Below are 72089 nucleotides of genomic sequence, written 5' to 3'. Positions count from 1 at the left end.
TTTGTTTACAATAGACAGGAGGTAGTTCTTGAGTATTTGGTTGTATGAGACATTTAACTAATCGAAAAATCCCAACACACGTTATGATGATAAACCAACAATGCAGACTTAAAACTTTAAAACTAAAAGTTTCACATTGGGACACATGCAAAGCACGCATCCAATATTCTTCCAGCTCTAGGACATTCATTCCCTCAGCATGAAATGCATCTCATCACTTGGTCAACTTTTTTATATGCGGTTCTAAGATTACCACTGTAAAAATAAACATTTATTCCACCAATCTGTCTTTAGCTGGTTCCCAGGAGGCCGGTGCCGATCTCCAGTGGTCACTGGACGACAGGCAGGACTAACAAGCTTGTCAGACTATTTTAACTTTTATCATAAAAAAAAAACTCTGACTGAAATGCTCTGAGATTTTATTTCAGTGGGATACTGTGTTTCTTGTGCAAAGCATGGAAGATGATATTTGTTGTGCTTCCCAAGTCTCACAGCTCTTGTAAACTCACGATCCACCTTCGGTCAAATCAGTATAATTGGTGGTCCGGTTCAGCCGACAGGTTCATAAAACATAACCCTACAAAGTAACACAGACTTTGTTTTGCTTAAAAAAGACAACAACAAAAATTTGAATATCTCTATTGTAAAGTTATAGACTGTTAACATTCGCTAACATACCGTTCCACCACTGATGTGAAAACTTTCAGTTTGAGTTGTTTACATGTCAGCTAAAGTTAGCTAAACCAGTTGCCATAAAGCAGAATACGTAAACCCCTACAAGGATTTATTTACCTACTTTTCAACAGGTTCACAGTCATATATTTTTATGCAGTTAGGCCTTTCATCCACACGTGAACTACATTTTACAACTCTTTTTTTGGCGTGTGTCCTGTCTGGCAGTGTAGCATTAAGGATTGCCGTCTTAATGCCAAAGAGAGCCCGACAGATTTTACTTTCACAAGTGGAGCGTTGCCGCTTTCGCTATAGTGCTCCGCATTTTACATACCTAAAAACAAATCGTTCTGAAAACTCCGGCCAAATTGGAAATTTATAAAAACGTCGTTTCTGAGCCTATGTGTACATGACAAGATGGACTATTAGGGTCACAGTCTGTGACAAATCACATGCGCAGCCATTGTTATAGCACTGGCCATGCAGTGGAGGAAAAAACTGAATGCAGGTCAGACAGGTGCTGATTTCAAAGTTGGTGTTGTGATGGACTCTTTACAATATGTGTTTAATCAATGTTAAATCTTGACAAATTCACTAACCTACGGCATCTTCCAACTGACGTAACCTTTAAATGAGTTTGTGTGGATGAAAACTTTGTTTAAAGGTTATATGGGGTAGATATTTATTTTTATAAAGACCTGGCTACGTGTGTACAAGGCCTAAGTCTGCTAGCAAGTTTAAGGTGCAACTAACGCCAATGTGAAAGCATAACCCCACACTCAGACAATTTTTTTTTTTAAATGCTACCAAAGTGGGCAGTGCCCACTGAGGGGCAGGGCTAAGTGTGGGGATGAGCTATGGGGGTTAAGAAGGGGTGTGGTCAGCATGAGTAAAAGTGCCTAGTTTCACATACTGAAGCATGGAGAGTGAGTCACAATGGTAGCTTTGCCACCGGAGGTTGAGCGAGGCTTTGTGTTTGACCATCTGCTTTAATGCGCTGACTCAGCTATGCCTGAGGGTGGTGCTGCCGAGGCAGAGGAGTGGAAAGTTGGGTCCGGTTCCTGAGTGGCAAAATGATGTTCCCGGCATCATAGCTAACAACGTTCAAAGCAGTAACAAACTTTCTGGACGCTTACTATCGCATCTAGATCTAAATTATTTTAAGTAAAGCGTATGATCAAAGGAATGAAGAATAAAACAATTATCTTTCAACGCTACGATCAATGTTGGCAATGCTCACAATTCTGACTCCTGACTTGCTATGAACTGAGACTCTTTCAAACCCGAACGCAGGGTTTTGATGATAAAACCATGTATCGTTTGAACCAATAGGACAATTCAACTGCAATAGCCACCATTCAACCCTAAGAGGGCAGCACTGAGACAGTTCAGACAACGCAGAACTAAACAAATTCACATCCATTTTTTTTTTTAAATTGCACAATAACATTAAAGTAGCATCTTTAGGCTCAGTTTATACAGTTTATCTGAAAAAAAGTTGACTTTGGGGTGATTTACACTTTAATTTAGCAAAACTGGCTAAAGATGCAGACAAATTTAAATTCTAGCTCTGACACCAAAGCATTCTCAACTACAAGTCTTGTGACAACTTTTTCCTAGGTGATACATTTATTTGTAATACAACCTGTGAACACAATGGTTTATCTGTGCCACCACTTCTGGACCATAGATGATGAATGAGGCTGACTGGACCAACATCTTCAGTTAAATCCTTTAAAAAAAAAAAAGCTTAGGTAGAAAGTAGCTAAAGTTGTTAGAAGTCAACCTTTACTAAACATTAGATTTACAAAATTATGCTTGAGTACAATAGAAATACGTTTAACGGCTTGTATTCAGTACCCTACAAAAATCCTTTTTATGGTGCACAGAGATATACTTTGGACCTACAATTTGCTCCAGGTCTTTTTTTATTTTTTATTAACATTTAATAAACGATGGTGCTCTCAAGGCTTAGGTAGAACCGTATTAAATTGCTCTAACCTGGGCTAATTTCAAAATTTGCTGTTGTTGTTTTAATCAGACTGAATGTCTTTAAGGTTTTAATCAGTTGCCTGAAACCCACTTCACAGCTTGACTTGGGTTTTTTTAAAGACATTTGGCATGTAATACACTCAAGAGATAAATGTTAATTAAATATTCCTATCAAGTGTACATCTATGTGTTTCCACACTAATTAAATAGGAAATAGATTTACATGTTATTTGTGGAAAGCAGCCTCTACCCACTCCGGTCTCATGTTTAAAGTGTGACATTACTAGACTTTAGATGACAGCCTGACAACCGTATGAGTTTGGGAACCTTAAATGAGAGTCGTAGGGAAAAGGTTAAAGAAATGAAGGCTTCCTTGGTAAACTGTTGAAGGCTGCCTGGGTTCTCGACTCTGGTCAGGCAGCGCCGAAAGCCCCCGCATGCCCAGTAAGCCTCAGCATTCACTCTGTGTCACGATTTGGGTTTTGTCTTGGTTTATGTTATCAGATTTATTAGTTAAGTTTCTGCTTTTGGGGTCTTGTTTGGTTTTGATTTAGACATGTTGTTCTGTTTAGGTTACCTGTTTTCCACCTGTCACTTTATCAGCTCTGTTTGGTCTCCCCTCAGCAATCTGTCAGCTTTCTTGCCTTGATTAGATCCACCTGCTCACTTATAATTAGTCTTCACTCCTGTTCACCTGCTCACTCCCCTATATAGTCCTGCCACAAACCTCTGCAATCGGCCAGATCATTAACGAGCCACGGTGAGTTTTGTTCCAGCGTTCCTTTCTTGTGTGACCTGTTGATGATAACCCGAGAGCCTTTTTGATTCTGAGCCAGCCTGTTCCCTGATCTGTTTTTCCTGCCCTGTCTGACTGATTTACCGGTTTACCGACTAGTTTCTGTCCCATGGTTATCCGAGCTTGCTTTGCCCTGTCTGTACCTCTGCCTATTTTGGACTGCTTTTTGTGTACCGGATTTTGGACTGCCCTTTTGACTATTGAGCCCGCCTGTCCCTGTTTTCATTATTAAAATCCTGTTTTTTGCCTTAACCTCACTTGTTGGGTTTGAATACTGGGTTTGCCTGATTCTAGTTCATAACACTCTGCCCTTTGACAAATCCGTTCAACATCTGACGTGTTTGAATTCAGGAGAAAAAAGCTGAGATTGTCAAATTTCTTTCAAGCGCATCTATATATATATATATATATATATATATATATATATATATATATATATATATATATATATATATATATATAAATAAATCTCATTCCTAGTTGGAACTTTTTCTGCTTGCCCCACCCTCACAAGCTGCGATCCAGTAGTCGCTCGGCAGAGAACATCGCTGTGAATAAATCTGGGAGGAGAGGGAACTTTTCTGGTGCGACGCCTCGCCAAATGGAGAAATCTATCAATCAGTGGTCACTTGCGAACACCTCGGAGGGGAAGAAAAGGAGAAGTGCAAGCAAAGGAGAAAGAAGAAGGGAGAAGAGGACGACGTCACCCGTGCAATGTGCTCCCTCAGCACAGCTTCTCAGATGTGGTCTGGCACCCAGTTCACAAAGCCATCCAGATCCACACATTGCCTTCATATATCTCTGGAATGGGGGGGGTGTGATGGCCGGGGAATGAAGGGGGGGGGCAGGCAGACACGGGAGGGAGGGGGGTAAGGGTGACAGAGAAGAAAGGGGAGGGGTGGGTAGCTCTGAAGGAGGGGAGGGGGGAGTATAAGAAGAAAGGGAAGAGCGAGTCTTTTGAGTTTACTCACACCGATTCGCTGCCAGAAACTTTAGACCACATAAGCGATTCACTTTTGTCATCTTTGCTGACCCAGTCCCATGTAAAAGATTGATGAGCGAGATGATGAACTAAAATAAACCAATCTCGCAGTCACTCACACACACACACACAGACAGACAGACAGACAGACAGACAGACAGACAGCCAGCCGTGGAGGCAGGCGAGCAGACGAGCAGGCCCTCTTCAGTGAGCAAAACCAGACGCACAGTCTCTCTGGCCAAGATCACCCCTCCTCCCCTTTCCTTCCCCTTCTCTTAAACGGTCATTCGGTAGCAGCCTGCTGCCCTCTTTTGTCAATGTAATGGCTTTACCGAGCAAACAGGATTTTGATAAGGTTACTGTAAGATTTTTTGAGGAAAATGCAAAACAAACATATTCACGTCTGTTGGCCCTTTTCCCCGTTTTTGTCATGTCGCAGCCACAGACTGTAATGCGCTTTTAGAAAATCTCATAATTTTGAAGAAAATGGAAAATAATAGATGGATTTCTGCTGTTTTAACAAACGTAAATCTTAAAAGATTGGTATGCATTTGCATTCAGCACCCCTGCATCAATACTGAAAAAATCCACCTTTTCCAACAGTTACAGCTGAAAGTCCTTTGGGGAACGTTTCTGTCTTTTCTGATTTTGCCTATTCTTTGCAAAAGTCGCTCAAGCTCAATTCCATTTATTTCTTTACTTTGACTGGACCACTCTGACCTGAATAGGCTGTGAACCAAACCACTCTACTGCAGTTCAGACTGTATGTTTAGGGTAAACTTCCCACTGGAAGGAGATCCCACTTTCCAGTCTCAAGTTTTCTGCAGCACCCAACTTCAACGATTGGCCTGTATTTAGCTACATCGATCCTTATATAAACTCTGACCAGTTTCCCGGTCTCTGCTGAAAGAAAAATGAACTGTGTGAGGCTGTTTTCCTTATGTTTCACCGTGGAGCCGGTGTGTTGAAGGTGACATGCACTGCTTTTTCTTTCATCACACAAACATGAAGTGTTTTGCGTGCATGCGGAAAAGTTTCATATTGGTCTCATTTGACCATCTGGCTTTCTTTTGTGTTCACTGTAAAAGTGTCTTCAGGGTAATGTGCGTATCTTCTTCCTCGTGTTTGCTGTTTCCCTTACATAGACTTCCTATGTCTTTCGTTCAACAGGGGCTTCCACAGTGGCCTCTTGCCACTTTTCTACTAAAGGACAGATTTGCAGCGTGTATGGTTACAAATCTTCCTGCCAGGAGCATCTCTGCAGCTCCTCCAGAGTTAGCACGGGCCTCTCGTGCTCTTTTTAGGTCAATGTTCACCTTGTCCGGCCTCTTTAGGCGGAGAACCATGTCTTTTAAGTTTTACAGTTGTTACACAACCTTTCACTTTCAAGATGATGAATTGAACAGGTTTCATCGAAATGCTCCCTCCTTGGTATCTATTGTTTTGAGCTTCTTAACAGCTTCATTCCTGATCTGTCTGCTGTGTTGCTTGGTCTTACTGATGCTGTTAAGAAACCCTTTCCTTGACAAGTATATGTTACCTTTTTTTGGTCTACATCCCACAAATGTACGCAGAGATTTATGGCTGTAACGTGACAACATGTCAAAAAAGAAGTGTGAATACTTTTACAAACCAATATATTTATATGTATAGAGTTTTTTTGTTCTCCAGTCAAAAATAACCTTATTGCAGAGACCGGAAAGCAATCCACGTAGCATAGAAGTATTCACAAATCTGAATTATGATGCAGTTTTAAATACACAATGAGTTACAAAATATATGATGTAATTGCAGCACTTAGTGCTCCCCCCTAAGCCTCAACAGTATACAGAGCCGCAGCTTTTATGAATCCATAAAATGACGTCTTGTTTTAACGAGAAAAGAAATTCATTGCTACCGTAATTGGTAAGTGCCCAAATCATTAAGCCCTAATGCGGGGCATTTCCTTTGGAGGTAGTTTCCATTTAAGAGACAAGTGTCTAATTGGTGAGTTGTTGAAAAGCACCACTACCTCCCCAGAGATCGTTTCTGAAATCATATAGAGGATAATTCCCTTTCAATTAAAAGCCACACTATTCTTGGTTTTGATTTAATTGAATGCGTTTATTCAAATTGAGAGGGTGGGGTGGGGGGTAGTCGGGAGGTGGGGTTCAGCACCAGGATTCCATTAAGGGTGGAATAATATGAGGCCAGTGCAAAAAATATCACTCTGTCCCAGGAAAATAGAGCAATATCAGAAACAGATTGCTGGAAAGACAGAACACTCCAAAGTAGACGGCGGCCGGCACGGGTGCAGATTGGATAAACAATGTTCCGAGGAGAAAGCATAATGCTGAATAAAGATGGCCCGCCGCCACCGCCGCCGCCGCCATCATATTTGAATATTATTGGAATTAATTTGTCAGCCGACACTGAACAGTGCAACTATTTGTCAGGAGACTGAAAAAGATTGCCGCTTTCAAAGAAACGCCTGTGCAGAATATAGCGAGCGAGAAGCTCCGGTTTGGATAAAACACGGTTTGGCGGGGAAACATTTGTGGCTACCGCCGGGCCTTTGAATGGTTAAGCCTGGAGCCCGATTCAATTTCATTAGAATTACAGCTCAAGCAGGAGACTCGAAACTTGGTGGAATTACACATCTAGCTTCTTAAAAAGAAGAAGAAGAAGGAGAAAAAAAAGAAAAGCAAAAGCTAAAAAAGTTATCTCCATCGCCCCATCTCTCTGTTTGTTCAGTCAACTCTCCCGCTCCCTCCCCTCCTCCCCACCTCCTCTCCCTGGCAGGTGTCACACCCACACTGTGGCCTCTTGGCTGCAGTAGCAGTGCAGCGTGCAGAGATAAGGGCTGTACGGAGACAAGCGCACATCCTGTATGAGGTTAGGGCCCCACCAGAACAGCACTCCGCTGCGATGTACGTACGAGTGTGCGTGCGTGCGTGCGCGCGCGTGTGTGTGTGTTTGCGTCTGAGACCGCAGGCTTCTTCCCGTCTCCACGCCAATGAGGACAGGGCCTGCGGTTGCCAGGCGCAGGTGTGTGTGTGTGCGCAGCGGCAGAGACAAGACCTGAGAAACTCCGCCGCGTTCTGATCTCATGGTCGTTTTGATAAGTCTGCGCGCAAACAAGGTCAGGGAGGGTGAGGCGGCCCTGCCGTTATGACGGCGGTCTGCAGCCGTGATCTCACTGTACTCTCCAGCTTTCAACTCCCCTCAGCGAGGCTTTGTCTGCGGTTTTCGGAGATGAAAATGCTCGGCACAAAAGGTTTCTGTCTCTATTTCATTGTCAAATATCCTCACAGATCTTCTCTCCTCGTGTTTTTTTTTTTCTTTTTCGCACTCGGGAGGGAAGGGGGGCGGGAGGGAGGGAGGGAGGCCTGCGAAACTTGTTGGTGGGCCAGGATTGAAATTCAAATCATAGTCGCAGAGCCATTTATCAAAGACGGTGTGTGCACAAGCCGAACTTTGACGGGCCAAAAGAAATCCGAGTTTATTCGCTCTTTGCGCGCAGAACGCGGGGCTGCGATGCCCTCTCATGGCTGCCGCCGGCGCGCACACGGCGAGGGGAAGAGCGAAAGCGACGCTCCCTCCATCCGCGCAAGGGTGGACGCGTTCAGTGTGGCAACGACGACGCACGTTGTCAGCACGGAGAGGCGTTTGAGCTTCCTGCTCTGCACTGTAAATCGCTCAGCCTTCATCCGAACCTCACTGTGAGGTCTAACGCAAGCATCATCGCCGCCGCTAACGTGCGTCTATAAGGGTGGGGGAAAAAAAATCTGTGTTTACCAGCTTTGTGTGAACTTATGAATTTATGCATGCACATGTGTGATAACACATTTTCCAATATAGCTAAAGCTGTGATATTGCTTGAAACTACTGAAGTTTATGCATGCTTGGCAGCCTCAAACACACACACATACACACACACACCGGATATCATCTACAGGCCATCTCACAGGCCATCCCATCAAAAAAAAGCCACTATTTCTCCAGCCCCCCCCCCCCCTCTAAATCTGACACTGCTCTCATAATAAGCAGCCTTGCATATCAGCTCGGTGGGAGAAAAAAAAAAAAAAAGAGAGAAAAGATGCAACTGCTCAACTGCAGGGAAGAAGAGGAGGAAAGGAGGGAGGAAGGGAAGGGAAAGAGGAAGGTGAGGTGGTGGTGCGGGGAGTGTGGATAGAAATCGCAAAGACTTCTGTCACTTCATGAAAAATAGCTTCCCCTTTGGACGGAACTTCACAGGCCACAATCAAGCGGTGCCAAGACGCTGCAATCGTGGCAAATCAAGTCAGCATCTATTAATAATATTTCTGGGGCTGCTGCGGTGAGTGCGCGCCGTGTCCTCCCGCTGTCACAGCCCCGTGATGGAGCGCTGCCTTTATCTCAGCCCTGGCACGCTTCTGTCACCGTGATAAACAATTCACACACAAATATGAATAAGGATCCTCCCAGTAGGCCCCAGCACACCCTGACTCCCCCCTCATTTTGTTAGATGGGGGGGGGGATGTAATCTTCGAGCTTGGTCTTTTCTCTCCTTTTCCCCCCTTTTCCCACTCTCTCTATCACCCCTCTTCCTCTCCATCTATCTCATCTTTCCCCCTCTTTTTTTCCCCCCCTGCACACCCTCCCTCCGTTTCCTCTGCCACCTCCTTTCTCTTTCTTTTCAATCTGTCTTTCAAAGATATGTAAATGACCTCGAGATGGGACCCCAGCGCGTAGGTGGTGTAGCGTGAATGTCAAAGCCCGGGCCTGTGAACCCTGCACACATGCGAGCGCGCGCACGCGCACACGTGCACGGACACACTCTCCTGCACTGTAAAGGGTGTCTGCTTTGCATGCTCACTTGCCTATCGGTTTGGCTGGATGTATCTGAAGAGGCACCCGGAACACAAAAAACAAAAACCCACATAAACACATGTGATGAGCTCAGATTTCCTCGAGTGTTTTTTGCGTCGTCACAGTAAAGTCACAGTCCAGTTGCAAGGCAGCCCTCCTGAAACTCCCATCAATTAGGATTTCTCAAAATTAGCGAGTGAAAAAGTGATAATTAATGGATGAGGCTTTGTGTTTCGTTTCGCTGCCCGCCAGCTGTGCCGACTGTCATACTGAACACCACCTTTAATGCTGTAATTATTCAAAGATAATTCCCTGCTTAAATATTTTTCAAAAGAATGGAAACGTTTGTTGACCCCAAATCAAGTCAATTTAAACTAGCTGGAAAAAAAAAAATCAATATTAGGGGGTTAAGGTTAAGGGCTAGGGTGTTAAAGTTAGAGGTTATTGTTAAAGTTATTGTTTTTACTAAACTAACGGATACTCCTAACAGTCACTTTAAGATAAACTCTCTTTTTATCTTTACCTAACTTTTTAAAATTCATTGTTGCTTCTTGGAACCTTTTCTTCATAATCCACGGTTCCCTGTTTCGTGGGGTACAGCTGTAACGTGACACAGAGGACCATTTTGTTTAGCCACTGACCATTATGCTGGACAATGACTCATTTTTATCTTCTGGATCCCCAAATCTCCATTGATCATCGTCTACATACCGACTGGTTTGTTTGGGGACCCGTGCCTTTTCCTTCCTACCATCACAAACATAAATATGTTGAGTTAGCTGAGCTCTACTGGAACGGTTAACTGGAACAAATTGGGAGAAAAAAAAAAGAAACAGTGGAGCATTTGTCATCCTCTGGGCATGTTTCGTTTCTAAAGGCCCTGAAAATCATTTTAGAGTGCTTGGCATCTTACCAAGACTTTTTGAATAAAATCCTGGGGGACTTTATTCCCAAACAAAACATAAAGGGTTGTTATTTGATCTTTCAACAGGACAATGAACATATAATTGATTGACCAAACACAACTGTTTTCGTTGCTCACCTTAGTCTCCAGACATAAATACTTTTGAAAGCCTGATGGGTGTGCAAGGCATGCCAACTTTATTTATAAAGCACTTTTAAAAACAGTAGGCACTGACCAAAGTGCTGAACAAAAAGAACGACCAAAATGAATCAGTAAAAATGTCTAAATTTAAAGCAAATATAGTAATTAAAAGTATATCAGAAGAGGAAACAGCACAAGAAGGGACCCAGGAAGCTGGGTGATTCCTGGGAGAAGCCAGCGGGACTTTTACTGCCCTCAAAATGATTTTGCGCCTTTAAAAATGAGTATAAATCTGGCCCGCCACCACAGGCAATTGAAGCAATTTTTTTGGCAATTGTTACCTGAAAAATCAAAATTGCCTTAAAACAGAAAATAATGATTACAAAACAAAGAGTTTATTTCATATTAACATTACTTTATTTTAATTTAATAACAGACTCAGCCACACCTACTCATTAAACACCATTAACACAGCAAGCATTTTCAAAAAGAGATGCTAAGAAAGATAAAATACAATTTTCTAGGCAAAGAAAACTGGATGCCTATCTATTAACTAGGCAAACACACACACACACACACACACACACACACACACACACACACACACACACACATATCTATATCTATATCTATCTATCTATCTATCTATCTATCTATCTATATCTATCTATCTATCTATATATATATATATATATATATATATATATATATACATATCTATCTATCTATCTATCTATCTATCTATATATATATAGATAGATAGATAGATAGATAGATAGATAGATAGATAGATAGATAGATAGATAGATAGATAGATAGCAAGACCCTTTTTGTGTTTCGTCTACTTTTAAAAATATTCACATTGAAATAATTGAAGTCTTTTTAATTAGTAAAAATGTGTGTATGTGACCTACAAGCACTGTTAAGTTGGTCATTTTGGGCTGTGCAGCGAAAGGTTTGTGCGCCATAGCTCTAGAGAGATTGTACAAAGAATGGTCAAAGATGGTCTCTGCTTGGTCTACCCTGTGTTAGAGGAGGAAACTCAATGCTAGTGAATACTGACAAAAGGGTTACCAGATATTGTGCCGCCTATAATTTAGAATTTGCCTTATCATAATGAGGCAATTGTTTTTAATTTTTTTTCTTCTCTTGTTGTAGCAAATGTAATTCACTGTGAAATGTGTCACCACAAAGTAGGCGTTTAACATGTTTTTCCAGGCGTGCCATTGAACTTATTTGCAGCTATATAATAATATGCGGTCAAAATAATAATGATAACGATAGTTCACAGGAGAGGAGGCCTCAAGAAGTTACTTACATTCTTCCATCTCTTTGCTGTCAAATAGCACAAGCCACCCCTCGCTTTCTGCCACATATACTGTCTCTCATAACTGAACCCGAAGGCAAGTTAAGTTAAAAAAGGAAGACTTTAAAGTGGTTATATTGGGGGGGAGTGAGCAGTACGGTACGCCTAGTTTGACATTTTGGATCTATATCTTCTTTTCACTGCGGCACTGCAAAATGTTTCTATGTGTTAATAAGCTGTGGGAGGGAATGTATTGCTGTGCCCTTCTACATTTAACAGTCCTGATATACTTAAAACTCCCGATATGCGGCTCAGGTTTGTGGTAATTAGGCGTTGTGGCGCTTAACGTTTCGTTCATTAATTTCTTAAAAATAATTATAGAATGGGACAAATTTCTTTCTTTTTTTTTCTTTTTTTTTGGATGGAATCATTTAAAGCAGAAACACTGCTGTGTAAAGGATTTGGCAAAACAATAATGCCATTACTGCTGCATGACTTCTAATTTAAGTCGCAGTTGAAGTGTAATTGTTAGGAGCCTGAAAAATGGCCCTCACTTTTAGCTTTGCAGGCTGATTCTTATGTTAACTAAGCCCATGTTCTATGGGAGAAAAGAAAACTACTGTGATTTAATACGACTAAGACCATCTGCTCAAGAACGTTCTAACCTTGCAAATGATCTAAATTGTTTATTTGTTACTCTATTTCTTCTTTTGATTCCATAAAATTAGGATAATGTCGCCTTTTTGCTTCAGTGTGTTTAACAACTGTACCCTGTGCACTGATGAACCACACAAATTATAAAGGGAAGAATGATTTGGTCATTCCTCTTCATTCACCTCAGTAAAGCGGTGACAGAATCTAACAAATTCATAACCACTTGAGTTACTTAACATAGGAGTCACTTAAATTGAGTAGTTGTACCATATACTAATTTATACTTTTCCTTTACACCCCAGTGAGTCTCATTTTAAAGTTTTTAGTGGTTCATTTTAGTACAAGGACTGTTTGTTGGAAGATGGACATGTGGAGGAAAAGTCAAATAAAACACCTCCTACATTCAGAATTGAGGTTTCCTACTAACCCTGACCTCATAATCCAACATGGCTGCCTTGTTGGATTATGAGACGATGCAACACTTGTTTTCCTCAGTTCCTCAGTTCCAATATCGATGTTAAATAGAAAGCAGTATTAATGTATAGGTCTCTATTAAATAGAGTACTACATTCAATCTAAATCCAGCTGTTTTCTTAGGGTTTCAGGCATTCAGAGAACTTTAGTGAACAAACAGCACCGTGAAGATCAAGAATCGACAGACGGGGCAAAGGTCTAGCCATGCAGCTGTTTAAAGCAGGGTAAATAATATCCCAGCACCTTTTTGGAAAATTCTCCTCTTTTTTTTTTTGTTGTATGAAAAGCGTGTGATCCAACAGTGAGCCAACCAAGTCATGGCTGTCCAGCTGAACTGAAAGGCCGGGACAAGAGATCATCAATCCCAGAAGCAGCCAAGATGGCCGCGGTGCATGATCTGTACATGGCCAGCCCAGATGAAGGGTAAGTCAACAGGGCAAGTCTTAGTAATTTTAGTGAGAGGTCATAAGAGTAAAATCATTGTGAAATAAAAGCCATATATATGATGTCCTCTTTTATGGGTGCCGCAAGAACAGAATCAAGACAGCGTAAAGATAAAGGCATCACATTCCATAGACTGGGGGCCACAGCTTTAAAAGACCGATCCCCTCTGGTCCTGAAATTAGTTCGTAGAACCATTAACGGTCTTTGGCTGGAGGATGTCAAGCTACGAGAAGGGGAATATGATTGTAAAAGGTAATATAAGCTGGAGATTTGCCACTCAGGGCTCTGAAAGTAAAAACTAAAATTTTTAAATAAACTCTAAAATGTACCTCTAGCCAATGTAAAGAGATTAAAATAGGGGTAATATGCCATTTTTTTCTTGTATTGGTTAAAAGTTTTGCAGCAGCGTTCTGCACTAACTGCAGATGGCCAAGATCTTTCTTAGTCAAACATCTAAAAAGCTGTTATAATAGTCAAGACGAGATAAAATAAAAGCATGAATAATCTTCTCTAATTCGGCCTTTGACACCAAAATTCGAAGCTTAGAAATATTTCTTAGCTGAAAGAAGCAGTTTTTGATTAATCTGCGAGAAGGACACTCTGACATGGCAGAATCAAAAATGATGCTATGGTTTCTGAGGCTTGGTTTGACAGACGAGGCCAATACACCCAGAAATGTCTTGATTTCCGTTATTTGGTTCTCAGAGGCAATGATGAGTGTTTCCGTCTCATCAAAGTTTACCTGCAAGTAGTTGACACAGAGCCACTGTTTATTATCATTAACACAGTTTATCAAGCAGGACAACTTAAAATGTTCAGTAGGCTTAAAAGAACAATAGAGCTGAATGTCATCAGTATAGAAATGATAGGATACATCAGGGAACTGCCAGATTATCTGGCCAAGAGGGAAAATATACAAAAGAACGAGGATAGGTCCCAAGACGGAGCCCTGGGATACCACACAGAGCAGGTATTTTAAGTCGGACATGAACTGGTTTCTAAAAACACAAAAAATATCTTTAAAATAACTTTAAGTGAGGCAGTTTCTGTGGAATAGAGCTTACAAAAATCAGACTGAAAATTGCTGAAGAGCTCACGTTTTTCCATAAAAGAAATAAGCTGTTCTGCCACCACTTTTTCAAGAACCTTGAACATAAAAGGAATCTAGCAGATAGTCCTGTAATTATTAAGCTGGGAAGGATCCAAGTTGCACTTTTTCAATCACGGCTCAACAACAGCATGTTTGAAAGAACTTGGAACCACCTGTTGAACATGAGGTATTGTAAATATCTACAATGCAAGGGCCAATAACTTTATTGGCCCTTGCATTGTATTTTTTTTTAACAATATTGTTTCAAAAAAACTGTTTTAAACAGGTTTACGTGATAAACCTGACATCTCAGGTTTATCACGTAAACCTGAGATGTCCTCTAAAGTAACTGGAGCACATTCAAAGACTGGAAAGGGGGAGAGATGGAAACAAACTTTTGACACCTTGAAGGACAAATGCTCCCTCTCACATTATTGACTTTCAACACAAAAAAAAACGAGATGAAGTCATCACAGTCAGCTTTAGAGGACACAGGTATTGCAGGGGTCACAGGTGAAACGGGGACATTTATTTCAAACAGCATATTAGAATTGTTCTTATTTAAGGTAATACGATTTGAGAAGTATTTAATTCTGGCTGTTTTTAAATATTTCATTTGAAGAAATCCAAAGTTCGAGGAGCCTGTGAACCCTGAGCTTAGTGGATTTTCCACAAGCGTTCAAATTTGCGACACTCTCTTTTGAATTTCCGAATAGATTCACTTATCCAGGGAGAAGCTTTTTTCTTTTTGAGTCGTACAACTGCGGTTTTCAGTGGCACCACTACATTAAGAATATCCGGGCAATGATTATTGAAACACTCAGTAGCAACACCAGCATCGTCGCAGTACCACAGACAAGATGGATTAAACAAATGACGAAAATACTGAGCAACATCCTGGGTAATAACTCGCTTTAAAATCTGACGTTTGGCTGCCGATGGGTCCAGAGGAAACCCAAGGTTAAAAAATATACAGCAGTGATCACTCACAGGTCAGATCCCTGAACACATCATCCCCATGAAACATTCTGCTGGCAGCATCATGCTGCGGGGATGCTTTTCTTAAGATGCGACAGGAAAGCCGGTCAGAGTTAAGTCCAGGCATTCCTAGAACACAAAATCCATTAGTGGCTGCGGAAGACTTGCAAAAGAAAGAACAATGGGACAAAAATGTGTTTCTGTAAGTGCAAATCTGTGGCTTGGGGTCTGTCTGCCTGGAGTTTGCATGTTCTCTTTTAACTTTTCAAAAAAAATGAGTAATTTTAATGCAATGTACTTTTTACTTTTACTCGAGTAAAAGTATCTGTGGCAAAAGAAAGGAAGTATAATTCATACTTACTTACTTGAGTAAAATTTCTGGCAACTCTACCCACCATTAGTAACTTCTGTGAATATAGAACAGACTTGTTTTGACTAAAAATGCACCAGGGAGACACACTCCTACAGTTTGTGTTAAAGCGAGACGTCTCATTTGAACACAAGCTTTGTTGTTAAAATGTTACTTTCTATCTGCTGAGTTCATGGAGCCAGTTGGAGGTCAAGTGAACGTACAGTAAACAGTAGATAGTGTCATTAGAAGTGCTTTGCACATCTTTAAGAGGAACTAGATCGGAATCTGCCACTTGTTTATAACCATGTGTCCTTTTTGCTCCCACTTCCCGAACTCGTGCAACTTTGCACAAATAAAATGTGTTGCAGTTTGTGTTTGTAAATGTAGATTTAAAAGGGTTGGTTGAAAAAGTCGAATAGTGCAAGTTATACAACAACAGTTTCAAGGCACTGTATAAATGGGGTAAAGATTTGATTTTTAATCTCTTTTTTGAGAAGGTAATGGAAGGAACGTATACAGGAAGTAAAGCGAGCGGCTAATTGTCCCCGTTTCTAATGTTTCATGTTGTTTCATATTGTAAGTAATAGCCATAACGCTTCTTACTATTTCATAACTGTGACAGACAGACAGACAGACAGACAGACCGTTTTTTGAAATGTTTTCATGTGAGCAATGTTTTTCTCTGTGGAGTGCAGTGACACCATTCACACCTGTTCTGCTCGGTGTCTAATTGTGACTGGCTGCTCCCTGCCAGGCCAAGTCCCTCCGTGTCCGTGATGTAATTTTGCATTTCCGGAGAGAAACATCCAAAGAGGCCTAAATGAGATTTCACTCAGCAGGACCGAGCCTGCGGTGGGGTGCTGATGATGAATGTATTGTAAGATTGATTAGCGCCAGTAAGAAGTGTGGCGGATACGGCCACCAGAGGTGTCTGTGTGTGTGTGTGTGTGTGTGTGTGTGTGTGTGTGTGTCTGCCTGTGAGACAAAAAGAAAAGGGTTTAGCGGTGCCGGTGTGTATGGTTAAGTGCACTGCTATGTGTGATCTGTGCGTGTGTGTTTGGATTGACTGCAAAGAGTGTCATTCAGGTGAGAAATGAGACATGCTGGAGAGCTGAGAGGGGAAAAAAGCGTGAAGTAAGAGACAAACAAGATCTCTCCTTCATAAATTCGATATATTGAGACCAGCAAACATTAGCATAAAACAATCCTAACAACCCACGTTGTATAGTCTTCTTTCTTGGGGGAAAAAAAAAATATATATATATATATATATATATATATATATATCTCCTTGACTTGAGATATCTTAACATATTTCCAGCTCGCAATGATTGGAGATCACCTGTCATGTTCTATGTAGAGCTGGAGTGATGCGTCTTATTCAGCCGTGCTTTAAGACAGAGGTATTTGTGTCTAAACAAATCTTCTATAGGACAAAAGTGAGAACTCATCCCGAGAACTTCTCCGGTACTGTCAAAACTGATGAATTTCTTTTTTTTTTTTTTTTCCCAGTCAGATTTCAGCATTAAATATAGGACTAAATAGCTTGAACGACAACTCGGATCTACAGTGTGTGAAATGACACAAACATTCAAACTGACTAATGTGAGCAAAACATCTGTTCAATTAGGCCTTATTTTTCAATGCCATAAGAACTTTAAATAACATCTTGTTTTTCAACAAACGTCACTTTAAAAAAGTTAATACTGGCATTCAGCTCGCACTTTGGTGAAAGTAACTTAGTTTTAAGTTTAACGTTTGCAAAAGGAAAAGTTTGCCTGATTTATCAAGAATGACAACAAGTCTTAATTGTCAAAGTTCATATCACTTTTTCACCTTTTTGTTTATACATCTTTGCAATCTACATTTTGCGAACGAGTGTGGAAGGGGTTTCAGTTTCTGTCTAGACGCCTGGTGCAACACAGCTGAACTGTGTGGTCTCATGGGTTTCCTCCAGAGACTCCGTTTTCCGTTCATGGTCCAAGGAAAGTATCTAAAGCTGTGTAGTTGGTTTTTAGATTGTGGATATCAAGTTATCATGGTACGAACATATACATTTTAATCAAAAATGTTTAACGTCGTCGCCTTCCTAAAATAATGGCCCATGTCATTTTTTCCAGGTTTTTCAGGAAACAGAACAAATAATATTCCAATAAGTTATTAAGGCAAAACGATAATTTTTGTCAAAAAGAAAAAGAAATGACTTAGGCCATTATTTTAGCAAGGTGACGACATGATCAATTTTAAAATTAAAATTATTAGATTTTAGTGCTCATAAATTGATAAAACATATAGATTTTCTCAGTTTTGAGAATTGTAGCTGTTACTGTCATTTATTTTATTGTTTGATTCTGTTGGTTCTAAATAAAGCAGTAAAAAAGCAAACACGTGGTGATCACGGATCAAGTTCTTATTTCTCAGAACAATATTGCTTTTTATTGATCTGCTCTTTATAGAATAGCACATATATGACACGCTGAGAGTAGCTGCTTATTAAGACCGGCTATTTTAGCCTGCGCTTCGATGCTTTACAGACATGCCAATTGTAGCCTCCTAAATCAAGTTTTAAAAAAAACAAACATATTTTGTTAATTTATTTTATTTTATGAAGGCATCTGGCCCTCGCAATGTCTGCCAAGGAAAGTTTTGGCCCTCAGACAAATGTAATTGATGACCCCTACTTTCGTTTGATCGCCATGACTGCCCAGATTTTTACATCACCACAAAAATATCCGAAAAGTTGAATTTGTCCTCAGAACTTTCTCCAGTCCAGGAAAGACTTAAAAAAATTACAATGATATGGTAAAAAAAAAAATGCACTTTTGAAGCCCTAACTCTTTAAAACATTGATACTAGTAACTACTGTATGCCTACTGAAAAATGATGTTTATGATTACTAAAAAATGATGTTTATGATTATGAGTGGGAGTATGGTCTTTCTTGCATGCTTTTTTATTTATTTATGTTTGTACTAGTGATCCGTCCATTATATCATGTGTCTTTTCTGCTGTTACTGCTGCTAGAAGTTGCAGAAACTGAGTCAGTTCAATTTAAAGTTATTTTTTTATTTATTTATTAATTATCTTATATCTGAGAGTAGGAACAGCATACAGAAATGAGGTATATGAATCCAGTATTACAGGTCATAAATCTTTAAGAACAATTTTTAAGGGACACATTTAGCAGCACATTATATAAACAAAAGCTTATGACTAATAGAAAAATAATTTCTCACAGCCTTGTGCTCTGACCAAAAAGTGGAACGGCATCTTGCAGTTGACGTAATTCATTTTGCTCTGCAAACTCTGGGTAACAAACAAAAATGTGTGCAATGTAATCTTAGTAGAAGTAGAGCTGTCCTGTGAAGGCCTCGGGTTTGTTAGAGAACATTAGTGAACAAACAGCATTATGAAAACCAGGGATCACAGCAGACGGGTCATTGAGAAAACTGGAGAAGTTTTTAATGCCATGGAGGCCCATCCTCCTAGGTGCATTCTAAGTGAGATGCAAATCAATGACCCACCCGTCACTGTCCTGGGTCCCCTGGTAACTCCGGAGGAGCTGCAGAGAGCCACGGTTTAGGATAGTTGACTGGACAATTATCAGTTGTGAATCCCACAAACGTGTGTGTGTGTGTGTTTTAAGAGTGGCAAGAAGAAAGCCATTGTTGAAATAAAACAATTAGACGTCTGCGTTTCCAGTTTGCCATTTATGGGATACAGCAAACGCGCAGGAAGGAGCTCTGGTCAGATTACAGCAACAATATGTTTCTGGCTAACATAAAAAAAAAACACTTTACTCGTAGAGGAATCCCATATTCTGATAATCAAACAAGGCAGTGGCAGAATCATGCTATGGGAATGCTTCAGCAGCGACAGAGAAGCTGGTTGGAGCTGTTGGAAAGTCAGATTAAGGTAAATACGGGGTAATCCTGGAAGAACACCTGTTGAAGGCTCCCAAAAACTCGAAGCAGCAGCATCAGCAACCCAAAACACCTGATTTGATCTAACGTTGGAGGGTTTGATTCAATGCAGATTGCTGTGTTGGAGTGGCCCAGTCAAAGCCCACACCGTAATCTGAATAAGACTGTTTGGCAAGACTCCTGAGTGGGAGCTATTTTATAAAAAATGAATAAATAAATAAAAAACGGGTAAAAATTGTGTCGAGCAAGTGTCTAGAAGACAAAGCCTAGAATACTTTCAGCTATAATTGCACAGGAATAAGGCTCTACAGGACTGTATGTACTTTTTACTTTTGTTACAGAATTATGCAGCTATGTTGTGTTGATATGCTGCATAAAATTCTAGTTCCTTTTAGTTGTCACCTTGTTTCTGAACACCTCTGCATCCCTTACTCGCGTTACTGTGAAATTGGTTTTCTGAAGAAAAGTCTCATCTAAAGGGAACATTTCATGTGACCCCAATTTGGACGAGCCTATCAGCAGCAAGATGCTCTTGAAGCCACATCAGCAGAAAATCAGATACGCAGTTCATTGGTGTTGACACCCAGTAGCAGTACAGCTGTACTTCCGTTCTGTACATTCAAAAGAAAAAAAGAAAAACTGAAATAAAAAGCTGCAAACATAGAGAGCGGACACGGAAAACCATAAAACCATCACATTAATTTTACAAAAGTTAGCTTTATTTTCGTGCAAATCAAAGAGCGCTTCATCTAATAATAATATTAATAATAATAATAATAAACACAACTCTTTCCTTTGAGTTTTGGTTTGAACAAAATCTGATGCTTTGCATCTAAAACTGGTAACATTATTTGCTGTAGCAGTACAACGGTGACTTTACAAGCCAAAACAGCAGTAAATCATGCATTTAAAAACAAAAGCATACCTTAAAATTCCCTAGCCAGAGAAAATCACAAGACAATAAAAGTTCCATCAGATCTGAGGCAAAAACACAACATTATAATTAGATTTAATCATTACGTTGCAAAGCACAAACAATTCAGACGGAGGAATGGCGGAGAGCCTAATTGTGTGCAGAGGGGTTTGAGATTGCGGTGAACCTCTGTTCACTTCGCCAAAAACCCGTACAGTGACACAAGTGAAAGCAGCATTTCTTCACAGCAAGCTAAATCTGTAATTCTTTTTTTTTTTTTCATTTGATAATTTCAACTTTTGATGACTTTATGAGCCTGATAATCACTGTTTTGTCTCGTTTTCTTTTCAAAAGCAAACAATCCCTGTGATTTCGTCTGAGACTGACTGTGGCAAGGCAGAGATGTCAGCCTTCTGCGTTTGGCAAAGATGAGAGAGGGAAAAAAAAGTCTGAGCAGACTTTCCTGCTGGAACTTAGCCCCCACTGCGAGAGCCGAAAATGCCGCACGGACAATTCCCCCCACTCGGCTTTTAATGGCCGTACACAGAAGCAATAATCATAAAAAGCCAGGGTCTCTCTCTGAATGGGTACTGACATTCGTCTCCTATAGTAACCACAGCTCCAGCGCTGGGCAATTTCCCCTCAACATGCAAACCTGTGAGGACAAAATGTGGGACCTGCCATTCTCCATGCATATTAAAGACACTTGTCATCAAGACGTCACCCAGGAGCTATGAGAACAAGAGGTACAGTTCCTCCGAGACAGACTCACTCACCATCAAAACCATGAAATTAGACCCGGGAAAATATCCTTGTGATGGGAAAAATGCTACACTTTAGTGCATTTTGCATATAAAAAAAAAAAACTGAAACGGATGCATGTAAATTGCCTGTGCCACAAAGACAAATTGGTAATTCAGGTTTGGAATGAAAATGACACTAAAGTGCAAAAAGGAAATGGTGCAGCGTGAAAGGAATAAGGGTTGTTAAAATGTCACATTTGAGATTCTGTGCCTTTAGGAATCGAGATGTATTGTTAGAGGAAATGTGATAAACGCGAGCCAAATGTACGGGTAGCAAATAGAGCTCCGTGTATACCACGTTGTCTTAGTCAACGAGCTCAGAGCGACGCCCACAGAACAGACACATACTGATGAATGCACAATTTGTGGTTATATGCTTCCTTGCACCTTTCTTTTAGGGAACTCATACGTTTTCTCTATAATGACAAAAAAAAAAAAAAAAAAAAAAAAGGAGCGTGTACCCACACAGTGACATTCATAGTACGGATGCAAACCAAATGTTGAGTTGTTCAAAGCAATGACAGATTTCAGAAACACAGGAGGTGCTTATGTACTTGCTTTGAGTGCAGCAATACAGAAATGTTAATGCTTGAAATCCAAGCCACTGATGGTTCAGCAGATCAACCCCTTTCATACAATTAGCACTTGCACCGGCGTCAACGGAAACGTTTCGCATTTATTTAATGCTTTTGCTCAGTTTACTCTACAGTGGCACAGGATTGTATTTACCCACGACAGATTCCTGCTGTTTTTGATTTTCTTGTCACACTTAAAACAAAAATAACAAAAATAACCTGAGTAAATACCAAACGATCCTTTTAAACGACGATTAAGATAAAACAAGGTAGTCAAACCACTGTGGGTTTTGTGAAAAAGTCACTGTCCCACAAACCTGTTCACTTTTTATTTGTCTGGTCGAAGAGTCACCGTGGAGGCGTTTCGACTCACTCTTCTTTGTGGAACGGGTTTCATTGAGTCACATTGGGAGGTTTCGAGCATGTATGGCTTTTTTAAAGGTAATGCCAGAGCATCTCAATTGGATTTAGGTTCAGACTTTAACTAGGTCTCTCTAAAATCTTCACTTAGGCGTTCTGAGCCATTCAGGAGTGTGTATCCCATCATTGTCCTGCTACACAAACAAAGTGTGCTTAAGCTAAAGGTGACGAACTGATCATAGAACTTTGCTCTCCAGGATTTTTGATAGAGAGCAGAATACACAATTCAATCAATAAGGGCTTTTTATTTTACGGGCCCTGACAGAGCAACGCTTCATACTCCCACCACTAGGTTTGTCTATAACTATGAGGTTTTTGATGTTGAGTTTTTGTTTTTTATGAAATGCTGTATTAGTTTCACATTAGACTCAAAACAAAAAGTTCTAGATTTGTCTTGTCAGTTCCCAGAAAGTTCTCATAAAATTCTTGGGTATCTTTAACATGTTTTTTTTTTTTTTTTTTTTGTAAATGTCAAAGTGGTCTTTGTTATCCATTTAGTCACCAGTGGTTTTTGCTCATTGAGTCCACCAGTTTATTATACTGTGAAATCAATGGTAAATAGTGATTTAATATGCTGGTGAAGATTCTCAGTCATCCATGTCATGGTCATTCCAAAAAAAAAAGTAAAAACAAAGCAGCTGGCCTTGTTTTCCGTAGTTGAAGACGGCTTCAACTACGGAAAACAAGTCCAGTTGCTCTGTTTTTTACTTTTTTTTAATGATTTAATACTTTTTCCACACTGGAGAAGGTTGGTCCAACGAAGAAAGAATTAATCTGGGAGAGGCAACAGCATATTCAACTTACTGTATATAATGTAAAGAAGCCAACCGACTTCCACTATATGGGGACACACCCCTTCCTTGGTTTGTCCCTGGGCTCCTCAGTGCCCAAGACCAGTGCCCTCCAGGATGAAAAATGGCCTTAATGAAATTGGACAACTCAGCATACATGCATAAAAGGATGTTAAATATTGATAGTGAAGATCAACGTAGCGGTGCATATTCCCCTCTTTAATATTTTAAGTGTCAGACGGCCCTATTGTCTATCTACGGGGTGGTGGTGGTGGTGGTGGTGGGGGGGGTAAATCACCGTCTGTGTCCCTCAGGTCTCTTTGAGACACATATGATGGCCAAGGCAGCATTCATTCTGCTACGAATGACAGCACTCAGGTCCGCACTTTGCATATATGCTCAACCAGAGTGAGTCAAGGCGGATCTTTTCATAAATTTTCATTCTGATCCTGCAGGATTATGCATTTTGAGGCCACCACGTATAAGCAAGCAGATAAGCCTGAATATGCTAACAGCGAGTTTACTTCAGCCGCGAAAAGGACGCGCTGAAATCAGATGATAAACATAAACGTGATTTGATTTGCGGCATAAAGGATCAATCTCGTTTTTTCTGCGTTGATCAATGCCCTTGCCGTCTCCTTTGCATCTCCCTGCCTCTAATGTATTAATCATTTCACACTTCTGAAGTTATGACAGATTGTGTAATCACAAATTGTGTGTGCATGCCAACACTGGCGCATACAGTATAGTTATCACAGTAGCGGTACTGTACCTTCAGGGCGTATCATTGCACAGCACAGTAGCAAAGGCAAAGATCACATGAATAACCATTATTCAAATCGATTCAAATTAGGGGGGCACTCAAAGTAATCGGCTAATATCGTACAAAGAAAAAAAAATCAATTCCACTCCCATTTGGACACAATTGAATGCTTCTGAAGAGGGCAATTATTAAACACACAGATCAGATCCATAATTGGCCAGGGAAGGGGGGGGGATATATTGTCATGAGGCCTAATGCACTTCCACCGAGCCAAGAGCCCCGGGAGACACTTACTCCGAGCTAGTTTGTGTGGCAGTGGTAGACATAGCTGGCAGCGGGTTACAAGGGTGGAATTTGTGGTGCCCATGTGGTGTGGCGGGAGGCACCCAAAGACTAGCAAGGCCCCGTCTGCCACAGCCTCCCTCTATAATCACCCTCTCACCACAACCCCCACCCATGCACTTCGACATCCCCTGGAGGCTCGCTTCACTATGGGTCCCTGACACACCGGAGGGATGACCCTGGGAATCTCATTATGCATATAGCCAAAGCGTGCCCCCCCACCACCCACCCCCTTTAGCACCAACAGAACCACTGCTGCCGCCACCCTCAACCCTCAACCCACCCCCCCTTACCCCCACTAATGCATTTGCATACAGAAGACAGACCAAATAAGGTAATAAATCAGCAGCCTATATTCAAATGCTTTGCAGGGAGATTGAAACCCCTGCATACACTCCTTCAAGTAAATTCACCCACATGCTGCGGAGCCAGATACCCATTCTCATCAGCGGACACAGGCGCTGCATCCACCGGACACCTAGATATAAATATATATCCCGCTTCACCGCATTGCCAAGGGAGCGAGCCACCTCAATATATCAATATACATATGCTTATATCTCTTGTGCCCTAGGCAAACTAGCTACCTCGGTTATAAGGCTATGCTTTCATGGCACCCGAAGGTCACCGCTCATACTGAGAGCAGGGGGGGGGGAGGACAATTTGAATATTGTACTTAATTTGGGTCTTTGGACAGCACCTCTTTCCAATTCACTTTGCCTCATCAATAATGAAATTGCCCAGGAACATGGAAATCAAAGCAATTTCCTTAAGGTGGGATTACAGAGGGTTTCAATTTTCTTACAGCAGGCCAACATGTAATCGAGCCGTGCTTTTTGTGCCGCCAACAAAGTGTTACTTTACTTTTGCTTTAAAGCATTGTGATTCACAGGCGACGCGAAGGAAGTGGGTAACAGCCTTTGCTCATGCTTGATATGGCTGATTACAAAAGTCTGAGAATAAATAAATAGGACTGTCTGGCTGTTGTGCATGCTTGAATAGGACACAGTGAGATGGAATAATAAAATCAAATCTCCTAAACAGAGTAAGATATATTTGTGTGAGTGTGGCGTCGTGTGTGTGCGCTAGTGCTGACTGGCACAATAAAGCGGGCCCACTATGATTGCATTATGATCTGGTGGAAAATGAATTCCGCTTAACAAGCCGACCCCCCGTTCAGACACACGCAACCAGCCCCACACCACCACACTTACTTCCATTCCATTATTTCCAATAGAAATAGGGAGGAGAAAAAAAAAAGAAAAAGATGCATTTTTAAGATACATGCAAATCGCGATCCATCAATCAATTTGTTGGTCCCAAAACTACCATCAAAGGGGCAGGGGCTGTGAAGTATGCAATTCCCCATCAACAAATGGAGGATTGAAACAGAATCCTTCAAGCTTAATTAATGGGAAGTCTGCCACTATTACTTGGTTTGTTTAACGCGCCTCACACAGAGGGCAAGTTGTCCTTTTTTGAATCACTGCACCGAATTCCACTTGTTCAACATCACTGAACTGCTTTTCATGCAAAAAAAACAATCCATCTCATTTTTAATCCTTTTCCCTCGTGGGTCGACATGTCATTATTTTGATCCCCACGTACAATGGCTTCACACATTCATATCGCATCACTCAGCGAGTGTGTGGCAGTAATTATCACGAGGCAGAGATTTCTATTTGGAGAATAACTACCTTCAGTTAGGCAGTAATTTCTGTTTCATCCTAAAGTTCAGCCCCAAATACCTCTCTTCTCCAGATAGCCAATTACATCTCAGTAAACAGCAAGTGCAGCGCTATTTTTACTGTGGCATCATTGCAAATCTATAATAAAAAACTAACAAGGAAAAAATAAAAACCCGCAAAGTTTGTTCAAAAAATGTCAATCTTGAACTTTCTGTAGGGAACCAAAATGGAAATGAGTCAATGTAAATAATGGTTTAATAAAATCCCCCCCCCAGTGTAAATCCAACGTGAAATTCGCCAAAATGCGGGAAACTTTTCAGCCTCTTGAGCTAATAACTGGTAACAGGGAGAGGGCTTAAACAAAAGATCAGTCAAGCGTTCATTTGAATATTCAAATCCTTTTTAATAAAACTCAGCTCGATTCATTTCCCGTAGATTTGCACAAAAAAAAATAAAAACGCTCACTTTGGTTTGGAAAGAACATTATTTGAATCTTCAGCTGAAAAGAAAGACAGAGGATGAGGAAGTATTCACCTGTTAAAGGCCATTGTCTCGGGGCATGAACATTAGCCCGTATTTAAATGGCAAAAACTTTACTTTTGCACTCGCACACATAAAGGGAGTACATTAAGACATTTGCATTTGTTAAAACTGATGCTCATTGTTTGATTTGTTTGTTGACTGAATCTCAATCTGTTTTATCAGGGAAAAACACAAGTCCTTATATAAATATTTTCTACCATACAAATACATAATTTTCAATCACTTTTCTTTATAAACTCACACAATTACTGGATAAACTGAAAGATGCTGAAAGATTTGCCATTGCTGTGAATTGCTAAACTAATATTTAGTAGTGTGACCACTGTTACTGATTCCTGTCTGTGTTGAATCGAGTCGACAGCTTCTGGCACTTGTGAACAACTAGTCCACCCCATGATGCTGGACTCAGTTCTCTGCCATCCAACATTTGCCTCAGGAATGGCCTGTTTGATTTTAAGCCGCCATATTTCAGTTGGATGAAGATTTGGCATTCGGGCTGGTCACTGCACAATGTTAATCTTGTTGGTCTGGAAGCAAGATCCTGCTCGCTTACTGTGTTTTGGGTTGTTGTCTTGTTTAAACACCCATTTCAAGACAACTTCCTTTTCTGCAACAACAGCTCTTCTAGTATTGTGATGGATTCAAACTGGTCCATGATCACTTGTATGACATTAATGGGCTATAGTATCAAAAATCTCCCTGTATTAAACATGAGCTGTCACGCTGCCACTGTGTACCTTAGCTTAAATTTCATGTTTAAGCATTGTCTGAGAAAGTGTGTAAACCCATCAACAACAATCTTGGCTTCATCACTCTATAAAATGAATAGTTTATCTGTAGTTATTGTGTTCTTTGACAAATTTTGACCTCTTGAGCTCTGTTATTTTCTTTCTTGATGATACTGTGCAGGGGCTTCGGATATACATCTAATTATTACAGTACTGACAGGTAAACGCAGACCTCTTTTGCTCAGCGTGAAGCTGATTGTTGGCCAAGTCTTTGATCCAATCAAATTGCAGCTTTTTTCCCACCATATTGGAAGTTTTTGGTTTCTATTTTAAAGTATTTAAATATCATTTAGCTGAGTAGTCCACCAGGATGCATGCATTGTGTTTTTCCCCCTCTCCAATCAACATTTTAATGAAAGTTTTGAAACAATGTCTGAAATGACCCATTTTACACAGTTTTGACCTCACTGATTCTAGTCTAACTGCTAATATTATGAACATTCCCAACTGAATTAATGATTTAATTACACCGAATCAACATCATGCATGTCATGATTGTTGAGTGTGCCAGTTTTCTAATTCTCTACTACCCCAACTGGTAAATCATTTGCTATGTCGAAACACAATTTCTGCCAGTAAACAGAGCGTGATCTTGTTAGTTATTTTGGACTGGTATTATCATGAATACAACTTTACATTTGCATTGCAACAATTTTTAAACTGTTTCTGGTCAAGGAAATACATTTTGGTTTATCAGGGTCATATTCTGTCAGATTTCATAGGAGGCCGCTTGCCTGAATAGGGATCAGAACAAAAACAATTAAAATAAGGCATATTATAAAAGCTTAAAAATATACAACATTCAAGCATCTTTATCATGATTTAAATAAAAAAATAACTATAAAGAAAAAGAAGTGTAGCATTAACAAACTCTGGAAATTTGACTCTTTTAACTCCAAACATCTATCCATCGATCTATCGTCTTCCATCTATCCGGGGTCAGGTCGCGGGGGTAGCAGCCCAGACGTCCCTCTCCCCGGCCACTTGGGCCAGCTCCTCCGGGGGAATCCCAAGGCGTTCCCAGGCCAACCAAGAAACATAGTCCCTCCAGCATGTCCTGGGTCTCCCTCTGGGTCTCCTCCCGGTGGGACGTGCCTGAAACACCTCACCAGGGAGGCGTCCAGGAGGCATCCTGACCAGATGCCCGAGCCACCTCAACTGGCTCCTCTCGACGTGGAGGAGCAGCGGCTCTACTCTGAGTCCTCCCCGGATGACTGAGCTCCTCACCCTATCTCTAAGGGAGAGCCCAGACACACTACGGAGAAAACTCATTTCAGCCGCTTGTATCCGAGATCTCGTTCTTTCCGTCACGACCCAAAGCTCGTGACCATAGATGAGGGTAGGAACGTAGATCGACCGGTAAATCGAGAGCTGTCGCCTTTTGGCTCAGCTCTCTCTTCACCACAACGGATTGGTACAGCGCCCGCTTCACAGCAGACGCTGCACCAATCCGCCTGTCGATCTCCCGCTCCATCCTCCCCTCATTCGTGAACAAGACCCCAAGATACTTGAACTCCTCCACTAGGGGCAGCACATCCTCCCCAACCCAGAGAAGGCACTCTACCCGTTTCCGGCTCAAGACCATGGTCTCAGATTTGGAGGCGCTGATTTTCATCCCGGCTGCTTCACACTCGGCTGCGAACCGCTCCAGTGAGAGCTGTAGATCACGCCCTGATGAAGCCAACAGGACCATGTCATCCGCGAATAGCAGAGACGCAATCCTAAGGCCACCAAAACGGATCCCCTCAACACCTTGGCTGCGCCTAGAAATTCTGTCCATAAAAGTTATGAACAGAATCGGTGACAGAGGGCAACCTTGGCGGAGTCCAAGTCTCACTGGAATCAAGTCCGACTTACTGCCGGCAATGCGGACCAGAATCTGACACCGGTCATACAGAGACCTAACAGCCCTTATTAATGGGCCCGGTACTCCATACTCCCGGAGTACCCCCCACAGGATCCCTCGAGGGACACGGTCAAATGCCTTCTCCAGATCCACAAAGCACATGTAGACTGGTTGGGCAAACTCCTATGCATCCTCCAGAATCCTGCTGAGGGTATAGAGCTGGTTCAGTGTTCCACGGCCAGGACGAAAACCACACTGATCTTCCTGAATCCGAGATTCGACTATCCGATGGACCCTCCTTTCCAGAACCCTGGAATAGACCTTACCAGGGAGGCTTAAGAGAGTGATTCCTCTATAGTTGGAACACAACCATCGGTCCCCCTGACCTCAGAACCAGAGATAGGAGAACTGCAAAAAGTTTGTTGGTCAAAAACCGTTTCCAGCTTAACGAAGGAAAAAATAAGAAACAAAACAACTAAATTCATCCTCCAGACAAACATTTACCTCTAGTAATTGAAACTCTTGGTCCTCTAGCCTCTTATTTCAAGTCTTCCATCAGGAACCTGTGGTGACTATTTTTTTCTTGCTTTTTTCTTGCTTTTGCTTTTCTTGGCACAAACAAAGCGTACAGATCATTATTACAACCAAATGAGACACTTAAAAATTAGCTTTTACTCTAAAAGTAAAGATGGTGGGTACAAAGATTATGAATTTATGTGAATTCAGATTTTACTAGTTTTATATGCTCAGACCATTTTGACCAGATTCTATAAAATTTGTCTTGCTGCCCCCTGAGAGAAAACATGATCTTTTTCATGCCATCTACAGTATCGACTCATTACTCGATGGTTCGTGGTTCTGTCTTAGCAATTTTCTTGAAATAGCTTTTTTACTTATAGCCAAAACAAGGCCAAAGTTGTTTAACCATATCTAGTCAACTTTGTACATTTTTAATTGTGATTTTAGTTTAGATGTTGAAATGTGGCTGAAATAACTTTCACAAACAACATAAAACTGGAGACTAGAGTCCTCCAGGAGGGTTGGCAAACAGCTCCTTATATATCCAGAAACCTGAATGAAGAGATGGACTCCATCCTAATACCCTTAATTATAGCTCCTGTTCCTTGACCTTCCATGGGATCAACACTAAGTGCTCTATCATGGGGAGGAATGAGCTTCAGACTACTGTGCTGATTTCGGACAGCCTTTAACTCAGACATCATTTTGTGATGATAACGCATATGGGTGATGCTAGTCAAATCCAGGTCTACAGCCTTCCGAAAGTGAACCACAAAGTGTGTGCTCTCTTCTCTCCGGACATTTTCGTCAATTTCCGTGTGGTGGGTGGTGCTTATAGCATGTTACACAAAAGATTGTGGGATACCTTATAGCTCTATAGCGCCGGTAAGGGACGTTGTGAGGTTCCTTGGCAAAACTAGCCATGAGAGAAAGCATGCTGGCTTCTTTTCCTACCTTCTTCGTGCACTATTCCGTGGTAACCGCTGACACACTTCCAGTTTGGCTAAAGAGTCCTTAATCAATAAGGTTATTTGGATGGAGCCATGGACAACAGGTGTGCCGTCAAGGATCTGCTGCTACACCCACCAGCAGAGATCCTCAACTCTGGAAAGAACTCAGACTCCACACAAAAACTCAGACACATATAATTTACACACATTCATAGTGTGGTTTACTCATGTTTTATCTCGTAAAAAATATTGCTAAATTAAGCTGTATTTTCTCACGAGTAAATCTTGAAATTGCTATCCATGTTTATCCATTTGTTTCTTCGAGATTGTAATATCATAAGTCATATTTACTTTCCTCAACAAAGCATCCTTGGACCCTCCACAGATTGCACAGAATGGCTGGCCCCTTCACCTCATAGTGCTTTACAAGATCATGGTTCTTACTTGTAGGACTTTGAATGGAAAAGCACTGCATACATCTCAGAACGTCTTTTGAACATTTTTTGGCACTAGTAGCTTTTATTGATAGTAATTACACAGGAAATGGGTGGAGGGAAAAGGGGAAAGATATGAAGCAGAGGTCTCTAGGTCTGGAATGAAGCGAGTGTCCTCTTTCACTACATCTCAGAACTTGTATAGCTATATATCCAGAAGAGGTTCCTGAGGCCACGTGACCTGGGTCTGCTGGTTGTATATTGCACAAATACAACTAAGGATAACATGAGAGACAGAACCTTTTCAGAAGTAGCATGAGGACTCTTGGAGCTTGCGTTTGAGGAGCGTTGAAATCCCATTTTATGAAAAAAAGCTTTTGTTTTTATCACAATCAGCGTCTTACATACCACTCTGAAATGTTCTATGACTTTCACAATGTGGACAGGCATAGTTCACCAGCAGCGCTCTTTTGCAAAATGCAGGAAACCCAAAGGGTGGAGCTGGTGATCATGACATCACCCTGCACTGGGTCTATAAAAAATAGACCCACTGCTAAGCAATGTCTTTATTCAAAACACTGACGACAAAGCTGCGACATAGGAACTTGTCGGCGCTGGAGCCGAAATCCACATTTAGAACAAAACAGAGTAGAACTAGCAGAGAAATAAAAAAATCTCTGTCAACATCCTCGCTTCTTCCGGTTGTGACATATCGTGTAATGACTGTGTGTGTGAGGTTAATGTGAAACAACGCTTGATGTGGATTTTTACGTGTGTGATTCAAAGCTTTATGTAGAGCTGCTTTGTTTGACTTGAAAACCCCTAATATCTTAAACAAAGACGAAGGCCAAAGACGAAGAATAAAAAGCACTTGTGAATACAGCAGCAGCTCTACTAATAAACCGGATGAGTCTAAAATGGCTGCCATTTGCAATAAATGTCCTCCTAACGTCCTGTATAGACAGGCTCCTTATGAAAGAAATCAGTTTTTTTTATAATGTGTAATTCCAACAGTTTGTAACAAATAAGCAAATTACTTTAATCAAATTCTACAAGGTCACACATTTTTACACAAAAACCCCAAATTAACCTGTAAAATTGATCTGAGGCTCATAAAAAAAACGCGTTTAAATCGTAGGGAAGCATTCACAACATGATTGCTTGTATTCCCCAGCTGGTATACAAACCGGGCTGGGTCACATCATCTTGTCCACGATCATTTCAGTACAATGTTGCATGTGATTAAAAATCGCATGAACATGTAGTTAGGTTTGGTGGTAGAAATTTATTGTTTATCCAGTGTACCAGCTAAAACTACCACAACGACATGTGCATAATACCCAAGTAAGTGAAAAGCTGTGTTTGCTTGTCGTTTCAAGTGGATTTCCCACCTGAATCCAGCGATACGTCAGGTCTCGTGTTAGAGCGCGCCGTTAGCCTCCAGAATCAGTGATGTGAACATAAAGCATAGTATTCTACAAAAATACCCCAAAAATGTAATAGGTAAAGACAGAAGAACACAAAATTGAGCAGTACAATGTGGTGAAACATGAAGATGGGGTTGCCTTTTGGTCAATCTGCCTCTTTGCTAATTTGTTTGTAAATTTTGTACAAATCTTTCTTCTTTTAAATCTATTGGCTAGCGCCACAGGTCACTGGCTGCTACGTTAAAATCGTACAAGTCGTCTGAAAGCTACGCTGTAGTAAGCCGCAATTCAAATGAATACAATTTAAAATGCATCTACACTGGCTAAGGCATTATTGTAAAGCAATTTAGGCTTCAAAAATAGACCTGCGGCTTACAATTGTGATCTATCAACAGGCTCACCACAGATAAAAAAAAACAAAAACACGTAATTTTTTGCTGATGAGCGTTGCGTGGTAGCGTATCATTATCACTTTAATCTGTATATATCTTCCGGAGGACAGGAAGTTAGACGGCATAGTACTGTTGCAGATACCTTATGAAAAATAACTGTATGTGATTAGTTCTCAAAGCTATTACAAAATGTCCTCTTGGCGGTACGATTGACGAATTAATAACATTTCCTGTGGTGGATGGTTCAAGTCTGTACCTATAAAAGTCACATGCAAAATGGTCAAAAAACACGTGCTTCCAAAGTGGTGAAATGACCAATTCTTGAAGTAGATAAATTCAGCTACATGCTCAAGCAGAGGGGAAAAAAAGCAAGTTCTGAAAGCGATTTTAGATTGTCTGACCAAGTGTTTGACCAGACAATCTAACATAGCAGGTTTTTTTTGTTTTTTTTACCTGCTGTCTTGGGACATTCGTTTTTTTTTTTAACCTGTTGCTTGATTTGATGATGTGAATGCTTATCTTGCAAGATCCTGGAGAGTTAAAACGACTTCAGCAGCTAGAAATACTTTTATCCAACGGGTTAAAGTTATGGTCTGAAAACAGTTTTAGTATTTAATTAGACATGAACTAATCTTTACTGTTGAAAACCTGTTTTCATGTAACCACAAGTTTGCAAAACAACACAGCGCAGATTCTAAACATGTCATGATTTACTTTTTACTAAAATGCATTGAACTAAAAGAGACCCGTTGTTTAAGTTTAAACAGGAGCAGTTGGAATCTTTTTTAATCAGTCAATTATTTGTATCTTTTTTATTATTGACACATTAAAAAATGTCTTCCACAGATTAGTGTCCACCAACTTTCCTTTGATCTGCTGAGGCAGGTTGAATACTGAAAAATCTCCTTTCTTGTCCCCCTACTCATCAAATGCATTAAACTAAGAACATGTACCTTTTTCTTGTATAGACATATCAACAAAGAGTGTGGGCGATAATGTAACTTTTTTTAGTTTAAACAAACAAAATAGGTTATGGATACTATAGCAATATTTTTGATGCCAGATTTGGAATCAGTATACCAGACCTGGAAGAAAATCAGCAATTTGTACGATCCAAAAATAGAAAAGATGCATTTTCAATGCAATGGTGCATTTTCAGTTTATATATATATATATATATATATATATATATATATATATATATATATATATATATATATATATATATATATATATATATATATATAATTTTTTTAATTTATTTTTTTTTTATTTTTTTTTATTTTTTTTTTACTGCCAGCTTTCTTTTAAAATGCTGAGACATCATTTTTAAGACCCTCTTCTAACACTGTATTCTAACATCTAAATATATAAATTGGGTACAGCATTTTTTTTAGGGGTAGTTCTCTGCTGTGTATTTACTGTAAATGTCAGTTGTTTAAAAAAAAAAAATCATCACTTGCCACCGCATTACTGTTCTGCCTTTCAGAATGTAGCTTAAATTAAGACTCTTCCAAAATGCACCTGCAAAACCGACTTCCTGGTTCAACTTTACCCAGCTGTGCGTGCACATAGGGTTTCTTTCTATTCCTTTTTTTTTCAGAGAGATATTTTTAGTGCATTCATATTTGGTTGCTTTGCAGATCTGATAGCTTGCATTTGTTTTTTTTCTGTTGTTGTCTGTTTTTTTTTTCCTTTATTTCAGTTTTTTCCTTACAGGTCTATTACCTGGTTTTAAGATGTTACACTGTTCCTTAAAAAAATCCTACTTTAAGATCAAAATCAGGTGTTAAAATTGGCAAACATTGGAGCAAAACTGCAAAAATAGCAATTTATTCCCTTATTCTGAGGTTAGAGAAGGCCTCCTCCGCTCTCAAGGCCTCAGCCCTCATAAACAAAGTGATTTATTCAAACTTTCCATATCAGAATTCTGCTATCTAATTACTTCAGGGGGGGACAGCATATTCCACTCACCTATGAGTTATGGAGAACCTTTTTTTATGAGTGAAGTTGATGGAGGATCAGGCGAAGAGCTCATCATAAATCCTCAATAATGCAAACGTTTGAGGAATATCTCAAAATAAAAATGCAAATGTGATTAAGAATGGGTTAGCCTGTGCTGATATGGCAGCTTGTATCATCTAAAGAGATGCACGGCACCTACAGGGAGAAAAGTGCCACGTACTAAGGAGGCACTCAAATAAATAAATAACACTGAGTAGCATAGAAGGTGTATGGTAATATTTTCTTTACAGCATGCACAGAGGCATATATGCCCCCCCCCCCCACACACACACACACACACACACACACAAACACACGTCACCCATACAAATACGCATGTCTCAGCCACACGCACTCAAAGGCACACACTCGCTCAGTCGGTGCGCTTATGAAAGCGAAAGTGTGCCCAACATTTTAATCTCACACCTACGTGGCCCTAACGAGGAGGCATAAACTTTTAGGAGGGAGGATGAAGTGGAGGCTTGCAGATGCAAATGGGGCGCGGGGAAAATGGCGCAGGTACAATGCGGCAGCTTGTTAGTGACTGAGAGGCGAACAGTGAGGACGATCGCGACAACTCGTCACTCGCCTTTTATCTCTCGTCGCCGACAGATGAAAAATCACTGTGAATCCGCCACATCCGTCGGCATTAACATAACAAAGCCTGCGAGGGGAATGAGAGAGAGAGAGACGAGGTAGAGAAGAAAAAGGAGGCCATGGCAACTGTCCTCTTCAAATATACCCAAAGTCTGACCAATGTACAGGATTTTCACCAATTTATAGCTTTTATATTTAAGATTCTTCTCTCTGTACTTAGCTTCTTCCTCCTTTTTTTTTAGTCAATCTCTCTCACACACACGTAACGCAGCATTCACACAGGATACGCTTGGTGAGTACAGATGTGATCTGCCTAAGATCCTCCCCAGCCTTGGTATCATCTCACCACTCAGCGGGTCTTGTCAGCACAATATACAAGGCAAGAATTACAGACAGGTCTGAAAAAGAAAGACACAAAAAAAAAAGGGGGTCTCATCACCTTTTTCTATCTTGCCATTCTTCTCCATCAACCCAGGCTCATTGGGTGGAAAGAGAGATGAGAAGGAGAGGAGGGGGTTGGAAGACATTATGCATATGAAAATGTCCTGAAAGAGGTGTGATTTATGTATGCATTAGATGCAGATTCCATTACGGGCCAGTGGCTCAAGTGAGATCTTTCCAGGAACACCGGGGCGACCTGATCAGACTCAGTCTCATTACTGGCCATGCGGGCAGCGACGGGGAAACTACAGACGAGGGGGGAGAGAGAAAGGGTGCGCGACGGAGGGAGAGAAGAAATAGAGGAGGCATATTTACAACCTGGACACACACACACCTCACCCACAGGGATAGAGTAAATTGCAATCTGCCCTCCAAGACCGCGGCAGATCAGAGACAGGCGCTCACCTGAAAGACGAGTGGGAGAGAAGAGAAGGAGCGGTGGAGAAAAGAGACGCCGAGCAAAGTGCGAAAACATGTCTGTGGGTAACTGTGGTCAACTGTGAACATCACTGGGCTGTGTTTGTGTGCCAGCGTGCCAGAAAATGGCCTCGTGGCTGGTATAGGCTATATGTGTCGCAATGCATATGCATCCTCTAAAAAAAAAAAAAAAAAAAAAACATACATATGCAAGTTCACGCCTGCTGTAAGCCAGTGGGGGTGGGAAAGGCTTGTTTGGCTTGATAATCACGTGCCAGCTTGAGATAAGGAAAAAGTGTTTTGTGAAAAGAAAACAGGGGCTGCAGTCCTCCATCCGGGCTGACCCCGCCGCTGTAGCCCTTGTGATTGGGGTCAGCCTGGAGATTCCTCTCTGGCCAGCTAATGTGATTGCATCGGAGCAATCCCCTTAAACGCCATCAGCTCTGATCTGCATAGTAATTGGCTCGACTCTCCTTGGACGTGACCTTGGGGAGGGGCGCTGTCACTCCCGCCGCTCCCTCCTGTACTGGCAATCATACACACACACGCAACTGCATCCAAACTCTCTGACACACACACACACACACACACACACACACACACGCACACACACACGCGGCAAGATTTCCCCAAATGGCTGGCTGGCCTGGTGACTATGCTCAAAATGATGGAGAAATTCAGGGTGACAGGGTGTTAATAAACTACTAGGAAGTGGGTGTTACGGCCTAATCAACATGGATTAAAACAGTGGTTCTCAAATGTTTTTTTTTTATTTTATTTATAAATACAATAACATTAGACCATGACAGAAAAAAAGTACGGCTTGTTTGGTTTATTGATTTTATTTAGTCACAGTTTAAATCAGCAGCGGAACTTTACAAGTGTCAGTCTGGATAATAAACAGTAAGATTCCTTAAAAGTGGAATTTCAAGAGGAAAAGTTGAAGGCTTCTAACCTACCTGACCTCATAGTTCAATATAACTGTGAAATGCTTAAAACACTGGAAAGTGCAGTAAGAAACCATTCATTTGAATTTCTAATGATTTGTCAGTGAGGAAAGTACTTTAAAACCTTACACCAGTCAACATGTTCCTGTTTTCTCTAAATAAATAAACCAAATAAATAGTGTTAAATGTATCAATAGTTAATTGTCATTAGTTTGTCACGGCACAGTGAACCTTACATTTTTTTTCAGTGTCCTGTCTGGCAGTGTAGCATTCAGAATTGCTATCTTAATACCAAAGAGAGCCCAAAAGATTTTACTTTCACAGGTGGAGCATTACTGCTTTCGCCATAGTGCTCCGCTTGATTATATATGCAAAAAAGCTTTATTAGATTTTATTCTGGGAGTATTTCATGTTCAATGGACTCAAGAACAGGAATGTACAAGAGAAAAAAGAAGAGAAAAAGATGAGACAAAATGCTAAATGGGAGAAAAGGTGACAAAATAGAGAAGAGTAAAAGGAGAGAACAAGATAACATCCTCGGAGTCTGCTTCTACACCTGCAAAAAGAGATAGAAAACGAACAGCAAAACCAACCCTTATTACAGGTACAAACAACCAATGCCTTGATAGTGTCACTCAAAAATACAATACAATAAGTCTGATTTTAATATCAGCTCCAAATCCATCTTTTAATTTCAGACATTAATAGAATACTGAAAAGTTAGGCAACACATGCCTGTGCTCTAGGCGACATATCTTTTTGCCTATTTGAGGCTTCAAGCTTTACATCACTGTAAATTACCTTTGTTTTTGCAGCGTAAATGTTTGATGCTAAAAAAAATTCTACTACCACTAAAGGCCAAGGAAATACTACCAGTGATAGCTATACCCCACTTTTCCTGGATGGTTCCCAGTCTGATCCTTCCTGGATCAGTGGAGTCTGGATCCAGCCATGTGATGTTTGGAGCTAGGGTGAACTGTGGTGTCTTAGTAAGGCGTGGTTGCGGTTTCTGGGGGCTGTGCGTTTGTACAGTCTGTCAGTGTCGCTCTGGGGGAGCTCCGTGCTTTGACTGGGCAGTCTTGCCGGGTTTGTAGGGTTACCACACCCCCACCCTGGTAAAGGGGGTGGGGGTTGCAATGGGTTGGGGACAGAGGGTGTAGGCGAGGACGTACTGTCCAATGCTATACGATGGCTTCTCAGGTTGGATCCTGTGCTCGGCTGTGGTTGGTGGGCTGCTGTGTTGTGTGGAGGCCGTGGGTTGTGGGTGCTGTTGGAGCCAGCCCAAGCAAGCCACTAGATCCTGGCCTCAGACAGCACATTGCCTGAGCTCTGCCCTGAGCCCTGACCTTGTGGTTTTATCTCTGCATCACCAGACTCTTGAGGGTTGCTCCTGGACCCGATGAGGATACCCCCCTCCCCTCTCCATTTTGCGACCACCGCTAAATTTTAAAGTTTGACGACTTCCCCCTTAACTTCTTTTGCACGTATCGAGGTGAGAATACGTATGCATGCGCGGACATATACACAGAAAAACCACAGAAATTAGTTTACATGGATAAAGCTACAGACGCAGAAGTGCATGAAGACTCAACACACACATACCGCAGTTAAATTCAGAATTACAATAGCAGCGTGTGACTGGTTTGATTGCAATGGCCATAAAGATATTTCTGTTAATTATTGAGAAAAGCACAAATCGTCTTGACCTGCATCTTTCCTCCTTCTTCTACCCCCTTCTGTTATTTCTGCATCTTTATAATTGTCCCCACCTGTCCACTTGGGTCACTGAAGTCAGCTGTACAACAGGGGGAGTTTTCCACTTCCCCACCTCTTGTAGAACAATTCGTCCCCTGCACAACAAGAAGAGGAAATCTTTGTTATCGCAATCGTACATTCCAATGATATTTGTCCTCTGCATTTAACCCATTTCTTAGGGAGCAGAGGGCAGCTTTTTATAGCACCTCCGGGGAGCAATATGGGGCTAAGAGTCTTGCTCAGAGACCCAAAGTGGCAGTCTGTGGGGTTCGAATTGGGTAATTGCAACCTTCCTACAGCCCAAGAGCACTGGCTCAACCACTAGGCCACCAGTCCCCGTGAAGGCAGTGGCCTTATTTGTTAGGACAGGAAAAGTAGAACTAAAAAGGTATAGTTAATTACTCTATCTTTATTTTTTGAATATTTTTAAACACAAAGAATTAATTAGCTAGCATGGCTACTTGTATTTGGCACAGGAACTAGCATATCTCACCACTCTTAGATTTGCTGTCAGGTTTTTGCGGACATGGTGCAGAGCCATGGCGCGAAGATGATAGATTTAATAATAAACTGAAACTTACGATATGCAGTAGCAAGGAACAACAGAAATCAACAGAGAAAGGAACAGAAATAAGTTAATATAAAGTTGATTGATCTAATCGATCGACTTACGATTACTTTATATGCAGCCATATTCTTAAAAACCCTAGTTTTCTCTTTTTTCAACAGGGCCTTTTTGTAACATGGAGGAATAATTTGTGTAGGAGTACAAATGAATTAGTTATCTGAGAATGGGTAATCAGCGGTCATGACTATTTAAGGTAGGAACTTTTCTTTGTTAGGTAGGTGTACCACCCGGAAGGGGAAAACAGCTTTTTGACCGCTGAAGAAGTAAATACAAACAAGTCTGCTTTCTATATTGGAGAAATGTTTGTGTTGTGATGGACATTTGACAAGATGGGAAGAAAATAAATATACAAAGTGTTCAACATGCCCTGGCGACTCAAACTTGAATTAATCGAACAAGGTAACAATCAGCGCGTCAATTCTATTACCTTGGTGCAGCACTTCATTGGCTTAAAGTATTGGCTTAGCCGCTATAATAATTTGTTTACAATATGCAGGATTTTAAAAGGCACATCATTACATTTTAACTGTTTATTGTGCCACCTGTAATTGTGGTGTTCTCACACATTATTAAACTTAGACATATTTATAAAATATAACTAAACAGAAACCTATTAGGTAACTGAATAGAAGCAAATAAGTAGAAGAGTACAAAATATATGAAAAACTATTAATTCCCACAAAATCCATCTCCATAATCGTGGTTTTGGCATCATGTCTTTTTCTATCATTGCTATTTCTTGCATAATGTCCCTCCGCTTTTCTGTCATCACATCCTGGCCTTCTGAGCCCATCAGTGAGTTTTGGTTGAGAAGTTGACTCTGCTCTGCTTCATGTGATGTCCGCCATTAATTTTTTTCTCTTACAACTGTGGTGTGGCTTCACATTCTTTCACATATTCACATTCACATATGGCAACCGGCTGGACGGTTGCCATACTACAACACTGTAGGAAGGTCTAAGTGGACGTTATCAGTTAATTGGATGGAACAAACTTTAATCTAATAAACCGTTTATCAACAATTAATCGTAATTTGATTATTTGTTTGCATCCCTTATCGTGATACTTGCAACATAAACATGGACTGTTTGGGTTTGATGCCACATTCAGATGCACATTTTGACTTCAGAGGTTCGTAGAACGCAAAAAAAAAAAGTAGCCACCAGCGCTTCTAATTGTTTGACTGGGGATTGCTCAAGTTTAATAAGGGATTTCTTGAAATATTCTTGAACAACTCACCTTTTCTAGCTATCTGCTCTACATCACAGTGAATTAGTTTTGCGTGTATCAAGTGAATGTTTCATGCCAACGTTTTTTTTTTCTTTTTCCTCTAAAGTCTAAACAAAGTATCACCACCCAGCCAACAAATTCATGCAGTGTCCAAATGAGTTGGAAATGGGAAGAAATAAGGGTCCCATGAGGGAACATCCACAGGTTGGAGTCCAGTTTGTGGCAGGACAGTTCAGCGTGAAAAAGTCAGCTCCTTAGGGAGTGCTAGCTCTGTTTGAAGCAATTTAAATACCCATTTGAGACCTACATAAGAATCCAGAAATTGTTGGCGGGGGAGAAAAATAGTAAATTCCAACAGAGGGAACTTGAAGTCTTGAGGAAATAGTGTTTTAGTCGAGTTTGGAGCGAACACGCTGTCAGCAAGTCAGCAAATACTGAGCTGAGCAGAAGTGTAGCGACAATGCTCCAAATGCCCTTAAAGTGGCTTTAAGTATGAATGAGTGTCTTCCCGTGATGGCAGTAATTTATAAAGAAAAGGTAGGGGTGAAGTCATTCTGTTGCAATTCCATATCTCAAACCCCCCCCCCATAACCTTCTTTTTCTTTTGTGTCCCCCTTGCATCAGCAGTATTTGTTGAAGATCTTAACAAAAGACAAAGAAGCAAATGTATATTTTATGAATCTATGCCTCTGGTTTATCTTTCTTTGTGGGGCTTGTGTATACAATCGAAGCCAGCTCTCGAAGAGAAAAAGAGCTTTTTTTTTCCTCCTCCTGTCCCCCGATGTCAACGACAAGGTAAGTTGTGGCTTTGGCTTGCTTTTTTTGATATGCATTTCAAACGAGAGAAAACTTCACACACACACACAGAGGCTAATTTGCATTGGAGATTTTTTATTTTTTTTTATTATCATTATTATTACCGTTCTGTGCTTCGGAAAGCAAAACAGTCAAGGGTGTCAAGCGAGTGACAAGTTTGTTTTCCTGTAATGATTTCCGCAAACTTGAGGTCTGTTCTGTTTTGTTCCTTAGACAGTTTGACCTAGTTGGAGAGCAAGCACGTCCCCTCTCTCCTTCCCTCACTCATGCATTGTTAAAGCCGTGGGCCTGTATTAGGCACTCCCAAGTCATCATATGTCATACAGAAGCTAATACAAACTCCCTGTGTGTGTATATATATCGCTGAACAAAAATGGGAAAAGAAATTATTAGCGAGGGGGGGGGGGAGAAATGCTGTTTTTTGTTCAAACTAAAGAAAAAGTCATCTAGAATTGGGAAATTTCTTGAAGCGGCTTTAAAGTGCGCGACGTGTCAGTCGCTCCGATCCAAGTTTGACATTCAACCACTTTCTGTCCTCACTCCCGAAGTAACCTCTCTCTCCATGGCCTCTGCAGAATTGCAATGTTCATTTGAAACATCGGCTCCGAAACAGGCCCCACGTCTGAGAGGAAAAAGTTTCTGAGGCATCCTCAAATGGCTGGCGGGGGGTGGTGGTGGGGGGTGTGGGGTACTGAGACCCAGAGGATTTGACTGGAGCACACCCAGCAATACTCAAGGAAAAAAAAAAAAGAGGCAAAAAAAAAAAAAGAAGTGCTTTGTTAGAAGAGCGAGAGGCATCCCTTGGGCTGTCTCTTTGAATAAGCCAGGAGTAAAGCATCCAGCGGCAGCATCAACCCCGCGCACCCTCCACTTTTCCTCTCACTCACTCTGTACCCACCGTCCCCTCCCCAACCGCCAACCACCCACCCACCCTTCTCCTTCCCTACCTCCTCCCCCCCCCCCCTTCTCCCTTCAGAGCGACGGAGGTATAATTGTGCCACAGGGTTTTAGGTGGTGTGACATATCTGTCACCTGGAGACGGGGCGCATCGCGCTCTCCGGAGAGGCCTCGCCTTCCTGTTGGGTTGTGTCGCGGGGATAGAGAGAAGCCGGCTGGCTCAGGCTGTTTGTTGACTTTTGTTACCGTAGTGATGCTTTATAAACTTTCCACCACCCTCAAAGTTTTGCTCGCGCGCCTCTGTACAGGCGGCGGCCACACCGCTCACTGGCGAAATCTCCTTTTGAGTGTCATTAAATCTAAGATGAAACCACTGAGCAAACAATGTGTCTGCGCCCTTCATATGTCGCTGGTTCCCGGCACATGCTGTACCGGATGGCTCGTGCCGTTGTCCCTCCTGTGAGGATAGTCTGAGTTTAAATGAAAAGTCCCAATTTTGTGCATAAATTATCAAATGCGCTCAGTCCTGAGCCGTCTCGCTTTCTAAAAGGCCCTCCACTTCCTTTCTTTCGCCTCTTCACTTCACAGCCAAATCAAGAATTCTGTTGGCAGTGAAATATATTGAATTTGACAACTCCAAGAAAGACTTTCTGGAGGATAGCGTTTTATTTTGGGTGACCTAATTGTGTGCTCCCCATGGCTGCTCCTTGTGCGGTATCTCACTCACTCCTGAAACAGCTTCATTTCTACATTCAAATTATTCATCATCGCCTGGATTTATTTCCCCCCCTTTCTTCACTTTTCATACCTTTGGTGTTCTCTGCAGGGATTTGAGATGAGGAGTGGAGAAAAAAAAGTGCTTCTTTGTTTTTTTTTTCTTTTCTGTTTCCTTTTTTTTTTCCTTATTTTTTTCAAGAGCTATTGTTGAAACACCTTAAGTCTCTGGTGTACGGCACAAACCGAAGTGATAGACAGGGCTGCCCTATTTACAGCCAGATTAAAAAGAATCACACAGGAAGATGGTGTTAAATGATGATTGTCTATGACATTTAACAATTGATTAAAGAAAGATAAGTTTTAATAGGTGGTTGGTGGTGTGGGCGGAGAGGCGGGTGGAGGGAGGGAGGGAATCTTCTGCTGCAATCTCTTTTTTTTTCTTCTCTGCGCACCTCGTTCTGCTGTTTGGAAAACTGAAATAATAAATTTACCATAAAAACATCAATGGCATATCAAAAAAGTCAAGGTATTGAAGTAAATGAGGATTTCTTTTTTTTTTTTTTTTTTTTTTTTTAAAGGTGCTGCACAGGCATGAATAAATAAACAACATTGTACACATTGGCATAATGTTAAAAAATGTTGGACATTTTTTTAAATTCACATAATTAATCTAACTTTGTTGCGTTTTAGTTGGACTTTTTCAAGGTTTCACGCGTGTCAGTGTGCGCGTCAGGGAGGGGTGAAAAAAAAAAAAAAAACTCATATTTTGCCAAGAAAGCCCTTTCATTTCACTTCCACCCCACACTTTCATTTCATTAAAATAGTATGCATTACACTTAGGAGCACAAAGATTTAGAACGTAATCAAAAGCTCTGATTATTTTAAGCACAAGAGTGTCTTCAAGAAAAAAAAAAAATGTAGCCACTGAAATAAGTTTGACACGTTCCAATCAAAGCAAACAGGTAACATCGGTAAGGAACGTCGACACATTAATTGCTTTTGCAAAAACAGCGATTTCAAAAGACGGCAGCAAAACACCAGCCTAACCTTAAGAAGAAAAGGGGAAAAAAAGGAGACACAGACTCTGACAAGGAGACAGACAGACAGACGGCGAGTCATTGGCGGAGAAGTTCGTCAGTGAAACTCCTCTGTTTTTGCAACCGAAAGGACAAGAAGGTGGCAGATAGCGTGGGATACCCGTGCTCTCTGAACAAGCGCGGTGAAGAGAGGCCCTGGGCTCGGCGCTTCAGGTCAGCGCTTCTCCAAGTCTGACTCAGAGCGGCGGAGAAAGGGGTGCGGAAAATATTTTTAGAAAGTTTCTTCTCCCGTTATGACTGCGGCGAAACTCATTCGGCGGCCTGAATAAAATACTCCTCGGAGAAGATTTTTTACATAACAAACGAACGCACAGACACGTCTGATATTTAGAGGGCTTAGACCTGCGAGAAACAACATCCTTTGTGCTCACGTTGAACATAAGAACGTGCTGCTAATTGCTTAAAAGCCTGCCAGCTCAGTTTGTGTGTGCTGAAAGAAAATCTTCTCCAAGTTCAACAAAACAACAAAAAAAAAAAAAAACAAGTTATGGATGTGGAGATCTTAGAGAGACAAATCAAGTTTCCTCCCAAAAGTCAACAACTGATGAATACAACTTTATCCGAGAGTTTAATGAGTGGAATTGTATTGTGCTGTAAATAGTCTCTCTCCGCAGGGCACTGCATTGGCCTGCGGACGGATCCTGGGATGTCTGTGAAGTGTGGCGGTGCCCTGTGGGGACTGGAACACACACACACACACAGACACACACACACACACACAAGGCACCAGCCCCACCAGCATCCCCCCTCGCAACAGCTGCCGTGCTGTGGGAGGCAGCCGTACCCCTCGCTGATCAAATCTTGTCCGTCGCATTTCCCCTAATTAACGGGCATCTGCTTCCCCCGTTTTCCCTACATGGCTACACCCTCTCCCTCTGTAGTTCCAATCATCTGATCGTCGCGACCTTTGACCCCGGCGAGCTCGCCTGCAAACGGTGCCGGGCGCCATCCTCTCTGCTCGTACCTGCCTGCCTGCCTGCCTGCCTGCGTACCAGCTGGGGGGGGGGGGGGGGGGGGGGGGGGGGAACACAAGGGCACGCAAACAAACAAACCAAGTAGGCAGCGTTCATATGGAAGGCAGACACGCCGCTTCTGTCTTCGGCGAGTGGCTGTTGTTATTCTTGGCAAGCATCAGATCACATTTGCTCATTTTCAAAAAACAAAAACCGGGGAACGGAGAGAGAGAGAAAGAGAGAGAGAGAGAGAGAGAGAGAGAGAGAGAGAAAAGAGAAACTTACAGAATGAGGCTTCCTCCTTTTTTTTCAGTTAGCTGATTATTTCTAAGAAACACAGTTTTAAGACTTACAGACGCAAGTCTTAACTCGTGTTAAAACCCCCCTCTTCTTTTTTTTTTTTTTTTTTTTTTTAAAGAGAAAAAAAAAACACTCCTTCTCTGAGGAGAACCTCCACTCATTCCATTAAGTTAAAGAAACTCGTCTCTGGGTGCTGTAATGACTTTTATTTCACTAAGAGGAATCACATAATTAAAGTGTGGCAAAAGCTCGGATTAACACGAGTCACTCAGACACCGCAGGCAGCCCCCCACCCCACCCCCCCTCACCCCCCGAATGTGAGGGAGCCACTTTTATTTGGAGGGTTCATGCGTTCGATGGGGATAGAGTTTGTTGATGATGATGGTGATGATGATGATGATGATGATGAGGAGGATGACGGGGGTTCGCGTGTGTCTCCGTCGGTGTGTGCGCATTCCATCACTCACAACCCAAAAGCACCTGAGCAGACACCAGCTGGCAATGTGAGAGGTGCGCTCTAATTTAAAATGCATCTCATTAGAAGCAACCCATGGCCTGTCACTGTACTCTTTCTCTATATGGAGACACAATTTAGTAATTTCCCCCTACTCCCCAAAAAAAAAAAAAAAAAAAGTCAAGAAATTGCTGTCGAAATATTTCCCTGGATAAATAAACCCCGCTGCAAAGACTCGCAGTTTAACAGCTATGGCATTTTTTTTTTTATCCCCCCTTTAACCAATGAGAGGTTATGCAGATTTCTCTGCTCAAGTTTGACCCTGAATCATGTGCATTTCTATTGAGCGGAGATTGAAGGCTTTTGTTTGTTTGTTGCTATTGTTTAAAACCCATTTCCCATTTGCAGGGAGAAATATACTTAAGAGAAGTGTTTATTCATTTGTAGAGATGGCTCCACTGCCAAGGAGAGGAGACTTGATGGAAGCTCAGATTCATTAAAACTTAATTAATATGCATCATTATGTAAATGAGGGTGCAGTTAATGAGTTTTTAAAAGAAGCATTCCTTAATTAGTTCACTTTTAATGGCATCATCATTTATCTTTTTCTTCTTTGAAGCAGAATGATGCACTAGATGCAGACAGTTCTAAAATGCTAATCTATGTTTTATCATCTTATTTTTCTGATTTTTTTTTTCCTTTTCACGTGATAGCGATGACATCTCGAATCTTGTCGCTAATGAGAGACGTTTACACGTTTTAATGTCAGATATTTCAATTTCAGACGCTGCAAAAATTTTCTGAACAAAGGGGGAGAAATCCAAAACAAACGTGCGCTGCTCATCGGATATTAAAGAGAGAAAGAAAATAATTAAAACCGCATGGAGCAGGGGAAGGTAAACCCAGACCTGTTATGGTACGGGGAAATGCAGCGATTTTTTTTTTCTTTAACCCCCATTCCGTTTAGAAAAAAAGAAAAAAAAGAAAGAAGAAAAGAAAAACGCTCAACAGTTCCATTTCCCAGAGAACAACACTGGCAGGGTGTCAGAAGACTTGACAAAACCTGGAGACTTCTGACAGCGTCACACCTCTGGATAATTGGTTCCCAGCACTTCCTGCTGTAACTTCCTTCTTTTTTTTTTTTTTTTTTTTTTTTCCATCCAGAGGTCCCAATAAAACTTTCTTCACAGTGTTGCACCTCGAGCAACACCACACATTCTTTTGCATGTTTATGCATCGCACACGGCTATTTAAGCCATAACGTAAACTGCATAGGAAAGTGTTTTTTTTTTTTGTTTTTTTTTTGTCATCAGATTTGAATCAGGATCAAGTTCAGTAACCTGAGAACTTTCCCGACGGAAGGAAGAGTTTGGAGCATATTGAAGAAAAAAAATTGTATTTATTATATTGACCTCACAAGTCCAGACCCTTGAAATAAAAACATGAATATTTTTGCTCTTCATGAGGAGCACAAACAGCGTGAACTTTGCAACCTGGTCCTGGTCCACGTATTCCCCCCCGGCCCCCTTTCGCATCTTCTCCTCTGATGAACATTTGGAGTCTTCCGCCTGAGAGGGAGCCGGTTGCATCATTTCTCTTCAGAAAACCGCACACTGGGCGGTACAAGGCTTTTACATTAACAGTAAATTTATCATGCATGAGCGTGGTCCTCTCCTGCGAATTGATAAGTAGATGTGAACGGGAAAAATGCGATATATTGGCTTGAAAGTAAAAAACGGGGGTGGCAGGGGTGAAATTATGCACCATGCAAGAAAACGGACACCAGTGCAACGTCTAAATTCACGGGCATCTGATTTTATCGGCGAAGACGAAATCTACGAAAACAAAAACAACCTCATTAAAGGTTAAGCTTATTGAATCAGTTACCCCTACCATTAATATTAGGGCTTTTATTTTTATTTGGGTTATTAATAGTAGCTCGGTTGCTGCTGCTGTTGTTGCTTAGGTGCCTTTGTTTTGCTATTATTATCCCTCTGCCTCTCCTTGTAGATGAAATGCAGCAGTTTCTCTCATTATTTAGATGTGCATTCCTGTGGAATCAATTCTCATAGACACATATAAATTATTGTTTAACGAGAAGCTGTATCCTATAAATTATTCAAAGCACCTGGGATTACAATACGAGATCAAATGATAGGAAAGAAAGAGCACTCTGCTGGAGGCAGCCCGCACACGAGCCATCACGTCCCCAGTTTGATGTTCCACACAATCTGCTTATGCAGGAATAATTGGGGAGTAACAGACACCATGTGTACACGACACGCCGGCACGGCTTTCGGCGCGCCATATTTGGAGAGAGGTAATTGGGCCGCCGGACATGGTCAGCAATGTCACCCCGTTTCCTCCGGAAGCTCGCCTGTCCTCTGCGGTGGCGGAGAGTCGGCGAGCGAGCGCCTGCATAACAAGAAGAAAAGGATCAGCTTGTTTATTCTCTCCTGCAGGAATCCTTGCAAAACTTACAAAGCATGAAAAAGGAATGAAAGTTGAGGAGGAGCTACTTGTTTACAACTATCACACTGACATACGGAGGAGCAAACTGTAATAATTTTTTCATAGCCACTTTTGCTGTCTGGATGAATTTAAAGCGCGGGTTTCGGTAGGTAAGAATACGGAAACAGTGGAATTTATAGGCGCGTTATGGCGCCCTGATGTGTTGTAAAAAGGACACTCCGGAAGATAAGGAGAAAGCAATTGTGTGGCATGTGACTGATGGGGAAAGGGGATTCAAATTGAGTCCTCAGTCATAAAATAAATAACTTGGATGTCACCGAAGTGGGGAGCAGATAGAGGGAGAAAACAGAGAGGCGACAATGATCTTCTCTCACGGAAACCCGGGGGCGCCGTACGGGCCGGCAGACGGAGGGCATTGTGGGACTGTTAGAAACAGGAGGGATGCAGGTGCAACTGTGGTTTTGCTGAGTGTGTATGCCTGCACTGGGACGAGAGGGGGGCACGTAATTGCCCCAGCAGATGGGTGAAGAGTGAAGAAACAGGCACGTGGAGGAGGTGGGGAGAACGCTTGCACTGGTGCAAGAACAGCCGTGCGATGTGCATCTTTTTAGCTTTTTGCAGAAAACTCAAGAACATAGGGGTAAGATTTAAAAAAAAAAAAAAAGTCAAAGGAAACCATTGTAACTTTTAACAAAGAACAAAGGAGATGTCAGTGAAGAAGTGACTATAGCACGCCCAGAGTAGCCATGGGGACTGGTGTCAATGTAAACTCCCGGTTGAAAAAAAGTGACCTCCATACTGTTCAAACAGTTTAGTCCTTTTAATGAGATGCCAGAGAAAGCCTCAGAGTTACTTGGTGACACTGCCAGTCAGCTGGCTGAACAAAAACGCTGCTAAACTTTCTCTTGCTTACAAGAATGATAAAATCAGCTGTTTGGAAATATTTCAAAATGTGAAAACTGTAGTTAGCAGGCTGATTGTAGCCTATATCGGAGCAGACGGCCTGACTAATAAGCAAAAAAGTGTTATATTTAGCATCAAGAGTAACTTCAAAATTGCTAGCAACTGTAGCAGGTGTTCCTTAGTTCCCTTCAACTCTGTGTATCAAAATCAAAGTTCAACAATTAACATCAAGGAGAGGATCATCATATCTGTAGTAATCAATAGTTTTGTGTTATTTTTGCAGCAATAGGAAAGATTGTTGCTTTTCTGTTATCAATTAGATCATGACACATCTTTGTCATAGTTTTTTATGTTAATATCATTAAACCATTGTGCTTTTTACTCAAGGTTATCGCATCACAGACCAGAATGAGCATAACCGATAAAAGATTTGTACCTTCTTTTTCTGCAAAGTGCATGAAGTTAAACAGTTTTGGTAATACCCTCATCGGGGCCGCATTCTTTTCTCATTTGAAATCAGGAACTCACCTTTCAAAAAGTGGGGGGGGGGGGGGGGACGAAAGATGAAAAATCCAAAAAGACAGGAAGCTGAAAACTCATGGAGGTAGAGGGATCAGGATGAAGGAAGGACGGGCCGTTGGGAAGAAGAGAGCAAGAGAAACAAAGATAGAGAAGAAACTGAGGGAGCAAGAAAGAGTGGGAGGGAAGCAAGAAGAGGGAAATCTTAGCAAGGGAGACGAAGACCAAAAGATCATAAGAGATGGATGTGCATTTGCACTTGAGAGATAGTGAAAGAGGGGGAGAGGTAGCAGGAGACCGTAGGGGACTGTCCCCATTCCTGCACCCCACGCTGAGAGCTCTCCTCCTCGACCGTGCCACTTCCGATCAGCCGTACAGACGAGCGTCAGCCCCCATGACGGAGCCGCCGAGACCGGCTGTGCCAGCTAAAGGCTGAATCCCCTCTGAATACGCTGACGAGAGAGTGAGAAGTTTGGACTCTCTGTAGGCGTGTTCCTCCTTCTCTTATTCGTTTCAATTACAAGGGGCTTGTATTCCTGCAGGGCACGGCCGTGTCGTGTGATCCGCCGTAACGCAGCGACGAGCGACACGGAGGAGACACTCTGATGAACCATTATCTGCATATTATATGGGGCTCTTGACATTAGCGGTTGGAGCGTGTGGAGAAAGGAGCAGGAAGTCTCTGATGAAAGAAGACAGAAGCTTGAGCGATGATGTAAACACACAAACAGCAGATTTAAGCGAAGAGTGCTAAACGCGTATCGAGAAGTTCAAAGGGATCGCGCTGAGGCCTAACTCTGGAACCGAAGATGTGTTTGCGAATTAAGCGACAGTAGAGTATAAAATTTTGGAAATGTTACAATTTTTATCTTATATGAATTGAAAAAAAAAAGAGCAAAGACTCACGGCCATCAAATAATTGCAAGGTTTCACTTCTTTTATTTAAGGGGAAATAAAACAGGAAGATTTTTATGTCTTTCTGGATCATATATTAGAACGGTTCATCTCTGCCTCAGACGTGCATTGGAGAATAAATAAACATTAAATGGTTTCTTTATTTGAAGTCATTCGTTTGCTGTATTCTTTGGTTTATTGTCGTAGTAATCTGAGTGGCGCCCACTTTTCAGTCAGGGCTCTCTGTGCGGATAGAGAATGTGTTTTATTTGTATTTATGCATATGAATAGCATATGCTGAATGCCAATGATTAGATGGCTTAAGTTCCCCTTCAGAGTTCATATCCTCCATAAAACTGTCCAATTATCTGTTCATGAGCCGAGGGCAGGATGTGTCTGAAATCATGCCCAACACTGCCACCTAGCCCCAGAGAGCAGAGGGGAGGCACTTCCTTTAATCCTCCAACTGTTTCTGTGTCATTTATTTTTTTTGTTTTTAATAAAATGTCAAGAACCTGATTTGAAGTCAGCCCTGATTTCCGTTTTGTTGCTCTGTTTTGTTTTTGATTGAAAGTTTTGTCAAGTCGTCATGTCTTACAGCTGCCAGTCGTTGTCGAAAAAAAAAAACATTTTCCATGCAATTTAGTCGCAACATTGGATTTTTTTTTTTAGGATCACAGTGATACTAATAGTTTCCTTTCTGTATAAAAAAAAAAAAACAGGAAACCACAACAGTCTATTGTGAAAATTCTATTCAGATTCCAACACAGCATATAATATTCATACCTTGTCAGTGGTGCAATATAATACCTCACTGTGAGCGAGTGAGTAATTTTTCGCTGTGTGAGTCTGAGTCTGAGCAGGGGAGTTATTCTCCGCCTGATAACTGCCAAAATAACAGCAGATAATTAGGCCCTTTAGAGCGCTGGGTGTCTCTTAACAAAGGCACCTGCGTTTCCTGTGGTGTTTGCCGTGCACCCCGAGTGATTGTCATTTTTAATCTAGTGCACCCGCTGAGACTTCTTCGGGAGCAGCCGAGTCTGCGGGGGGGCCCGAGCGTACCTGCATGGGAAGCGTGTGGGCGTTAGTGTGCTTGTGCACGCCGCACGCTTTGTGTGAGAGTCTCCGGTTAGCCAAGCGTGTGTCGCTGGATGCACGTTAAAGGTGACATGTTACAGACATCCGTACGCGTGTGTTTGAATGTGTGTACGTTTTGGTGTAGTTCGCTTTTTTGAGAGCTCGGTTATTTGGCACGAGCTAAAATAGTCCCGCTTAAAACTGACACTGTTAGAGGTTAAAGGTGTTTCAGTAAGGCTTGTAAGGAGTGAGTAGCAGATAACTGTCTTTGTCTCGTCGTTTACCAAGTCAAGGTTAAAAAAAAAACACATCATAATGCTTTCTGTGAATACTGTTGTGTCAACCTTTAAACCGTCTTCATTCACCATTTCCATCAGATGGTTGTTTAAATAAAAATCGATGGTTATTTACATGAGAAAAAGGAGGCTGGGGGCGGAGCTCCACCAGCGACCTTCCTGTGTGAAACACATACTGAGAATGCACGATTCGTAACATTTCTGCCCAGAACCACTGTCTGACAGAAATGTAAAGATGTGTAACAAATGCTAAAATTAGCGTTCACTTAAGCGGCTGTAAAACTTGAGCTTTTTGCACCTTTTTAACCTTTCCTGTCAGACATACGCTTACAAGAAATGCCTCACATGTCATGTTCTGTATATGAGTGTCCCACAGGAAGCCCACTCCACCTCCAGTTCGCATGTAAATAATGAGCTTCAGCTTCTTTGTAAATAACCACTGCAAGCATGGTGATGAACTAAACGTTTGCATAAACCACTATGACATTCTGGAGATGTTAAGTTGGCCTTAGCCTAGAACCTCTTGGACTAGCCGTTAGCTTAGTGCGCCTAATGGCTAATCTTTTATATAAAATAAAAAGGCCTTCAGATGTATTTAATACAGGAAAGATATAACCTGCTCAAAATCTTTTAAGACAGTACAAAATTACTACTGCAATATTTTGTTTTTGTTTTTTTCCACTTCTTAAGCAGAATTGTTTTACTTGTGCCGTTCTGAATTTCACACAGGAAGATCACTGATGTCACGCCGCCTCCTACATTTTTGTCACATTGGCAACCTGTCAATAGGGGGCGCTGGGGCGTTACCTCCTCACAGTGAATGTAAATTACAAAATAAAAATTAATTATCACAACTACCCTCCCACAAAATGTGTCCGACGTTTGATTTTTCAGCATTCCTTATCTATTTTGGGTGCAATTGGGGTTTTAACCAAAAAAAACATAAATTTCAATGGCGAGGATCACCAGACATATCAGTTTGTATGTATCGTCTTTAACTTTTGTCTTCCACGTAACTTCATGCTGGTCTCTAACTGGTTACTTAAAGATTCTCCTTGGTGTGCAGCTCTCACAGCCAATCAGTGCTTGTTTTGTTGCTTTTCATCCAATCAGATTAATTCATGATACCTGCCAATCAAAGACACAAAAACAACTTAGATGCACAGGCCAGAATTTACTCTAACATATGGATACAAACTGGAGTTAGACTGAAACGATCACAAATCCAAGGGAATAAGTTCATGGGGCTATTGCTAGAGGAAAAAGCGGATAAAGAAATTTGGACCAGACCGACCTAACTTACAACTCCAGCAGCAGGCAAGTGACCGGTTTATGTTCAAGTAGAATTTGCCGTTGTGTTGTAATGCCGGACCTCTAATGCGGCCCCCTTATTTTCTTTTATCACCAGTTGTCAATGCTTTGTAAATAACCATCTAATCCACACAAGAGGATGACTGGTTGGAAGCCTGTTGTGGTCTCGGATCAGCACCAGCCTTCAAAACCAGGTGATCTGGATTTATACTAAATGAAGGCACCAAGCGAGTTATCGACTGCAGCTAAGATATTAACTGCTTTAAACCTTTTGACATAGTTACACTTTTTTGAATTGGGGTTATCTCTTCAAATTTGATACCACGAGAGGATAATGGTATCAGTCAGCCTCTGAAACAGGATTCAAGTGAGTTTCTCAGCTCGGACCGGCGTCTTCAGCCGGCAGTGTTTGCAAATGTAATGCAAACGATTGATTTTTCACTTCATCTGAATGAAATAATTTGCTCTGAACGTCCTCCCTTGTTCGATTGCTCTGACAGGGAACAGAAGTCCTCCTCCTCCTCCTCCTCCTCTTCCCTCCTCATTCTTTCAACTCTTTTCTCTCCTCCCAATAAAGAAACAAACCGAGAGCCAAATAAACCCGACGCAGCTTCTCTCCAGTGCAGCCATCCACATCCTGGACCGTGCCAGGTTAGGGAAATCATTGCAATTGTTTACCCCCCACCCTTCGCCCCCCCTACCCCCTCCCCAAAACACCCGCGCACACACACAGATGCCTACTATCTTCATCTCCCTTTCCTCCTCCTTCTCCTCCACCCTACCAGCCCTCCCTCCGCCTTCTCCCCTACAAAATGAGATGCCCGTGTCTGATCGCCTGAGCCAATTTGCGGACCCATGTGGCACCCTTCCCTCCAGACCTGGGCATTGTGCCTCCCGCTCCTTGGCAAAGAGGCAAGGAATTATTTTTATCCCCCAAACACGCGGATACGCGCCGGTGATTTCAAATGCCTTCCTCGCACATTGTCGGGGATGATTTTGGCCAGGTGCCAAACCCATTATATTGATCTCTCTTTCTCTGTATTTCAATAGCCACACACAATGCAGATTTACTGCACGGCATATTAAGGAAATAAAAATCGGGTTGCTAGGTCTGACCTCACTAAGACCAATGGCATGCATGTTAGTGTTTATTACAGCCTAATTGTTCTGGATGCTACCCCATAAATTGTATTCATAATGGTGATATTCCCAATTTTGGGTTAACTCAGATTGTAACCCAACACCCACTGGTTTAATTGCTTTACCTTTAAAGCCACCTCTTCTAACCCAAACGTCTAATTACATCCGGATATATTCCCATCATGTTTCTGACTATCACAACACTTCAGCCATTTATTGTTTCCTACCTCGACTTATTACCTTGGCACCTAGATCACTTTCCGCAGAGTGTGTTGCTGGCATGTCAGCTCTGGCTTTGCTTGGAAACGACGGGACTTCCGATGTTTGCCGAGGTACACGCGGGAATATTGAAATGTTGAAATTGGCAGAGAACGGCCTGTCTGCTAATGAGCGTGTCTATGAGAAAATGATTTGGTTGTTTCCTGAGAGGGAAATCACAGAGAATGGCTAAATGGGAGCTCTCCGAAGAGACTCCGGCGAGGCTCTCTGTACGGCGATGAGACCGTGTTGGGAGGCCAGCGGATTGGATGAACAGTGTCTGTCTGCCTCGGTGCCAATGTCATTAGTGTGGAGGACTTAGAGCGGCCTCAACGTCCCTTTTGATTGCCATTAGAGCTTGAAGCCAAACAAAGAACCGAACAAAAAGCCCTGAATAGACTTGGAGTGGAGGTCATGCCAGCCACCGAGATATATCGGTGGCAAAGCTTCTGTTGTCCTTTAAACCCTCAATTTAAAGCCTTTTTGGTGCCATGGACAAATTAAAAAGAACAAACATACAGTTTCAATCTCCGCAGTTAACTGAATGATCGTTCGCAGCAATTAATATAACACAGTATGAGTGTTTTTGTGATCCCCCTGTAGCTAATCTGGTAAAGAAGGAATGTCAAGATTACACCATCGGCTTCTAAAAATAGTTGCGTCATGTAGCCAAAAATTAGCGCATTACAAAATATAAACTGATTCATAATCCTCTGTGCAAAATGTTGTTGAATAGACATAGAAAAGATAAGACTGCATCCTTTCTAAACATTGTGACATTGTGGTTTCAAAATGATTTATGTCTAAATGTGGTTGAAAGGTGTTTGTGTCTTATCAAACAGATTCAGTTTCAATGTCTTTATTTGGGCTAAATTGGGACTGGACCAATGAGGAAAAAATATAAATTTTCAACATAGCTCTTTTAGATAAATGAAGCCAAGGTAACAGCAAGAATGAGATGCCAATGGACATCCAGTGTTTGGAGAAATCAAAAATATATTCCCAATAAATTCTTATGTAGTTCCCTGATGACAGAATTTATTATTTTTGCAAACTTGGAGTAATAACCTTTGGGCCTATTCAAGGTTATCAGGTTAAGTCCCTCGTTGACAATGCTTCAAAATACATCACAATTTAAATTAAGTGCTTTTACAAGCTCCTGGTCCTTTCCCCAGGCTAAGTAAGGTCAGCAAGGGAGTCTTGATGTAATGAAAGTACTGGTTTTAGTTCAATTGTTTTCTAAATTTGTTATGAATATTTACTGCTGCTATAAATGAAATTCCAAAAACCTGTTATCCATTAGGGGTATTCACTGTGGAGATGTAGAAAGATATATAACAGTCATGTTACCTGTTAGGGCAGCACGGTGATATTAGCTTTGATAACTTTTTTTTTGCATTGCAGCAGGAATGTCTTGGGGTTGGATCACAGCCTGGGTCATTTCTGCATTGAGTTTGCATGTTCTCCCTGTGCTTGTGTGAGCCCTCCAGGTACTCTCACTTCTTTTCACAGGGTGGTGATAAGCAAGAATAAACGATGGGTGGCTGGATGGATGGATGGTATATCTTTAGGGGTGCCCTGGTCATTTGATGGTTAGCACTGCTTGTCTCAAAATGAGAAGAGTTAGGGTTACAGGTCCCCTTACAGGACGTTCTTCCAGATACTGCAATTGTTTCCCTATATCCAAATTTGACATGTTAGGTTAGTTAGATTTTCTATTTTGCCCTGTCGTGTGTCTCTTTGTTGCCCTGTCCTAAATTGGTGACCTGACCACGGTGTCGCCAACTAGAGGTTGAAGTTATAGGTGGTATTTCTTTAGGGTTGCCCTGGTGGATCGGTGGTAAGCATTGTTAACTAGCAGTGAGAAGGTACTGGGTGAAGTTAGCATATTTTCTCAGTGCATGGCACAGTTTTCTCCTGAAGGTGCATGGGTGTATATCTTATCTATCTCATTCCAGTGTTTACCCCACACTCCCCTGGAAATAGCAACCACTACCACCACCTACAGTAAATGGAAAATAGTTTTCTATCCAAGACAAAAGGGAAACAGTAAGCATTGCTGCAATGGTATCTGTATGCTCAGCCAGCATTGGATGTGAACTGCACTCAGCATCCTTCTTGAAAAGTATCTCCTGCAGCACTACTTCAAACCACCCTCTGAAAGTCAGCAATTCTCCAGGGTGGATTACTGACGTTGTCAGTAGGCCTTTGAATAAAGTTGCATTTAATCCCAGGTCAAGTTGTTGAATAGAGGTAGGTCACATCTTTGGGTCTACTGAGCATCTCGGGCTATGGTAAATACAAAAGGTTTTTGCAAACAGAAAAAAAGGTGCACACGATATCCAACCCCACATGAGGTCAGTCAGGGCACGGAGACTACTATGCCCCTGAAATATTTTTAAATTACTTTTGGAGGGCTCATTGTGTGTTGGCGGTTCAATTCAAAGAGAGATCTTCACCTCTTTGCAGCTGTGTTCTAACTATAATACATTTTCAATCCCAAATAGAGAAGCTCTTAATGAGGGCTCTCAGTGACCTCTGAGCATCTTAGATGAGAGTAACTCATCAGTGTTTGGCCTTGAGTTTTCACTTGCTTGTTTAGATCAGCTTCCTTTGTTAATTGAGTTCAAAATGTCTTTGCAGCTGTGGACAATTAGTTAATTTCTTGCTTATATTTAGGTCTCTCTTAGGTGATGACCAGGTCCAAAAGCCTTTCAGAGTATAACCACATGCTGCTGCAAGATGAGTCTTTTTCTTTCTGCACAGATTCTCCCCAAGCATTCCCGTGTTGATTGTATGTATGTTCATTATAGGAATACAGTGAATCTTAGCTTTTCTTATTTAATTATAAGATTGCAGTGGAAGTTTCTTAGCTTTAATGGGAGGGATCAGGGATAAAGTTGCGGAGAATTTTAAAGAATTAGTTTATGAAACAATTTTCTAATCTTTAATTAGAAGAGCTGCAGTGAGCTGCCCCTAGTGGAGGAGTTCATGTATCTTGGGGTCTTGTTCACGAATGAGGGGAAGATGGAGCGGGAGATGGACAGGCGGATTGGTGCGGCGTCTGCTGTGAAGCGGGCGCTGTACCGGTCCGTTGTGGTGAAGAGAGAGCTGAGCCAAAAGGCGAAGCTCTCGATTTACCGGTCGATGTACGTTCCTTCCCTCATCTATGGTCACGAGCTTTGGGTCGTGACGGAAAGAACGAGATCCCGGATACAAGCGGCAGAAATGAGTTTTCTCCGTAGTGTGTCTGGGCTCTCCCTTAGAGATAGGGTGAGAAGCTCAGTCATCCGGGAGGACTCAGAGTAGAGCCGCTGCTCCTCCACATAGAGAGGAGCCAGTTAAGGTGGCTCGGGCATCTGGTCAGGATGCCTCCTGGACGCCTCCCTGGTGAGGTGTTCCGGGCACGTCCCACCGGGAGGAGACCCAGAGGGAGACCCAGGACACGCTGGAGGGACTATGTCTCCCAGCTGGCCTGGGAACGCCTTGGGATTCCCCCGGAGGAGCTGGCCAAAGTGGCTGGGGAGAGGGACGTCTGGGCCTCCCTACTGAAGCTGCTACCCCCGCGACCCGACCCCGGATAAGCGGAAGAAAACAGACAGACGGACGGAGCTGCAGTGAGATGGTTTAGATCAAAGCATGTTCAAATGTCAGAATGGCCTAGTTAAAGTCCAATTTCTAAATACAACTGAGAAGTGTTGCATTGATTATCATGGACATTATGTATCTAATTTGACAGCGCAGAGTTGTTTTATAAAGAAAATGGGCAAGGATTTCAGCCCGTTTACACTACACTTTTTTAACCGAGCCGAGACCAGTCCGAGCTCGGTAACCGAAATAACTCTTGTGTGTAAACGGTCAGCAGACTGAACCGGACCGCGCTAACTGCAGACCAGTTCCTGAGTAGGTCTCAGCCTGGTTTTTTTCGGTTATCTGATAATGAAGAGCGCATGAGCAGACCACGTCATCCCCTTACAGTCAGCTGACTGTCCGCGGGTTTTCCGGCATGTCTGGCTGCACGTCCCGATTCACACTCCATTCAGACAAATTTCAGACATTCATAATAATACTAGCTTCCTTACCATGCCACACGATTTCCAGAGATGATTCTGCTTAGCAGTGTGATGAACCTAAGTGTCTGTTGTTGTTTCCTGCGTCTGTAAATCCTTATTAGACGTTCGTTTGTCTTATCCACGTCCCAAAAGCCGACTCTGTCTAATCATAACATCCTGAATGTTACGGGCGCCGCCATTTTGATTTGCTTTGTCCCGCCTTCAATCCCAGAGAGTGGTAGTACCGCAGATCGTCACTAGGAGGCGAGAAGCAACCAAGGAACCGGGATAGCGTGGTGTGTAAACAGTCGTCAGAACCAAGCTCGGCTTGGTTAACTGATCCAAGCTCTGACTGGTCTCGGCTCGGCTCGGTTAAAAATGTGTAGTGTAAACGGGCCTAATGGTGGTAAAGACATACTGTACCATCCATTTCTGAGACCTGCTTATCCGTGTGGGGTGGCCCGGGGATGGTACCTATCTCCAGAAGTCACTGGGCAAGAGGCGGGGTACAGCCTGGACAGGTTGCCAGTCCATTACAGGACAACATAGAGACACACAGGACAAAACAAGCATGCACACTCACCCCTTAAGGATGATTTAGACAGCTGAACATGAAAATGTATGAAAATAATTTTCATATATTTTCATATTCACATTTTTATATTGGGTTTTATTTGCAAGAAAAATGTATTTAAAAATGTTTTTTTTTCTCCCTTCTACTTCATAACTATCCATCACCTTATGTCGTTCTATCACATAAAATCCCAATACAATACATGGAAGTTTGGGACTGTGATATTACAAAATGTAAACGAGTTCAGGGGGTACAAGTACTTCTAGAAGGCATTGCAACATTTAATGATAATGAAATATCCAAAGCTTATCAAGCAATGTCCCTATCCAGTCATTTTTGTTTAACATTTGTGCTTGTGTGTGATTCTCCGCATCTATTACTTGGCAGGATCTGCTCGCCGATCTCGCAAGACTCCTTTGGCTGCTGTCCCATCAGAACTTGTCTCTTGAATGAGGGATGGCTCGATGGTGCTCAGATGAGAGAGTACCGCCGGAGGAGCGGCATGTGACTAATCAGGACTGGGCTCAGCTCCCTGCCTCCCAAACCATATTCTGCTGATTCAAAAGGCCACCGAGACTACATGGTAATGGAAACGCATGATGGGAATCGCAGAAAGTCAAGAAATAGTGTGGCTCATATTGCTTTGGTTGATGTCCAAGACAATATGGGGTAATAAATCAGCGGAGCTGTTGAAAGTTATTATGGGGTTCATTATATGATGTACATAAACAACCGAGTGACCCACCCTCATGTCAAAATCCAGCAGCAAACCAAGTTATGATCAAACACGTGGGTTAACCATATCTAAGCAGATGTCTCCGCTGCTTTTTTGCCTTCCGCCATATGCTACCCATCTCCTCGTCTCTGTCTTCTTCTTCACTCCCTTTTTTTTTTTTTTTATCTCATCCTGTTCTGTCTCTGGTCATTCTCGGGCTTGCTCCATGCCTCCACACATAAAACGGAGGGCAGCGGCGAGCTTCCAATTCAGAACTCATTTGTGGCGCTGCCGGCCCCCTACCTGCTCAGCAGTTGCAGAGGGGACCCAGGGGAGCCCTATCACAGCTCTATATGCAAATGCCCTTGCACCTGGGCAATAGCGTGGGCATGCTGGGATCGGGTGCTTTATTTATGCAAATCTCAGGAAGACAGTCAGAGCACAACACAGAGCTTGGCCACAGACACTGGTGGCCGTATCTCCCCCAGCAGCTCAAAAAAAAAACTAGTTGGAAAAACATGGAATACATGAAAGATGCGAAAGGTGAGGCAAGACGGAAAGTGGATTAATATAGAGCCTATGGTAAATGAAATGTACCGGCTTCTGATGAATATACATTATATCTATTCCATTTCCCCCACATTTCAAAGCGTATGAGAAGCATTTATCCCATGTTTCATAAAGCCAGGTGTGAAGTGATGAAAATGGTTCTTAAACTCTCAAATTTGTCTTAAACTATTTTTTCTCAACCCAAATAGCCTCCTGTGAGACAGAGCACACCCTAAGCAAGCTCAAACACGTATACCCCCCCCCCCACACACACACACACACACACACACACAAACACGACAGAGGTGTTTGTTTACCGTCACAACACCGCTGACAAAAAGCAATAACGCTGAATATGTTAAAGCGCTGCACACCGAAAGCAGAACAAAACCAATCTTTGTGTCTCAGCTGGCCCTGCCTCCCCGACTGGGCCGCGCCACAGTGTGAGACATCACACAGGAAAACGCAGCCTCTCCGCATCCAACGGGCCACATCAATGTGCAAATGTATGCAGGAAAAGCCAAAATTACAGAGCCAAATTAGGTAGCTGCTCTCAAATTGTTGGGATAATGAATAATTACTCTGGGTTTTTCTGGAACTTTCCTCAATTTACCGTGAAACAATAGCTTCTGTGGATTAACTGGAGACAATCCCAGTTTCGGAGCGAAGTTTCAAAGGCTCGTGCTCGGAGCGGCTGTATCAGTGGACATGAAACAGCACAGGGCAGAGAGGATTTTTTTTCTCAAACTTATAGGATGATCTATCATCTCTATGTAATACCTGGCAGAGGAAAGGTAAACCTTGTGAATTATATCCAGCACACTGTCAGAAAAGTTGTGCATATGCTGTTTAGCAGAGGTGTAGTCAAGTTTAGTATTTAGCGAAACAACATGCAGCATACGTCTGTTGGCCTAATTCATAGTATTAGTTGTGTTTTGTTGTGACCAGCTACTGCCCTGGTAATGGTTAATAATGTTTTTTTCTTGGGGGCCAATAGTGGTCAGTCAGTACCACAGCAGAAACAATGTGCTTGCTTTCCACTTGTATCAAGCTAAGACTACTTTGATCACCCTTCAAGTCAGTATAACGAGTCGGAAAGGTAGAAAATCGAAGTTATCAGGACAGTTTGGTGATCTATATTTTGCCCTCTCAGTTTTATTATGGTCCTGAAAGTGGCGATGTGCCACATAGTTCCAGTTGGTTGAATTGCATCTTGAACAAAAACTCTGACCTTAGGCTGCCAGCGGGAGGGAAGCTTTCAAAGTTGCATATGAATGATGTGCAGGTGCACGTGTATAAAATCTGGATGGGTAGATAATGCCGTCGGGTGAGAAGGGGAGATCCAGGTTAAATTAACTACAAGTCTTAATGTTGCACTGATTAAGGTATTAGCGCGTTCCATTTGTCCTCAACGGTGGAAATTTTTGAACTCCGGGTTGGAAAATGTAACTGGAACGGCCCTTCAAGTCAGTATTATGAGTTGGAAAGTCGGTGCAACAGAATGGCACATTGATCAAAACCTCATACTTTGACTGTTTGTAGCAGCTCTCTATTATTTATGTAACATTTAGTCAGTCATACAGGTGCTACCTTTTAGTGTTCATCAGACGGGATGTTTCAGCTCTGTTCATCTGCACAAAATATATACCTATAACATCATTATTGCCATCGTTATTGGTTTTTCTTACTGTCTGACAAGAGGGAAACTGGAACCCGAAAAGGGCGGAGATGACGTAATCTGCGACTCGTTAGTTCCGACCCCCGAGGCAAAAGGAACGCAGCATAATTACCATAATATTGATTTGGCATGTTACTGTCATGTTCTAACAGCAAGGTTGACTGATTCCATCATTGCCAGACAAACCGTTGCTACAGATTAAACTAGCCATCACTGACAGCCTGGGTTGATGTGGAGAAGCAGCTCTAACATCATCACGTTTTCAACATTATACCATTGTTTCTCCATCTTCTATCCCAAGTGACATAAAACCGTCCAACCCCCCCAAAAAAAAAAAATTGTTAAAACAAACAACAACAGACAAGAAAATGCTAAGTTATATTATTTTTTTTATGGCTGCCGCTCTTTCCTCTACCTGGGTTTAAGAGGCCTGTCTTATGTAACAAATCCACAATCTACTCTCTGTATTTTCTTCTTCTGAATGGAACCTCGCATAAACTCTCACCTAATTTGCCCCCATATTGATCAGTGCAACTACCTGAGATTAAGAAAAAGCTATAATCAAACATGTTGAAATTAAGGCTGGAGGGCAGGGTGTCATGATTTGTCTTGGATGAACCCGGACACAGCTCACACACACACAGAGCTAGTTTCCAAAGTTTATTGCAGAGCAGGTAGTGGATGGTGAAGCCAGAGTCAGTTACCAGACGGAGGTTGCAGGGGTGCAGGATACTGGCAGACGAGAACAGACCGGAGCAGACAGGAACAGAACCAGGAGACGAGCAGGGACGAGACAGGCATGGTGTTCTGGAGACTGCAAACGAACCGGTAACGAGGACAAACTGAAGGTGAGTCTTATAGTGGTGAGAGCAGGTGGAGCGAGTCCGTGGCTGATTGCAGTCCAGACAGGTGTTTCCAATCAGGCTGCACTGAGGAAAGGAGCCAGGAAGTGTTCTGAATGCAGCCTTCAGGCTGCATCATGACACAGGGGAGTGTTGTACTGATTTTGTCTTCAGGTGGGCGTTTCCCGGTGGCTTAGATTTCCATAGCTGTTGAAACAATAACTTCTAGTTGCGTGTTCCACAGATGTTTTGCGATTTTGGATGGGTGGCAATAGGAAGCCAGTACAAAGTCCTGGTCGCTGTTTGTAACAAGCCATGCAGAAGAAGTTATTTTGGTTAGACAACAAAAATATGACTTTCTGGCCCACCTGAAAGATGCTATTGGTGGCAGAAAACTATCACTGTCACATCAACCTAAACATGACATCTCATCATCATGAAACATGATGGTGGCAGCATCATCCTGCAGGACAGGGGTCACCGACATGGTGCCCGCAGACACCAAGTAGCCTCCAAGGACCACATGTAGTGCCCCCACCCAACCCCAGTGAGCTGCATCTAAAACTTAATTTTATTCAGTTACTCTTTTTGCAATCACACTTGCATTTATATGGATTTAAAGATGACAAGATCTGTAGCAAAGCATGAAAAATATGTTTATTTTACAGAAAGTTAAGATGAATTCTGACTCTTCTAGTTCAAAAGTCACTACTAATGTGGTGACCCCTGCTGTAGGATGCCTTCCTTCAGCAGGGACAACCAACAGGAAAACGGGTCATGGTAGATAGGAAGATGGATGGAGATATAAACTCATCCTGGAAAACAGAAACAACCTGGTTGAATCTGCGAATGGGGAAAGAGACGCTTCTCAGAGTTTTTTGCTGGAAAGAGTCATTAAAACTATGTAGCATCTCATTGTGGTTTCACTTCACAATTCTTTGTAATTTTGTAACATATTCAACTACAAAATATATTGAGGTTTGTTGTCAGGATTAACAAAATGTGAGAAAAAGATCCAGGAGTGTGCGTTTCTTTGGAAAGTAATGTACATGTAGTTACTTAGTCTGCCCCAATACTGCTAATGAATAATGGACAATGTAAATGTACCTATCTTGTCCTAGTTTAAGCAAAGCTTGCCCTGACCTTAAGTACTTCTATGAGTTGAGTGTTTGCAAAGATAGATACGATTGGATTGAGTGGAGGCCTTTTGTAGTATTTATATGAGCGATCCATGTGTTGTACCCTAAAAATCAGTGGCTATGGGGGATAAGGCTCTCATAGTACGGTAATCCACCCCAAGATTGATGCACCAGCCTGGGGGCAGACTAGCGGCTTTGATGTTCTGATCACCAAGATGTTGCCTCTCACCTTCTGGTTCTGAAATTCAGGGAGAGGAGAAAAAAAAAAAAAGACAAGAAACAAGGTGGTTAAGTGTGATGGCTTTTCGACTTTGTGGTTTGAAAGGGGCGCAGCACAACAAACTCGAACGTGACGTAAGGTTCTTTATAAAAAAAAAAAAAAAAAAAATGTAGATGAGTCCATCATGAAAAAGAGATGAAAGGAGTCTTTGGTGATGTGGACCAAAGAAAGTAAAATGTCAGAAAGGAAAACGACTTAAAGAAGAAGGTAGCAAACGGCAGGGAGGGGTAAAGGAGGGCTGGGACTGTTGTTGTTATTGTGTTTGATGTAGTGCTTGACAAGAGAGAGAGAGTTTAGAAATCCTAGTGTAGTGGGAAGAGAAGGTTCATTTAAATGCATGCTCACTCTGGGCCCATACGGAGTGTGTGTCTGCTGAGAATTCATCATGGCCTCGCTGATAAAACCCCCAGCCTCTTAGAAAGGGGAAAGAAGAGACAGATCACTCTCTCGAGGTGAGATTGGACACTTGTTATGAAGAAATACACAACATTAAGCGATATTACCATGGCTATTGTTTGCCATCCCTGAATTCATGCCTATAGCTGTCCTTACAGCCACCTCCTGTGGTTAAAGAAGTGTTCTCCAGCTGCAAACATCTTTGGATACTTCAGCTTAAAAAAAAAGAGAGAGATTTTAAATGCACCAATCTTTGAAGAAACACCATGAAAAGATTTGGAAGTATCAGAGTACCTACTTCAACATCATCTCACAGATGTGAGATGCCTGAATGTGCAAGCATTAGCCTTCGACTAACGATAAGCCTGTTGTCAGATTTTTAGACCTATCTACAGTTTGATAAACACTGGTGGACAGAACAAGGTTTCCTACACAGAGTATGTCATGATGGAACATTTTCCCAGACTTAGATTTCAAGAGTTCGTATATGTAGTTTGACAAAAATATAAAATATGAAAGAAAAATATCATATGACGTTATGGATTTTTTTTTCTACAGTCAGGTTTTGAATATGGACATTTCAAAGAAAACTGTAAGTTTGGACCAGGGGCAGACAAACGGCCAGACAGATATTCATTAGCAAATTGATTAATTCAGACATTTTGATTAAATTGAACAAATTCATTCAAGTTTTAGACAGGGACTAAATTCTGAAATCCAGATATTTTGCCATTTTCTCCATTCCTTAACCAAACTCCAGGCTGTGAATAAACCTCATTGGCTCTACAACAGAAGGTAAAATACAGTGGATCCACAAAACATTGTTAGTTGCAGTTGTTCATGGAAAGCTAAGATGGTATACTGAGTATATTGTTTTAATTTCAAGCAGGGCTGATAAAGATGCATAGAAACAACCTAAATGAAGATCCAGTTATGACTGCTGCAGTTATCTAAAACAAACGGCAACATTTCTAAGTTATTTGTTGTCTAATTGTAGTTATGTATGCTTTAGTTGTCATTGGTTTTTAGTTGTCATTGGTTTTACAATTATCTAATTGTATACATTTTCAGAATTTACAAGATATTTTGGTATTTGTATTTTTTGTTTTTATATGTTTTTTTATCATGTATGTGTCTCTATGAATGTAATAATTGATAGTTTTAGTTTGCTTTTGTGTTTTTTATTAATCATCATATATTATTATTGTTCTAAGGTCTTACTATATTCAGTTATAATTTTTGCCATTAGGTTTTGCCATATAATTTATTTCCCTTGTGTTTAGTTTCTTAGTTAAGTCTTCTGTTTTGTTCTTTGTACAGTGGGATTTATTTCTCACAGATCTCTGTAAATTGTTTTCCCTTTGGTTTAGTAATTTCTTTGCATATTAGTTCAGCTGCTCATCTTAGTTAGTCTCCCTGCCTCAGTCTCCCTCTTTTCCCACAGCCTCAGCTGCTCCACATTATTGCTTTCAATGTCATCCTCCACTCTTCCCTCAGTACATCAGCTCACTGTTTTTTTCTTTGCTGGGTCCTCCATAACACTTCCTGTTACTCTGTCGATGCTCCATGTCCTGGCCCCCACGTGCAACTTCTCTACGTTTTGTATTTTATTAGAAAAGACTTTCACTATGCTTATGCCCAGTTCCTGTGTGCATTTTGGTCCAAATCCAGTCCTACAAAACTTAACAACAAATGTTATAATTATCCCTGGAGTTCCTTCACTTAACCACATGATCACATTACCTCAGTCCATTGTTTCAAGTTGTTTGGCTTATTTATCAATCTATTATTTTTAGACTTTTGCTTGCTCGTTTACTTAGTTTTATAATTTCAATTTTCTACCGCTCCCCCTCCCCTCTTGTACATGGCTCAGCGGCGCCAGCCAATCAGCATGCAGGCTCAGCCTGGCCCGCCCACTCAGCTCTCACACAAACTTAACACACAAACAGCTGAGAGAGACCGCAGCAGCGGAAAAACATGAACAGGGGAAGTAGCACTGTTTGGCTTTATTTTAATACCGTAAATGAAATCAAGCTGTATGTTTTGTAAAAAGCCGGTTCATTTCAGTGGAAACACAACAAATTTATCTAACCACGTGAAAAAAACGTGAAAACGTCGAGCCACAGAAACGGAGAGAGGAGACGAAACTTCTGTCATTGCCCCGACAGACCCACAGACGTCTCTGACTGAGGCGTTTCAGTCCTCCATGGAACATCCAGGTAGATCAGTGGTCATCTTCAGCAGCAGTTCATGTTAACTTTCAAAGTAGATATTATCTATCATATGTTACTGGAGCCCAAACATAACATGTAATTAAGACCTTGAAAGAACCCAGTACATATATTAAAAAGTGTTATTTAAGATAAGATAACATTAGCTAATCCTTTTTTTATCCCACGACGGGGAAATTTATATGATTAAAGCAACAGGCAGGTGCACACAACACAGACAAAATTACATAAGGATTGAAATATATAAGAGGTGGATTAGCGAAAAAACACTAAACATAACATTATTGTTATTTAATTGTAATAATAAAATAAAAACCACAAAACCCAAAAGGTCAACAGTTTCATGATACATCAAGCTTAGGGACTGGCTAATATACAGCAGGTCAAAAAAGGCCATATTTTGGCTGCAGTGCTTGCTGTTCTCTTATGAAGAAAAGATCAACTAGTGCACTAAATTCAATAGATGGGTTGAAAATATCCAGTATAAAATAAGATAAGTGCTACAAATGTTACAACACTTTTGTTCATATGGCAGCAGAACATTAAAAGTGCTCTTTACGCTACTTTTGATCTCATTCTTGGAGTTTGCACATACAATGCGATTAATCATGATTAATCGGGCAAATTATGCGATTAATCGCGATTAAAAAATTTAATCGTTGCCCAGCCCTAATATATATATATATATATATATATATATATATATATATATATATATATATAAATATTCATATAGATAGCACTACCTGAATTTTACCTGATTTTAATTGTGGTTGGAGGCAGTACTGGGCCCCACAAAAAACAGAAATTGAACAAAACGGATTATTTGTTATTTTCCTTTTTTTATTTCTTGATCAACTGCTAGGATTAATCATTCATTCATTTGTCTCCTGTATACAGACAACCATACAACGGTAATTGTTATAAGATGGTAATGCACTCATTTTCATGTCCAGTTTTGTTATCTTACATCTGTTGCCCTCATCAATTCCTGTAGCTACACTTGGATGTTCATTTACTTTCCAATAATAACTGATAAAAGGTTAGTGATAATATGTCTCTCAATTTTGACTTTTTGCAGCAATACTTATGGGCAACCAGAAATCAGATTTTCTGCCCTATGAAACCCATGTTCATGCTCAGTACTGCACATATATGTGCCTTTAACATATGCATTGTACAAAATGGTTCGTTTTCAATGGATATATATGTGGCCGAAACAGCCAATCCCAATTCTGTACAATTATAGTAATGGGGGGAGTGTATAATAATACCTTTAAGTAGTTTTATATCTTGTACTTTGACACTTTTAGTGGAGTAAAAGGTTTAAGTTGACACTTCTAGTTCTACAGAAGTATTTTTGAACCCTAGTATCTATACTTCTGCTTGAGTAATAGGTGTGAATACTTTTGACACCTCTGTTTTTCATCATCTAGCAATAACTTACTTGCAGATTTACGCTGCATAGCTGACATTTTAAAACAACTTGAACTTTTGTTATGTTAAGCAGTGGTTATTTTACAGTTTACACAAACTTTTGCCTTGGATTTGAATTTAAATAGAAGTCTGTGACAGCTTTTATCAAAGACAAATTGAATGTAGTTCTTTACAAATATAATTTCAGTAAAATATTTGTTGCAAATTTAAACATGTGTATTACAACAGGGAATCAATCGAACATAGTTTGAAATTATCTACTTTTTCCTCATAAAGGCCCTGATCAGTGACAAGATTTCTTTCCTCTTCAAAAATTCATTGAATCTTAAGAGTTCTTACAATTCTGGTCTGTAAAAGCAACAACTAACTACAGCATGCACTGTGATGTACTTTTTTAACTTACTTTAAAAAAAAAGTGTGACACACATGTGCTATGATGCTTAAATAGAATCAATTTCTTTATTTTTTTTTAGTCCTTCAAATTACCAGCACATTTAACTTTTTGGGTTATAGTCCTCAGAAAAAAAGCAGTTTGATATGTGAAAAGTAAAATCAGTTGGTCAGGTTCCTACAAGAAAAGGATTTCTGACGTGAAAAGCCTGATTAGTGCATCTTTATATATTTGGTCGATTGGATGGAGTGTCTTTGATCACTGCAATTAGCAGCGAGCTGATAACAGAGACGGGAGAGCAAGAGCAAGGTCCTGAGTGCTGAATATGGTTTTGCCTAAGTGTGCATTGCAGTTATTTTTTTTCATTGCCTGTTGAGCTAAATAAATCCAACTTACTTGTTCATGCTACGTCTTTAAACACACAGGCAGATCATCATAAACAATAAAACATAATAGATAAAGGATAGTTTGTGATATTTTTTTCCACTTAGAATATGTTTGTCTTTATTTGTTTTGTCAAGAGCTTTTTAGTTGGAGTTTTTGCTAATTGTTTTTTATCTAATTTTGTATTAAGATGATGTAGCTGTTAGCCTGTTAAACATTATTTTTGTAAAAGTAATTTCTCTCCAACATGCGCGTGAAGCAGAACCACAGCTGTGATACAGTTGTTATACACTGTAATGCAGGTGTTGGTGAGCTTATCTTTTTGCTGACTCAGCAAGATTGTTTGCTTGTATGCACAATTTTCTTATAAACTTCCAGCTTGTCCTCGAACAGAGGTGCTCCACATCTTTTAATGTTTGTGAAACAACTGCATTTCATCTCTAGAATGTAGATATTGTTGTTCTTTCTGAAGCAAGTGGAGCAAGTGGACAGGCAATCTGTCCAGGTTTTCACTCCACCTCTCGTCCAGTGACAGCAGAGATAGGCACCAGCACCCCACCGCGACCCTGCACTGATAAGAGGGTAGAGATAATGGATGGATGGATGGATTTCAACAGTATAATTAAATGAAAAATCTGAAAAGTATGGCATCCATATGTATTTGGACCCCTTTAAACCGATACCCCTAAGTAAAACCTAGTTATTGAACAAAAGTCCACCTGTGTTTTATTTAATCTCAGTCTACAAAAGGCCCTATAGGACTCTTAGAGAACATTGGTGAACAAACATGAAGACCAAGGAGCGCAGCAGACAAGCGAGCGGTGAACCTCTCCTTGTTCAAGCCATCATACACCATTCATGTGTGTGTAAAAAAAAGTATACTTTGCACTATCTTGAACACACCCTATTCACAGTTAAATGTGGCAGTGGCAGCATCCTGTTGAGAAACAGATTTTTTTATTTCTTTTCACATTGGATGGCATCACTAGTCAAGGTTGATGCGAAGAAGGATGAAACTAAATACTGAGAAATCAAGGAAGACATTCTAAGACAAGCTGCAAAAGACTTGCAACCGTAACTGCAGCAAAAGCCACAAAGTGTTGAGTCAGGGGGCCTAAATGCCAGACTTTTGGGATTTTATCTGATCAGAGTTACAAAAGGAATTTTCCTTTTGCTTCATGTGTATACTTTTCCATCGGTCCTCTATACAGGATCGGGTTATTTAATATTAGTACGACCCCTCTATCTGAAAGATAAGCTACTTTATTTCTAACCAAACACAACGTCCCAGTTGTAACTGAAAAATTGAACCCGAGAGACGTACTGTACAAGGATGACGCTAATTACATGCCCGAGTCATTACAAATTAAGAATGAGTCTTATTAAAAATCTCACCTCAATTGTTGAGGTGAAGAATTTTCAGAAGGTAAGAGAAAGTGCAGATGACTTCTACCTAACCTCTCCGATTCACCATGACCCAAATGAGTCAGGATGCACGCTGGTACCAACACTGTCTGCACAGTGATCAGGCAAATTAAAGCCTTGACTGTTCATTTCATTGTTGAGCAGACAGACTGCGAATGTTCCAGAATAGAAATGTGAGTTTCGTGTCTTTCTGTGAATGTCGCATGAGGCATGAGACAGTTATGTAGAGTTCTGACGGTTTCTAAATAAGGTACAGTATATCACTCGGTGAGTTTTCAGAAAAACTTCACAGCAAAACCATTCATAGCTGTTGTTGCCATGTCAACAGCAGTTTTATTTTCACCATCAGCAGTAGATAACCTGTAACGCCATGAAGTTACGTGATTAGGTAGGTGTTACGATCCTGTGTTTTTTTGCTTGTTTGTTTGATGAGGGAACGTTTCACTATTCATCCTGTGCTGTGTTCTAATATTCATGTTTTTGTTTTAACAGAAAAAAGTTAGTTTCTTTTTTTAGAGCAGGCAGTGGTGGTTCCTGTTGATCTGTGGTGTAAATAAAATACTTTTTTCACTTTATTCATTTTAGAAGGATGTTGAGGAATGTCATCTATTCAGGGGCACACAAGGGAAGAGGAACATTAAAGAAAGAAATATAATTGTAAGAATGTCTATTTAAAAAAAATAATTTTCAGCAATTACAACATCTGGTACGATGTATTCTGATGGATTTTGACTTTTAGTGTCATTGTCGATGTTCCCTATCTAGCATAACAACAGCATTGTGCTTCTCTCACACTGTTTAATTGGCACAACAACCATTGCAATGTCTAGTTTGATATTCTCTGACATGACATCTTTCAGATCTCTTTTCCTTATAAGCATAAAGAAGTACAAATGAGTGGAGGTGTCTTTTCCAACATAGGTAGCAATTTAAACTAAAGCAAAGACAGGTTATGTCTACTTACATATATATCACAGTTAGTTTAAGGACGTATTTAAAGCTGCAACATTTTCATTGTGGAATATTTTTACCGCCTCTCACAATGTATTGGTCAAGGGGCCAATCAGAACAGGGGCTTAAGAATAATAGAACATTTTATTCATCCTTTGGTTGACTAATTAGTGAAATAACATTTTAAGTTC

General features: G+C 41.3%; 1 long non-coding RNA gene across 1 annotated transcript; it reads left to right on the top strand.

Annotated features, from left to right (window-relative positions):
• The first annotated feature begins 12937 nt into the window (after positions 1 to 12937).
• Positions 12938 to 60066, top strand: LOC118566110. The gene is made up of 3 exons (XR_004932806.1): positions 12938 to 12975; positions 13054 to 13174; positions 59868 to 60066. It is a non-coding gene; the product is annotated as an uncharacterized LOC118566110 (long non-coding RNA).
• Positions 60067 to 72089: the final 12023 nt, after the last annotated feature.

This window comes from Fundulus heteroclitus, chromosome 15 (genome assembly GCF_011125445.2).
Source record: "Fundulus heteroclitus isolate FHET01 chromosome 15, MU-UCD_Fhet_4.1, whole genome shotgun sequence".
Taxonomy (NCBI): Eukaryota; Metazoa; Chordata; class Actinopteri; order Cyprinodontiformes; family Fundulidae; genus Fundulus; species Fundulus heteroclitus.
This window is presented reverse-complemented; position numbering and strand designations above follow the sequence as displayed.